General features: G+C 45.9%; 2 protein-coding genes and 2 pseudogenes across 2 annotated transcripts; all 4 read left to right on the top strand.

Moving 5' to 3' along the window:
• Positions 1-1558: 1558 nt before the first annotated feature.
• On the top strand, positions 1559-10664 carry LOC132477452 (phosphoethanolamine/phosphocholine phosphatase-like). The gene is given in 5 exon segments (XM_060079786.1): positions 1559-1614; positions 5581-5692; positions 5695-6383; positions 9311-9843; positions 10633-10664. Coding segments are annotated over 5 exon segments (1422 nt in total).
• A 14392-nt stretch (positions 10665-25056) lies between these two features.
• LOC132477485 (probable ATP-dependent RNA helicase DDX28) lies at positions 25057-30863 on the top strand (annotated as a pseudogene).
• LOC132477486 (DPEP2 neighbor protein-like) lies at positions 29586-31376 on the top strand. Its single transcript, XM_060079855.1, has 2 exons — positions 29586-29652; positions 30780-31376. Exons 1-2 carry the CDS (start codon positions 29586-29588, stop codon positions 31040-31042), a joined length of 330 nt encoding a protein of 109 aa, XP_059935838.1. The 3' UTR covers positions 31043-31376.
• Positions 31377-32898: 1522 nt separating this feature from the next.
• On the top strand, positions 32899-34594 carry LOC132477453 (dipeptidase 2-like; annotated as a pseudogene).
• Positions 34595-72089: the final 37495 nt, after the last annotated feature.

Below are 72089 nucleotides of genomic sequence, written 5' to 3' on the forward strand. Positions count from 1 at the left end.
CCAGTCTGGGCAGCACCAGGGCCCTGGGCCTCTTCCAGGCCCAGAGCATCTCTGAGTGTGTTCCAGTGTAGTGAAAAATTGACAGTTTTCACACAGTGTAGAACAGGCCTGGCTGTTATTTATGGTTTGTGTTGTGTGTGATTTTTTATGGTCTTGGAGAGTCCTATCATTTTTTTTTAATGCATCAGCACATTTTCCCACAGCACGTGCTTGAGTCCACAGGCTCAGGGGGTATTCCCTGGGTTCTCTGGTCAGGAAGGCCCAGTCAGACTGGAGGGGAGACTGACCACACCCAAGGCCTGGTCCTTGTCAGGCAGAGGGCAGGAGAGAGTCCAGTTGAGGCAGGATTGAGGCTCATTCCAGGAGGGTCATCCTGACTGTGGTCTAAAGAGATGCTGCTGCTTCTGGGAATATTTTTTTCTAGAGGAGAAAAACAGATGTTGTATAGAGCATGACTTGGACTAACAGGCAAAGGCAAGTCCGTGCAGGCCTGCAAGAGGGGGATCATGTCTCCCAGATCTTCATGGACTGTAGACCCAGCACCTCCGCAATCAGCCCCAGGTGGAGCAGCATTAAGACATAGAAGAAGTGGACTTGGGTCAGACTGCAGCTTTGTGACTGTGCACAGAGATGGCTGACTGTTTCCCAACTCCAGGGTTCTAGAACTGGGGCCTCTGGAGGGCATAGGCATTCAGGAATATGGTGAAGTGCTTATGGAAGAGTAGATAGCAAAATGTAAGCCTCAGCGCAGAGCAAGATACCATGCAAGATAACACAAGACCTGTCAGGAAGTAGCACAGACATGACCTGCAACTGACACTGAGACTTGCTTCTCCCACGAGCGGCTGGGGCAGCGGAAGGCTCGGCTGAGGCAGCTGAGCAGGCTGGGTCTGTACCCCACGACTGGGCAGGGCAGAGCGTGCTTGAGCCTTCAACGAGCCTCAGTGACAGGTGCAGGGCCGTGACCATCTTTATTTCCCAGGGACCATCTTCTGTCTCCTCGTTCTTGGGGAGGCTGAAACAAAAACAAACGTTGTGAAATTTCCTGAGCTTTTGTGTGTATGCGTGTGTATTATGTGATTGTGCGCAAGCATGTGCATGTGTGTGCTGTCTGTGCACAGGTCTGTGTACATCCGAGGGCATGTGAGTGTGTTTATGTGCAGGCAGGCACATGTGTGTATGCACGTGTTTTTGCATGCGCAGCACGTGTGGTTGTGTGCCTGTGTGTGACTGCAGTCCATCTTTGCATGTGTGTGTGTACATGTGTGTGAATGCAGGTATGCTTGGGCGTGTACGTGCACATGTGTGTGTACAGATGCATACTGTGGGGGGGATGAGGAAGGCACGGGGTTGTTGCTTTCTGGTGCCGCCTTCCCCCACCCTCCCTTTTGCTGTTGCCTCAGCACTTTGTGGTGAAGTGTAGAGACTCAAAAGGAGGACCACTACCCGCTACCGTGAGTGATCTGCCTGCTCATCGTCATGGTCATCCATCTGTCCAGTAAACATCCCTGAGCCTGTGCCATGTGCTGGGGCCTGGGGTCCACAGTGAAGCAGGCGCATGCTCTCAGCTGTGCTCAGCCCAGCCGTGCGCGGGACAGAGAAGCTGCAGGCCAGGTGTGTCTGTGGAGGGAGAGGTTACCTCTGGCTGGTGGGTCAGCGGAGGTGGCAGCTGAACTGAAGGAGCGGGATGGACGGAGCTCGCTCTAGAGGAGGGTGGGGGCAGGGGGCAGGGGAAGGGGCTGGGTTCCTGGCTCGCGGAGAGGACGCATCGCAGAGGGGCTGCAAGGGTGGCCAGACAGGTAGCTTTGACTTCATTTTATAGACAGAACAGTTTTGGAACCAGAGTGACAGGATTAGGCCCACATTTTTCCTCTGGTGGCGGCTGAGGGGTTTGATGGCAGAAGAGAGGAGATGGGCCGAGGAACAGGGGTGACGGTGGGGGCTGTGCCTCCGCCAGGCTTCCAGCCTCTTTGTGGTGGTCCCTTGGGTCCACAAGGTTAGCACACACCTTGCGTGAGGCCGGAATGGGGCTTCCTCTTCATTCCCTCTTTCCCAGAAGTAAACGCAACACAGTTTGGAGTTGGTGAGACTGAGGGGGCCATCTTTCAGGAAAGGCAAGTGTCAGCGTTGGCTGGGGTGCCCACCCGGGGACAAGGGGGACCCTTAGCCAGACCCGCAGACCCCGGGGAAGGACACGGTGTGCTCAGAGAGGCAGGGATAGTCAGGAAAGCCAGGTGTGCAGAGAAGGCTCGGCCAAGGGGGCCCTGGGGGCTCAGAGACTCAGGAAGTGAGGGGAGGGGCAGCCAGACAGCCGTGAACTAGGCCCAGGGGTCGACGGACCAACGGTCTTGCTGTGTGCAGGGTGGACACACAGGGCCAGAGGCTCTTCTGTAGGGAACGTCTCCTGGCTGCAGTGGGCTCTGGAAATTGTCTGCGGGTTGCCACACCTTCTGGGGGCTCTCCGGCCCAGGCCCTAGCTGGGAGCTGCCTGTCCAGCCTACCCTGGCTCCACCTCCAGACTGCGCAAGCCTGGGCGGGCGGGACGGGCTCCTCGTGCCTCGGTTGCCATGACCTGTAACGTTTCCTTTCCAGTTTCCAGATTCATTGTAAGTATATATGTACAGTTTCTTGTGTTGTCTTGCGCCACCCGTTGGCTTAGGGAAGAACTGCCCTAGTAGGTTGGCCTGCAAGGTGTGCTACTTCAGAGCCTCCATCTGACATACTCTTCCCTGTCCGAAATGCAAACACAGCACACACTCCCTGCCTGGTTTGGGAATGATGACACCTCACCTCTCGCCCCTCCTACCCTGTCCTGCCCACACTCCAACCTCAAGGACACTTCGGTTCCCCATCTGACTCCCGACCTCTCCAGCTGGCTGGGGACAGGCAGCCTCATGACACAGTGTGCACAAAGGTTTCTGGCCGGGCCGTGAGGATGGGGACCAGGTCCCACCTGTGCCAATGAAGCAGGCGTCTCACCTGGATTAGTCTCCGGGCTGTTGAAGGTGGACTGAAGGTCAGACAGTCCAGAGGCCAAGGGCCCCAGAGGAGGGGGGTGTGGGCACAGGTAGACCAGGAGCAGCTGCCCATCTGGTCAGGAGAGTCCAACAACCCAGGGCTTTCTGGTTCCTGGGGGGAGGAGAGGGCAGAGGCAGTGGGGGCCCAAAGACAGGTCTTGCTTCACCTCTGGATGGAGCCACTCAGGTGAGCCCAGGTTTTGAGGGATGAGTTAAAGGATGCAGGCTAGAGGGTCAGGGTTAGAGGATCAGGTTAGACGGTCTGAGTCAGGGTCAGGGTAAGGGTTGGGAGTTTACAGGTCAAGGTCGAGTATCTAGGGGCTAGGGGTTAGGAGCCTTAGGGTTTAGGATTAGAGATTAGGAGGTTAGGGTTAGGGAGTGAACAGTAGAGATTTGGGCGTTAGGGTTAGTGGGTTAGTGTTAAGCACAGCTGACCCACAGCCCCCCTAACCCCACACGTCTGAGTCCTGTAGGGTGGACAGGACTTGCCCGGGGTCACTCACGAGTGGGGGTTCACCTGGACCGCTGGTTATCTACCCCCATCCTGGAACCTGATGGCAGAAGAATGAAATGTCTGCTCTGGTCACTGACTGCTTCAAATCCAACTCAACCTCAAGTCAGCGGCTGTTAGGGCCTCAGAAGCCCACAGGGTTTCCTCCTACCATCTGAACTGGAGAGAGTAGTGCTGGCCCTACTTGGCCTGGGCAGCCCGGGTCCAGCAGAGGCCTGACTGAGCTCACTCCATGGTCATGTTATGAATTTATACAGAACTTGGTGCAGCGACCTACCAGCCCCCAGGTGCTGCCTCCTGAGGGCTGCTGGGGCCCTCCTGGGACTGCAGGCATCCTTTGTCCCATCTGAGTGGGCATCAATAGACATCAAGTTTCAGGACAGCCCTTGACCTCTGACCATCCAGGCAGTCACTTATGGTCCTCCAGCTCAGGCCAGTCTGGTCCCTGTCAAGCCCCTGTGGCCAATTACTGAGCTGACCTTGCTGCTGGCAATTGAACAGCTACCTGGGCAGCACAGACAGCCCTTTGGGATGTTTCAGTTACTAACATGCATGTGGTTGAGAAAAGGGCCTCCCCCTCACAGGCCCATAGCCTGCCAAGTGAGGTAATAACCGTCTAAACATTTGAGTGTGTCCCTGACACAACAACCATACAGCAGACCATGGCCTTGCAATCCTTTGGGATTCCAGCTGTAACAAACTTTTGATATTCATACTCATTAAGAGTCAAAGATACGGGAGCAACTGGGCCACCCAGTGGACAGTTTCACACTGAGGCTGCATGGTCTTGGAGAGCCACGTGCACCCATGTGGTCTCTGAAAGCTGCCAATGATGGATTCCATGATACGGCATAATCCTTGAGCCTCCCACTGCTTCACTGAGCAAGAATTTCCTAACTACCATAGCATTTAGTCTCTGCTCTTTGTAAAGGAGGGAGGAGACTGGATAAATGAGCAGTGTTGTTCTTGGGGGATGGGTGAGTCATGTGTCCAGGGGGCAGGTGTGACTCCTGGGCTCCCGCCACCAGAGACATCAAGGAGGGCTGTGCCTTTTGCAAGAGGAAGAGGTTCTTGCTGTTGTGGACGGACAGCAAGAGCACTGGATGGGTGGCTGCAGCCCCGTACCCTAAATCAGCCCCTTCCTTCCTTGGCCTTCAGATCCCACAGCTGTGCAGTGGGCCGTCAGTGATGTGGAATCTGCCGCTTTCCCCAATCCAGCATCTGTTCTCATGCCAAAGTCCAGAACCTCAGCTTTTCTTTGGGAACTTCTTACCTGTTTCCAGTCCAAAGAGTTCCAGAGGGCTGATGCTACGTTCCACCCACCTTGCAGATGGGCATATGATCCACATTTAGCCAATCCCATGTTCCATCCTAGGGGTGCTCTGTTGGGTTCAAGGACGATGCTATGATCCAAACCAGGCCAATGACGTTAATTTTATTTTATTTTTTGGCCATACTGTGCACGCAGGATTTTAGTTCCCTGACCAAGGATTGAACCTGTGCCCCCTACATTGGGAGCTCAGAGTGTTAACCACTGGACCACCAGGGAAGTCCCATCCCCTCATTTTCAAAACTGCTATTGATTTAAAGCACACAAGATGGTTGTGATATGAGTGGCCTTTTCAGTATGACTTCTTTGACTTAGAATGTTTTCAGTGTTTATCCATGTTGTAACATGTATTATGTGTTTCATTCATTTTTTTATTGTGGTTAAAAATACATAACATGGGGATGGGGGGCAAGTGGAGGGAACGGCCCAGATGCACACCATTCACGGACCCTCTGGACTGGAAGGACTCGTGAGAGCCGGAGCCCAGAAATCCGGGGATGGATAAGATGCAGTGTCCCCTCCAATTCCTGTAAGTGCCCCTTGCTCCATCCTGCACCCAAATACCTCAGCTAGGCCCTCGCCCCACTCTTGACACTCCAGACTCAACCGGGACAGACCTCTGCAGCCGCCGCTCCCCACCCTGCAGGAGAAGCTCAGAGGTCCTGTCCCCCTTTCCTCTGAGGGACTCTTTTTGGTGACCACAAAAGGATTTGGTCGCTCAGGACAAAGCTGGTAGAGGACAGTGGGATGGCTGTGCCCGGCGCGCCACGCTTCCTCCTGACCTTCGACTTAGACGAGAGTATCGTGGACGAAAACAGCGACGACTCCGTCGTGCACGTGCCGCGGCGGGCCAGCGGCTGCCTGAGAGCCTGCGTGCCACCTAGCGCGAGGGCTTCTACAACGAATACATGCAGCGCGTCTTCCAGTACCTGGGCGAGCAGGGCGTGCGGCCGCGGGACCTGCGCGCCATCTACGAGGCCATCCCCCTGTCGCGCGGCACGGGCGGGCTGCTGCAGTTTGTGGCCAAGCAGGGTGCCTGCTTTGAGGTTATTCTCATCTCAGACGCCAACACATTTGGCGTGGAGAGTGCGCTGCGCGCCGCCGGCCACCACGGCCTGTTCTGCCGCATCTTCAGCAACCCGTCGGGGCCCGACCCTTGGGGGCTGCTGGCGCTGCAGCCCTTCCACGCACACAGCTGCGCTCGCTGCCCCGCCAACATGTGCCAGCACAAGGTGCTCAGCGACTATCTGCGCGAGCAGGCCCACGACGGCGTGCCCTTCGAGCGCCTTTTCTACGTGAGCGACGGCGCCAACAACTTCTGCCCCATGGGGCTGCTGGCAGGCGGCGACGTGGCCTTCCCGCGCCGCCACTACCCCATGCACCGCCTTATGCAGGAAGCGCAGAAGGCCGAGCCCAGCTCCTTCCGCTCCAGGGTGGTGCCCTGGGAAACCTCCACCGAAGTGCGCCTACACCTGCATCAGGTGCTGAGGATGTGGCCTGCGGGGGCCACCCGGGCGGGGAGGGGGTGGGGCGGTGGGGGTTGGGAAAGAGAAAGCTAGTTTTATTATTCCCTTTCCCTTTCGTTTCGGTATATCCCTCCGGGATTTCCCGGAATCCCAGGTTGGTCCATTTGAGGACTGGAGGAGGGAGTTGGAAGCTGTCCCCATCTGTGCAGTTAACCCAGCTCGGCTGCCTCCCCCAGTTCCACTGCAAGCGAATTCTGGAGTCTGGCCGCAGCAGCGTGGCACGCATATCTGAGCAGGCGGCAGTGTTTCCACAAACCTTGTCCTCTCAGTTGGGAGGACGGGGTTCCCTGTCAGGGTAGAGAAGGAACATGTCCCGCCGCGTTGCGGTTAACTGTTACCTTGGGCTGCATGGCCTCCCTCCTCCAGTCTTCTGTCCAGAGGACCCAGGCCCCGAAATGTTTCCCCCACACCTCCCCGCACCAGACTCCCCACGGAGAGAGGTGGCGCTCCTTGCTGATGGTCCCAGGCCTAGATCTTGCTTTACCTACTGTGGCTGTATACTACACTCCTTGCCTCCCCCAACCCCACCCTGTTAGCATCCCCACAGGATAAAAAGCTCGAGGGAACAGTCACCTCCTGTTGGTGGAAAGAGGTAGCACACTGTCCCGGGGCTCGGGTCTGGCCAGCCAGGGACCTCACAGAGCCCGAAGATGTCTCCTTGCACCCCAGCCTCGTCTATGCAGCAAGAAAGCAGGGACTTAACCAAAGTCGCCCCACTGACTGGGCCCTTTTGAGCCCCCCTCCTCCCGTATGGAACAGAAAGCCATGATGCTGTAAAGCAGAGCCAGTGGAAACCCAAGGCCCACCTCCTTCTTTTGGAGTTTCAGAGCTGTGAAGGAGGTGAAGGGGCAGAGGTGAGCGAGGTGTCTCACGCTGCCGTCTGGGGGATGAGGGCGAGGTGAGCTCTGCTCTCAGCCCCACCTAAGTGAGGGAGCTGGTTCCCACTTTTGGAGGAGTGTCCAGCCTGGGGCACCAAGACTGAATACACAACAAAGCAGGCAACAGGCAAAAGAGCAGGGTGCGGCCCACCTTCGCAGAGGGGCACAGGGATCTAGTGTGGAGGGCTCAGTGAGCACCAAGGAGATGGGAGATACTGCTGCTTAGGGCAGGCAGAGGAGGCTTAACTAGTGGGAGCCTTACAAGTGTGTTGCCTTTCAGTCCCTCGGCCCGCTAGCCCTGCAGGGCAATCATCAGGAGGTCATCAGAATTTTATTCAAAGTTGGCACTTGCAGCTGGAGACCCGGTCTTGCATGGCGTAAGGGTCCCCTGTGGGTAAGGTCACCAAACTTCTTGGCTTCCAGTTCTTTTTCCTGTCTCCAGCAGGCCTCTGGGTGCCTCCTCTTTCTTTACCCGGACGCCTTCCCACTGCAATGGGGGAAAGGAAGAGACGCAGCTCACAGCCCAGGAGGCGTGCCGGTCTGGTCCAGTCTTGACTGGAGCAGGCTTTGGTGTGGGACTCAAGAGGCTCACTCAAGGCGGTGCTTGGGTCAGCATCCCAGAGATCCCAGGTTGTCAGCAGCTGGGCTGCGCATAGTTCCTGGGGAAGAATCCAGACCCCTCTGAGCCGATGCCCTCACAGCAGCCATCGGAGTAGTGGCGGGTGATGCAGATAATGGTGCCCTCAGAGAAGGAGAGTTCATTGTCCTTCTGGCGGGTGTATGGGTACAGTGTCATTACTGCAGGGCGGGAGGCGAGGGGTGCCATGAGACGTGCCTCCTGCCCCGCCACAGGGATGCTTGTGCCCACATACTGGACTCTAGGGGGCAATGTGGGGAGTGGGGCAGGAGATGCCTTCTTCAAAGCCCCAGGACTCCTCCGCAGCTGAGCTAATATTCAGTATCAGGCCAGCTGCTTCCCTCCTCTGGGGGGGGGGTGCGGTGGCGTGGAATAAAAGGCTCCACAAGTGTGACACAAGCCATCCCCTCCACTCCAAGAAACTTCAGTGTTTGAGAGCAGGGCCCCAGGATCTACCCATGTTTTGTAATCTGCTTTCAGCCCCCGTTCATCCTGGTCTTCCCACAATGTCTCTGGCAGGTGCTGGAGGTATTGCTCAGTAGGTGCTCTAGTAGGTGCTCAGTAAATACAGCAACATTGAACAGTGTAGACTTGGCCGAGTGAGCCTTGGGCAAGTCACTTAGTTTAACCTCTCAGGCTCAGCTTCGTCTGTTAAATGGGAGTGTGAAGATCCTAGGAGGTTAAGTAAAAGTGAGAAAATGGATGAGAAGCTTCGACTCTGGGGTCTGGTATAAAGCAGGGGCTAAATTATGTTAAAACCCCCCACATTTACCATTTAAATCATTTTGAGCATACAGTTCTATGGCATTAATTACATTCACGTTGTTGTACGAATATTCTCAGCATCCACCTCCGGAAGTTATTTTCCCTATGGAAAATTCTGTATCAGTTTCTCTAAATTTTTGCCAACATTTGTTATTTTTAGCTTTCTTTTTTTTTTTTTTTTTTGCGGTATGCGGGCCTCTCACTGTTGTGGCCTCCCCCGCTGCGGAGCACAGGCTCCGGACGCGCAGGCTCCGGACGCGCAGGCTCAGCGGCCATGGCTCACGGGCCCAGCCGCTCCGCGGCATATGGGATCCTCCCAGACCGGGGCACGAACCCGTATCCCCTGCATCGGCAGGCGGACTCTCAACCACTTGCGCCACCAGGGAGGCCCTAGCTTTCTTGATTGTAGGCTTTCTAGTGTGTGGAGGGGTCGGCGTTGTGGTGTTAACTTGCATTTCATCACGACTAATGACGATTAACATCTCTTCATGTGCTTGCTGACCATTTGTATGTCTTATCTGGAGAAGGGTCTTTTGAAGCCCTTTTTCCATTTAAAACATTGGGTTGTTTGCCGAGTCCCGCCAAGCGCTCCTCCTGGCGGCGTTGGTGTTGGTGAGTCCAGCCTGGAGCCGTCTCCGCGCTGCAGGGGCCCGCGCCCCGGGGCATCGCTAGCTGCCTCTCAGGAGAGGAGACGCCCGCCCCCCGGCGTCCGTGCCTGGAGCGCCGAGATCGTGCTGCGCCGCGCAGACGCGGCGCCGGCGGGGCGGGTCTTGCTAGGCATTGGGTGCGGGTCACCTGAGCGCGGCGGCGGTCTGCGCGCCTCTCCCGGAGGAGAATGTCCTGCAAGTGGGCGTTCCGGCGCCCGTGCCTGGAGCGCCGTGATTGTGCTGTGCCGCGCGGACGCGGCGCCGCCGGGGCGGGTCTTGCTCGGCATTGGCTGTGGGTCACCTGAGCGCGGCGGTGGTCTGCGCACCTCTGCCGGAAGAGAGTGTCTTGGAAGTGGGCGTCCCGGCCAGAGCGCACCTGGCGCGGGGCGTCCTTGGGGCTCCTCGCCGTCGGCGCCACGCGAGCTGGCGGGGGTCTACGGAGCCAGCGCCCGGCTGCTGGGAACGACCCGTTCCGTGGGTCCCTGGCACCCCAGCGGCATCCGAGCGCGGAGCGGAGGGCTGCGGACCGCAGGTAAGGGGACAGGGGTTGGTGGGGGTGGGTGGAGGAAGGAACGAGGAATTACACCAGAGCTGTTTGGTACAGGGGCAGAAACAGAAAACTCAGACGTACCACTGCAGAGGCCATGGGAGTTAAGTTGTAAATGCTGCTGGCTTTCAGTAGCCTAGCCTGCAGCCATTCTCTTCTGTAGCTGATGGGATACAAAGCTCTACTGGGTTCTTTGCACGGGATAGTCTTGTTTTGCAGAAATTCAGCTCAGAGCCATCCTTGATGTGTAAGTGTAAGGTCGGATCTTAACAAACGGCATTGCAAAACAGAGGAAAGCTTCAAGTGAGCTTTATTAGGGTGCGCTCCCGGGCGAGGTTCACTGGTCCGAGAGAAAGGGACCAGAGAAGTCGCCCCCGGGCGAGGGCTGGGCAAGATTTTATAGGAGAAGGGAAAGGGGTGTGGTGAATCTGGGAGGGCGCAGGGAATTCCTTATCTGGTTGTCTCTTCGGGTGTTGTGGCACTATCTGGTGCCGATTACATCAGTCTTGGGAACGCTAGTCCCGTCCCTCGAAAGGCGGGAAGGCTGGGCCGGGTGGAAATCCCCCAGGTCAGTTCCTGGAACTGGGTGGTCCGGAATGTCTCCAGGTCAGTTTCTGGAACTGGGTGGTCCGGAGAGTTTCGGTCTGATGCAACCTGTGAATCTGATTGCGTCCCCCTGCCTCGGGCCAGTTGGCCTTACATCCCGACATCTTTGGTGTAATGGGGCGGCGTTCCGATCTCTGGCTACTTCATGCTGAATGGGGGCATCGAAAGGGGAGTCGGGCGACCAGAGGTCCGAGGCTTAGGGGAGACCAGTGGGGGTTTCTGTAGGAAGTAAGGTGTAAGGACCGAGGAACATTTGGTTTGTGGCCACCCGAGAGACTTCCTCCATGCGCCGGCGAAGGAACCTAAGAAAACGGGGGGCAAACATGAGCAAGATACAGATGAGAATTAAGGGGCCTCAGATTGGTGTTAGCCAGGTATAGAGAGTGGATCGCCACCAATCGGGAATTGGGGAGGCGGACTGTTGGTGTTTGCGTTGGAGTTCTTCTCTTAAGCGATGGAGGGCGTTTACAGCAGCATTCCTCCTGTAGGAAGAGGCAGGTACCTCCTTTGTCGGCCGTCAGGAGATCCAGGGCTCGTCGATTCTGGAGAGCGACTCGGGCTATGGAGGTGATTTGGCACTGGAGAGAGGAGATGGAGGCGGCGGAGCCTTCAATGGCTAGCTGGAGTTTATGTTCTAAGTCGCGGGATGTTGAAACACTATGTGTTAGAGCTCCCCCCCGCCCCCCGAGGCCTGCAGCGACCAGGGAGGAGGCGAGAGAGATGCCTGCGACCAGAGGAAGAAAGATAGCTCTTTTTTGTCGGGTAAAGGGCGGCGTGATTAGCGAGGAAAATTCATCTTGGCTATACAGTGTGAGTTGTGGGACGAGAGTAACGGGGATACATGGGAAGGGGGAGGAAGAATTGATCTCTTTTGTGAGGGAACCATTGCACCACAAAAACATGCCTGGTGGTGCTTCAATTGACGTGTTTACCGTGAGGGATGTGTTGCAAAGAAACCCAGTATCAGGTAGATTTGGGCGGCTGCCGTAACAGATGGTGAGATTTTTTTTGAATCAAGGAATATGGGGACTTTTAACGGGGAAAAAGGTGGGTTTTGGGATGTGTAGGAAGTAGAATTGAAGGGCTGGTCGAGTGGGACAGCAGCCAAGGGTGGACGGCCAAGCGAGGCACATAGAAAGCAGTCGGAGATGTTGCCTATTCCTGTGTGGTTGAGTATCTGTAGTGTTTGGTCAGTTCGGCTGCTGCTGCTAGGGCCCGAAGGCATGGTTGCCATCCCTGAATGGTTGGGTCTAGCTGTTTGGAGAGGTAAGCCACGGGGCGGTAGGAAGGCCCTACAGGCTGGGCAAGGAGTCTAGTGGCTATTCCGGCCCGTTCATCCACAAAAAGGTGAAAAGGTCGGTTTGGGTTGGGCAGAGAAAGGGGAGAAGATATCAGAGCGTTACGGAGGGTGAGAAAGGCCTGTTGAACGGCGGAAGGAGAGGTGAGGGGTCCTTGAGGGGTTTCCTTAGCGGCTAGATATAAGGGTTTAGCGAGGAGAGCAAAGTTAGGGATCCAGTGTAGGAAAAATCCTGTAAGGCCCAAAAAGGAGAGAATTTGTTCCGCTGTTTCCGGAGGCTGGAGTTCACAGATAATCCGGGTGCGATTGGCTGTTATATCTTTTGTGGTAGGGGTAAGATGGAGCCCCAGGTAGGTTACAGAAGATATAGATAACTGAGCCTTGGCTGGGGAGACCCGATAACCGCGAGAGCCAAGGTGATTGAGGAGATCTGCAGTATGTTGTCTTGAGAGGCTGAGAGATGGGCTACAAAGGAGGAGGTCATCTACATATTGAAGGAGTGTGCTGGGGGTACGGGAGCAGGAAGTGAAGTCTTGTGCCAGCGCCTGACCGAAGAGGTGAGGACTCTCGCGGAAGCCCTGGGGAAGAACTGTCCAGGTGAGCTGACTGGAAGTATGAGTATCCGGATCCGTCCAGGTAAAGACGAAGAGGAAATAGGAGTCGGGATGTAGGTGGATAGTGAAAAAGGCATCTTTGAGATCCAGAACCGTAATGTGGGTTGTGGATGGGGGGATATGGGAGAGCAAGGTGTATGGGTTTGGTACTACTGGGTGGAGAGGGATTATGGCTTCATTGATTAGTAGGAGGTCCTGGACTAGGTGATAATCCCCAGAGGCCTTGCAGACAGGCAGGATGGAGGTGTTTCAGGGAGAGTCACTGGGGATAAGGAGTCCCTGGTTTAGGAGTCCTGTGATAATAGGTTGTAGGCCCCTAATGTGAGTCTCAGAGATGGGAAACTGGGGCCTTGATGGAAATTTGGAGGGGTCCTTTAGGCGGATGAGGACGGGGGAATGGTGTGTTGCTATTATGGGCTTAGAAGCATCCCAGACATGGGGATTGATTGGGTTCCATGTGATTGGAAGAGGGGGATAGGAGGGGGAGGGTTCTAGAGACAGGCCGAGAAGAGGAAGCAGGAGTTGGGAGGAGGGGACCTTAGGGTCAAGTCTATCCAGCTGGAGGGAGGCCCCTAAGTGGAAAAGGACATCTCGGCCTAGCAAGGGAACTGGGCAGGATGGTATGACTAAGAAGGAATGAGTAAAAGGGAGTCCTTTGATACGACATGGGAGTCGACTGGTCTGGAGTGGGAAGGATGGTTTGCCATCAATACCCATAACCGAGATCTGGGAAGGAGAAAGTGGCTCGGAATAAGTAGGCAGGACCGAATAGGCAGCCCCCGTGTCCACCAGAAATGAAATGGACTTATCCGCTACCTGTAGCGTTACCCTGGGCTCGGTGAGGGTGATGGGGGTCTTCGAGTCCGGGTGCCGTCAGTCGTCAGCCAATCCCAGCAGTTCGAGTGGTAATGCCATTGGGTCGGCCTGCCCCTCCACGTGGAGATGCTGAGGGAGGGCCAGTCGTAGGGCAGTCACTCTTCCAGTGGCCCGTTAACCCGCAGCTGGGACAGGGCTTAGAAGGAGGTTGGGGATTGGGATATTGGCGAGCCCAGTGGCTTTCTTTTCTGCATTTGAAGCAGGCCCCCGGCGGGGTTGCCTTTTGCGGACCCCATGGATGCTGTGATACATGGGAGATGGCCGGCCTTAGGGCGGCTACAAGAGGTTGGGTTTGGAGGGCCACCTTCTGGTGCATCCGAGCCTGTCAGCTGGATCCTGCCAAATCCTCAGGGCCATTGTAGACTTTAAAGGCCATCTTTACCAGATCTCGAATAGGGGTTTGAGGGCCGTCTTCTGCCCGTTTTAATTTCTTTCGGATGTCCGGGGCTGATTGGGTGATAAAATGGGTGGCTAGGACCGCTGCCCCTGCCGGGGTGTCGGGATCCAGTTGGGTGTAGAAAGTTAAGGCCGCTGTAAGGCGATTGAGAAAGATAGCTGGATTTTCGTTAGGTTCTTGGATTATCTCTTTTAGTTTTTCAAAATGGACTACCTTATGAGCAGCAGCCTGCATGCCAACCAGGAGGCACTGGATCATGAGGTCGTGTTTATGATGGCTATCTTGGCCATCCTGATAAGTCCAGCCTGGATTGGTACCAGGTACAGCAGTCACTCCGACAGGCATGGAGTTGTCGGTAAGGTGAACCTGATCTGCATGGTTTCGGGCAGCAGTTTGAATTCTCTTTCCCTCTCATCAGGGGTCAGAGTAGAAGATAGGATCACAGCGATATCATACCAGGTTAGATCGTAAGCTTGAGAGTGGTAGCGAAATTATTTGATGTAGCGGGAAGAGTCCGCCGAAAAGGAGCCTAATCGCGTTTCTATTTGAGAGAGAACTTGGAGGGAAAAGGGAACATGAACTGTAACTAATCCTTCCGCTCCTTCTACCTCCCTCAGAGGGCAGAGATTTGGATCTTGGGAGAGCGTGTATGTGCACTAATTGGCGAAGCAAGGGGCGTGGCAGGAGAAACCGTTGAGGGAGGCGAGGGAGCGGTTGGATGGGCCAGAGCGGCTGCGGGATGAGGAGGGACCGCTTCAGGGTTGGGTGGAGGCTGGAGAGAAGCTCTGGAGCGGGGAGAGGCGAGAGATTCGGGTGGGTCGCCTAGTGGAGAGGAGTCATCATCAAAGGAAATTAGGGGCTTGGATGTAGGAGATGTCTGTTTGGCAAGAAAGATCTGGCAAGTGGAACAATCGACGTAGAGGGAGGGGCGGGAGCGTAAATACCAGAAGGCCTGAACATAGGGGACCTCGGATCATTTGCCCATCCTGCGGCAGTAATTATCTAGATCACAGAGGATGTTAAAATTGAAAGTCCCTTCAGGAGGCCATTTGGATTGATTGTCTAGAGGATATTGTGGCCTGGCCACAGTGGAATAGAAAATAAGCCGTCGGCAACGGAGAACTTGGGAGAAACCGAGGGCTGTAAAATTGGCTAGGAGACACCCCAGGGGTGTCTTAGAATCTGGTTTCGATTCTGAGGTTCCCATGACCCCCAGTCTGTCCCTGAGTGAATGGAGAAGGAGAGAGGCGTGCCTGGTCTCAGTCTCCAGTTCACGGCAGGTCGGAGGGCAGTCAGGTGATTGGGACGTCTCCACAGTTCCATAGACCTCACTTGCTATATGGTCGGTCTTTTGATATATGTATTTAATAGGTATTTGTACACGTATGGTAACCCTAATCTTAATTTTTCCATTCACTCCACTTATCCTTTTAGATAAGCATACGTCTAAGTCTGTGAGTGTCTTTCTCTGTGGAAATATGTTCATTTGTGTTAGTTATTAGTTAACACCTATAAGTGATACCATAGGATATAGGTTTTTGCTTTCTGACTTACCTCATGTTCTGTGATTATCTCCAAGCTCATCTATGGTGCCTCAAATAGCAGTGTTTCATTGTTTTCCATGGCTAATATTCTGTTGTATAAATAGACCACTTCTTCTTTATCTGTTCATCTGTTGATGGACCTTTTGGTTGCTTCACTGTCTTGGCTATTGTGAATAAGGCTGCAGTGCAGATTTTTCAGCCTGGGTCTTCTCGATTCAGGTCTCAGGTGAGAGGCCCAGTGGTGTGACTGCTAGATTGAATGGTACCTCAATTTTTATTTTAATTGCAGCTCCCTTCTGTTCTCATTATTGGCTGTTACCACTTTACATCTCACCAGCAGCTAGAGGGTACACAGTTCTCTAAAATCCCTTCAATATTTATTGTTTGTAGTCTTTTTGCTGATGGCCAGTTGGCTGGTGTGAGTTGAAACCTTTTTGTAGATTAGATTTGCATGAGTCTAATAATTACTGAGGTTGAGCATTTATCCATTTTCCTTTTTTTAAAAGTGAGCCAAATTAACCTCTTCATATTATTTTCTTGAAAAATTTGCAGTTTTGAATTTTTTTGGCCATTCCCTACCTCCGCACAGTTGTTTAGGGCAGGTGTCCTTTACAGCCCTGAGTCCTTCTGAATGTTAAGTGACCATTAGCTGTGGGTTTAAAGCCGCTCTTGTGGGAAACGGCCACAAGGCGGCAGCTTTTCTACATTTCCAACTCTGGGTTTTTGGGCAACAGAGCTTTCCTGGAAATTGTGTTAGTAAGCAGCAAATTAGAGTGGAATGTGCCAGCGAAAAGCCCCAAGAGCATATATATCCTAAATTGTTTGCTTTTTAAATTTAATTTTTATTAATTATCAGAGCAAATTTGATAAAAATGTAGTTCTCCTAGCTGTACAGTTTCTGATTCATCCTATCAATGTATCTGTCTATTCCTCTTTGGATCCTTTCCCGTGTATATTATAGAGTGTTGAGTAGACCTCTCTTCGTATCCCATAGGTATTGTGTGATTATATATTTCATATGTATTAGTACATGTCTGTTAACCCCCATATCCTAATTCATACATTCCTTACACCTTTCCATTTGGTTAAACATAATTTGGTTTTCTGAATCTATGTGTGTCCTTCTCTTGGAAATTATTTCATGGGTATCAATTTTTAGGTAACACCTGTAAGTGATGTCATAGGATGTCTGTCTTTCGGTTTCTTTCTTACTTCAAGTTGGGTGATTATCTGTAGATCCTTCTATGGTGGTGCCAACGGCACTGTTCCATGCTTTTTCATGGCTAATATTCCATTGTGTACATGGACGACTTCTTCTTGGTGCATTTTTCTGTTAATGGACATTTTGGTTTCTTCCAGGTCTTGGCTATGGTACATGTTGCTGCAGTGCAGGATTGCCAGCCTGTGTCTTTTTGATTCTGGTCTACTCATGTGATAGGCCCATTAGTGGGCCTACCAGATCACATGGTAGCTCCATTTTTACCCTTAAACGCATCTCTATTCTGTTCTCACTACTGGCTGTTTCCAGGTTACATCCCACCAGCAGCTAAAGGGTACACAGTTCTCTAAAACCCTTTCAGCATTTATTCTTTGTAGACTTTTTTTTTTTTTTTGCTGATGATCATCCTGAAGGCTGTGAGGTGAAAGTTTTTGTACACTGGATTTGCATGGCTTTATTAATTCCTGATGTTCAGCCTTTTTCCATTCCTGTTTTTTTAACAGAAAAAGAAAAAGAAACAAAACAAATGTGCGTAAAATAATGCCTCTTGAAACTGTCGTTTTGAAATGTGGACGTCTTTTGAATTTTTTGTTCGATATACGACCCCAGGATTTGTTTTCAGGGCAGGTGTGATTTACAGGCCTGCACTTATTTTGAATATCAACTGACCATTAGCGCTGGGATTAAAGCTGCTGTTGTGGGAAATGGCCACAAGGCGGCAGCATTTTTCCATTCCCAAATCTGGTTACTAGGGCAGCAGAGCCTTTCTGGAAGTCCTGTGCTTAGGTTGTAAATTAAAATGGAATGTGCCAGGAGAAACCCCCATAAGTTTATCTTACATTAATTCTTGTTCGTTGTTTTAGTTTTTTAATCAGGGTAATGATTAGAATATTGTTTGTCCTAGGTGTACACAATCTGGTTCATTTGTGCATTTTATATATATATTCCTGTACAGAGCCAATTCCCATGTAAATTATTGCAGAGTGTTCCATAGACCTCCCTTGCTATATGGTCGGTCTTTTTAATATATGTATTTAGTAGGTATTTGTACACGTATGGTAACCCTAATCTTAATTTTTCCATTCACCCCACCATTCCTTTTAGATAAGCATAGTTTGTTTTCTAAGTCTGTGAGTATCTTTCTCTGTGGAAATATGTTCATTTGTGTCAGTTGTTACATAACGCCTATAAGTGGTATCATAGGATATGTCTTTTGCTTTCCGACTTACCTCATGTTATGTGATTATCTCCAGGATCAACTATGGTGCCTCAAAGAGCAGTGTTTCATTGTTTTCCACGGCGAATATTCCATTTTGTACATGGACCACTCCTTCTTTTTCCACTCATCTGGTGATGGACATTTTGGTTACTTCCATGTCTTGGTTATTGTGAAAATTCCTGTAGTGCAGCTGTTGAAGCCTGTGCCTTCTCGACTCTGGACTTCTCAGGTGAGAGGCTCAGCAGTGGGCCTGCTGAATGGAATGGTGGCTCAATTTTTACGTTTAAATGCAGCTCCTTTCTCTTCTCATTATTTGCTGTTACCACTTTACATCTCACCAGAAGCTAGAGGGTACAGAGTTCTCTAAAACCCCTTCAGCATTTATTGCTTGTATCCTTTTTGCTGATGGTAGTTGACATGTGTGAGTTGAAAATTTTTGGAGGTTAGACTTGCATGAGTCTAATAATTCCTGATGTTGAGCTTTTACCCATTTTCCTCTTTTTTGAAAATGAGTGAGTAAAACTTACCCCTCCATACTATCTCCTTGAAAATTTACCAGTTTTGAATTTTTTTGGCCATTCCCTACCTCCGCACAATTGTTTAGGGCAGGTGTCCTTTACAGCCCTGAGTCCTTGGGAATGTTAAGTGACCATTAGCTGTGGGTTTAAAGTTGCTCTTGTGGGAAACAGCCACAAGGCGGCAGCATTTCTACATTTCCAACTCTGGGTTTTTGGGCAACAGAGCTTTCCTGGAAATTGTGTTAGTAAGCAGCAAATTAGAGTGGAATGTGCCAGCGAAAAGCCCCAAGAGTTTATATCTCCTAAATTATTGTTTGTTTTTTTAATTTAATTTTTATTAATTATCAGAGCAAATTTGATAAAAATGTAGATTCTCCTAGGTGTACAGTCTCTGGTTCATCCTATCAATGTATCTGTCTATTCCTCTTTGGATCCTTTCCCGTGTATATTATAGTGTTGAGTAGACCTCTCTTCGTATCCCATAGGTATTGTGTGATTATATATTTCATATGTATTAGTACATGTCTGTTAACCCCCATATCCTAATTCATACATTCCTTACACCTTTCCATTTGGTTAAACATAATTTGGTTTTCTGAATCTATGTGTGTCCTTCTCTTGGAAATTATTTCATGGGTATCAATTTTTAGGTAACACCTGTAAGTGATGTCATAGGATGTCTGTCTTTCGGTTTCTTTCTTACTTCATGTTGGGTGATTATCTGTAGATCCTTCTATGGTGGTGCCAACGGCACTGTTCCATGCTTTTTCATGGCTAATATTCCATTGTGTACATGGACGACTTCTTCTTGGTGCATTTTTCTGTTGATGGATATTTTGGTTTCTTCCAGGTCTTGGGATGGTACATGCTGCTGCAGTGCAGGATTGCCAGCCTGTGTCTTTTTGATTCTGGTCTACTCATGTGATAGGCCCATTAGTGGGCCTACCAGATCACATGGTAGCTCCATTTTTACCCTTAAACGCACCTCCAATCTGGTCTCACTACTGGCTGTTACCAGGTTTCATCCCACCAGCAGCTAAAGGGTACACAGTTCTCTAAAACCCCTTCAGCATTTATTCTTTTAGACTTTTTTTGCTGATAATCATTCTGACGGCTGTGAGTTGAACGTTTTCATACACTGGACTTGCATGGCTTTATTAATTCCTGATGTTCAGCCTTTTTCCGTTCCCATTTTTTTAACAAAAAAAGAAAGGAAAAGAAACAGAAGCCAAATGTGCATAAATTATGCCTCTTGAAACTGTCGGTTTGAAATATGGACGTCTTTTGAATTTTTTGGTCCATATATGACCCCAGGATTTGTTTTCAGGGCAGGTGTGATTTACAGGCCTGCACTTATTTTGAATATCAACTGACCATTAGCGCTGGGATTAAAGCTGCTGTTGTGTGAAACGGCCACAAGGTGGCAGCAGTTCTCCCTTACCAAATCTGGTTACTAGGGCAGCAGAGCCTCAATGGAAGTCGTGTTCTAGGTTGTAATTTAGAATGGACTATCCCAGGAGAAAGCTCCTTAAGTTTGTCTCACAACTTCTTGTTCGTTTTTTTAATATAATTTTTATTTTTTATCACAGCAAGTTTGATTTCAATATTTGGCTTGTTCTAGGTGTGCAAGATGTCGTTCTTGTACACATAAACATATGTCTATTCTTCCTGGGATCCTTATCCCATGTACGTTATGACAGAATGTTGAATAGTCTTCTCTTGGTATTCCGTAGGTCTTTGGTGATTATATATTTCACCTGTGTTTGTATACGTCTGTTAACCCCAATATCCTAATGTATCCAATCCTCACACCTTTCCATTGGTGAACCATAAATTTGTTTAATGAATCTCTGATAGCCCTTCTCTGTGGGAATATCTTCACTGGTATCAATTTTTAGGTAACACCTATAAGTGATATCATACAATATGTGTCTTTCTCTTTCTGACTTACTCCAGGTTGTGTGATTACATCTAGAATCATCTACGGTGCTGCACAGGGCAATGTGTCCTTTTTTTCCTTGGCTAATATTTTGTCTGTACTTGTACCAGTTCTTCTTTGTCCACTCATCTGTTGCTGGACTTTTTGGTTACTTCCATATCTTGGCTATTGTAATACTGTGCAGTGCACATTTGCCTTCCTGTGCCTTTCCAATTCTGTCTTCTTTGGTTATAGGTCCAGGAATGGGCCTGCTGAATGATATTGTAGCTCAATGTGTACCTTTTAAAGGCATCTCCATTCTGTTCTCATTAGTGGCTCTTTCCAGGGTACATCCCACTGAAAGTTGAGGGTATGCATTTCTCCACAACACCTTCAGCATGCATGCATGAATTCATTCATTCATTCATTCATTCATTCTCGTTTGTTTGTTTTGCGGTACACGGGCCTCTCACTGTTGTGGCCTCTCCCGTTGCGGAGCACAGGCACCCACGGCATGTGGGATCTTCCCAGAACGGAGTATGAACCCACGTCCCCTGCATCGCAGGTGGACTCTCAACCGCTGCGCCACCAGGGAAGCCCCAGCATTTATTGATTATGGGTTTCGTGCTGAAGGTTATTCTGAGGGGTGTGAACTGATACCTCTTTGTGGTTGAATTTCCGTGTGTCTCATAATCCCTTGACATTAAGCTTTAAGGCATGTCCTTCTTATTTTTCAAACTGTGATTACAGCTTAGCTCTTCAAAGTGTTTTCTTAAAGTATGTGTCACATTTTGAAATTTTTTGGCCATTACCTCCCTCAAGACATTTTGAGGGCAGGTTTCATTTACAGCCCTGCAGTACTTGTTCACATGAAGTGACCATTAGCACAGGCTTTAAAGCTGCTTTTGCAGGTAACAGCCAGAGGGTGGCAGCCTTTCTAAGTTCCCCACGCTGGTACTAGGGAAACAGACCTTCCTGCCAGTGGTGTTCCTCGGTTATAAATTAGAGAAGAATGTGCCCAGATAAACCCCCAAATGCTTACGTCTCCTTACTTATGTTTGTTTTTAAATTTAATTTAAACTTTTTATTGGAGTAATATTCCATTGTGTACATGGACCACTGCTTCTTGGTGCACTCCTCTGTTGATGGACATTTTCGTTGCTTCCAAGTGTTGGCTATGGTAAGTATTGCTGGAGTGCAGAATTGCCAGTCTGTGAGGTTCTGATTCTCATTTTCTCAGGTGACAGGTCCAGCAGTGGGTATGATTGATTGCCTGGTAGCGCAATGTTTCCCTTTTCAAAGCACCTCCATTGTGTTTTCATTAGTGGCCCTTACCACATCCCCCTTAGAACGGAGGGTACGCACTTCCCCACGATCACTTCAGCATTTATTGCTTGCAGCATTTTTGCTAATGGCCATTCTGACTGCTGTGAGCTGATAGGTTTTTGTAATTTGGGTTTGCGTGTCTTTACAAATACCAAAAATTCATCATATTTCCAAGCCGTTTTTGTTTCTGTTTAAAAAAAAGGAGAACAAAGTGTGCATACAATATACCTCTTGAAATTGTCTTCTTGGAAGGTTGCCCTCTTTTGAATTTCTTATACGGTTTTCGACCCCAGAAATTTTTTGGTGGACAGGTGCCATTACAGAACTGCACGTTTGGTGAATAGTTAGTGACCATTAGCAGTGGGTTTAAAGCTGCTGTTGTGTGAAACGGTCACAAGGAGTCAGCATTTCTTCATTCCCCAATCTGGGTAGTAGGGCAGGAGAGCCTTTCTGGAAGTCGTGTTCCTAGGTTGTAAATTAGAATGGAATGTGCCAGGAGAAACCCCCATACGTTTAGGTCTCATTACTTCTTACTGGTTGTCTTAATTTTTGTAATCGGGGTAATTATTAGAATATTGTTTGTCCTAGCTGTACACAATCTGGATCATTTGTACATTATATATGTCTATTCATATACAGATCCTCTTCCCATGCACAGTGTTCCGTAGACCTCCCTTGCTATATGGCCGGTCTTTGTGACACATGTATATAATATGTATTGGTATATGTAACACTGATCTTAATTTATCCATTCCTCCCACCTTTCCTTTTAGATAAGTATAGATTTTTCCTACATCTGTGAGTGTCTTTTTCTGTGGAAATATTTTCCTGTGGGTCAGATATTAGATAACGCCTATAAGTAATATCATAGGATATAGGTCTTTTGATTTCCAACTTACCTCATGTTCCATGATTATCTCTAGGCTCATCTGTGGTGCCTCAAAGAGCACTAATTCATTGTTCTCCATGGTAAATATTCCATTGTGTACATGGACCTCTTCTTCTTTATCCATTCACCTGTTGATGGACATTTGGGTTGCTTCACCATCTTGGCTATTGTGAATAAGGCCGCACTGCAACTGATACAGCCTGTGTCTTCCCGAGTCTGGACTTCTCAGGTGAGAGGCCTAGCAGTGGGCCTGCTGCGTCGAATGGAAAACGTAGGGAGTAACCAGGCAAAGTCAGTTACCATGGCAGCCCTGGGAAAAACATTACCATGTGACACTAACACTCCCAGGAGCCTACATTTGTTTCCACAATAGGTAAACCTTTCTCATTTCAAAGTACTATAAAGTGAAATATGCATCTCAGTCAGAACTAGAGGTTACTCAATGTCTGCTGTGATCGGAGGAAAAGAGAAGGGCCTTGCACAGTATCTAAAGCAATGACACGAAGAAACTAGGGGCCACGGGCAGAGACACACAGGCTTAGATAGGCTCCAATCTCTGTGACATTCTGAGGAGATTCACTTTGTAAGGGCTCGAGCACGAGAAAGCAGCCACTAACCAGCTACCCTGTCTCAAATATGTGGAGAAAGTCAATGTAAATGCTTACCTATGTATTATTCTTTTCTGATCATTCTTTCAGCGTAGCCCTTCTGGCTTTGTGCAAAGCGATTCTTTGTTTTGTACCTGAAAAATGAGTGGCACATGTAAATGGATGAAACTTGTCAGAGCAGACGTCCAAGGAGCTCTTCAGCTAACGAACGAGGAGCTCCGAGTTCTGGGAGAGAATCGTAAAAGTAGTGTAGAATCACAATATCTTAGAGCATCCTTTATATGAAATCCCCTCTTGCATATATCACCAGTCACTGGTCATCAGCCTATACATGAACTTTGCAGTGACAGAAAACCCAGCACTGTCTAGACAGGTCTAGGCACTTCTAGTTGCTACAGCAGTCTATATCAAATTCAGAATCTGACTCCCTGTCACGCATCAGTCCCAGTCTGCCTTCTGCAATGGTACACCCCATGGCACACCTCATCTCTTTTCCATCTGGCCCATTTCCCAAACACATGAGGACAATTTTGTTCTTCCTAAAGCTCTCTTCTCCCACGTCACCCTCCTAAATCACTCCTTCCTTCCTGTGTTTATGACTTTGAGGAGCCCCCAAGGTTTTCTCATCCCAAGGCCATGACAAGCAATGGCATCAGTGTGCCTGCTACAGATTCTAGGAAAGGGGCAGGGCCACACAAGGGTCTGGCAAATGTGACTGACAACCTGAAGGGAGAGTACATGTGAGAACCTCAGCCTCTCTTCAGTCCTCAGCCTCTATCCAAGGTTTCTCCATAGCACACTATTGACATTTTGGGCCAGATAATTCTTTTGGGGTGGTGGGGAGGGCTGTCCTATGCCTTGTACGATATGTAGTAGCATCCTGGCCACTACCCACTAGATGTCTGCAGCACCGCCCCACCCGCCCCCACACCCCGGATGTGACAAAGAAAACTGTCTCCAGCCATTGTCAAACGTTCTGGAGGACGGGTGAGGGCAAAATCACCCTCACTCAAGAGCCACTGCTCTTTCCAATGACTCTGTTCACCCATGAGGACTCAAAACCCTCTCCTCTGCTGGCTTAGCATTCAACTCTCCAGAACGTCTATCGTGTATCAAAATGCTATTTGAAATTTGATAGTATTTATCTCTATAACGGTGTCTGATGAAAGTAAAACTCTTTCGCCAGATGTTAAGAACCTCCCAGGTGATTAATCCACGTTTACCTTATCTCCTACCCAAGACACTGGAAATTACAGAAGTGATCGGACACCCATTTTCGGTATCCGTTCAGGAAGTACCTGTTGTCTAAGGCTTTTCGGCAACCTGAACAACTGAACTAAAGTAAAATATTCTGCCTGACCGTGGCTTTGTGAGACAAGACACAAACCTGTAGCAGGACCCTCCTCTCTGCTGTTTACGGAATTGAGGTATCTGACTGGAAAGCCGTTGGAGGTGAACTACCCAAGAAAGCAGTGGGTTCAGGATGAGAATTTGGAAAGGGTGACAAGGGAGGAGAGAATGAACCTCAGCTGAAAAGAAAGGGGAAAAGTACCAAGAGATGAGTTCTCTTGACTGAAGAGAAGATACGCTGAAAGCCATCAGCTTGCCCTCGGGGCCCTCAGCTCTCTGGGGAGCTCTAAGGGAAGGGTGAGCCTGGACCTACGACTCCGGACTCCTGGTCTCGGCCCCCAGGCCTGACCCATTCACTCAGACTCTCAATAAATACTTGTATTCAAAGACCTTACACGGGGACCACATCTGGGAAAACATCGCCGCACCCTCATCATAAGTCACAGGGGGAGACCCGAACTGGCCAAGCCATGACAGGAGCTGTGAGGGCGACAAAAGAGCACGGCAGGGATCGGACATCGGATCGCCAGAAGCCCTCCGCCCTCCTGGTTCGTAATGCCAGGGCCCCATCGCCGCGTATCGCCGGACCCCGGTCCTGCCTCCGTCGCGCACCCTTCCCCAAGGCTGGCGGGGGTCTGGAGTCACCATCCCCGGTTCGGACCTACACACCTCGCCGCTGCTGAGCTCTACACATCCCACTCCTTCCACACAGTTCGCCGAGTCCGCGGGCCTTACTGAGCCGCGCCAGCCACCGTCCGCGAGGCCTTGGCGCGCCTGTGACGTCACTGTCGTGCGCCTCTCCCGCAACGAGGGGTGTATGGCTCTCGCACGGCGGCTGCGGCTGTTGTCCTTCGCGGCTCGGTTGCTTCTGGCGCCTCGCCGGGACCTGACGGTCTGCGGTCCCATCGAACCCCTGCCCGTGGTGCGCATCCTGCGGGCTCTACAGCGGCGGCAGGAAGAGCGGCATAGCGGCCAGCGTTGCCCCCCCGCGGCCGATGCTGGCGCGTCCTGGGCTGACGCTGATTTCAGTGCGGCGACCCGACTTGAACCAGCCGGCTCACCTCACGCTGGGCTCTTGGAATCCGCGCCACTCTCTTCATGGGGCTGGAGGAATCGGTGCACCCACGCGGACCATTTCTCCATCGAGTGCGCGCAACATGAGGCTGCAGCGCTGCGGAACCTTTCGCCCAAGGGCAGCTGCACTGAAGTGTGTCTGGAGGTCCCCGTTCTGAGCGTGCTACAGGAGGCTGCTCCCGAAGTTGTTCGGTCCACAAACGTGCAGTCGAGTACCATTCCCCCACTTCTTCGCGGCCGCCACATTCTCTGCGCCGCAGAAACCGGCAGTGGCAAAACTCTCAGCTACATGCTACCTCTCTTTCAACGGCTGTTGGGCCAGCCAAGACTGGACCCCTGTCGTATCCCTGCTCCTCGACGCCTGGTTCTTGTGCCTTCTCGAGAATTAGCCAAACTGGTGCGTGCCGTGGCCCAGGCCTTGGGCAGCTCCCTGGACCTCCAGGTGCGGGAGTTAGGGGGAGGCCATGGCATGAGGAGGATCCGGCTGCAACTGTCCAAACAACCTCCAGCAGATATTCTGGTGGCCACTCTGGGGACTCTGTGGAAGGCCCTGAAAACTCAACTGATCAGCCTGGAGCAGCTCTCCTTCTTGGTGTTGGATGATGCAGACATGTTGTTGGATGAAATCTTCCTGGAACTGGTGGATTACATCTTGGAGGGGAGCCATATAGCAGAAGGCCCAGCTGACTTAAAAGACCCCTTCAATCCCAAAGCTCAGTTAGTGCTGGTGGGTGCCACATTTCCCGAAGGTGGAGGCCAGCTGCTGAGTAAAGTTGCCAGCTTAGACTCTCTAACCCCCGTTACCAGTGATAAGCTCCACTGCATCATGCCTCATGTCAGACAGACATTCATGAGGCCGAAGGGAACAGAGAAGGTGACTGGGTTGGTACAGATCCTTAGGCAGCATGACAGAGCATATAGGACTGGCGCCGCAGGAACTGTTCTGGTGTTCTATAATTCCTACAGCACTGTGAACTGGCTGGGGTATATATTCTGGATGACCACAAAATCCAACACTTAAAAGACTGCAGGGACAAATGCCAGCCTCAATGAGAGCAGGCATCTTCCAGTCCTTCCAGAAGGGCTCCCGAGACATTCTTCTCTGCACAGACATCGCCTCTCAGGGCCTGGACAGCACCCAGGTGGAGCTAGTCATCAATTATGATTTCCCTCTCACCCTGCAAGACTACATCCACAGAGCAGGGAGGGTGGGCCGGGTGGGGATCGAGGTGCCAGTCACTGTCATCAGCTTTGTGACCCATCCCTGGGACGTGAGCCTGGCTCAGAAGATTGAACTGGCAGCTCGCCAGAGGAGAAGCCTTCCAGGACGGGGGTCCTCAGTGAGAGAGCCTTTGCACCAGCAAACCTTATTGCAGCAGGCTTATATATGATGCCATAACAGGGACCTTTCCCTCTGTGCTGGATGGGTGAGCACACTTGTCAGTAGGGTGCTCTGGGCTGCCTAGTCACCTTCTGAAGACCCGGGCTGCTGTCTGGCTTCAAAAGGTAAGTTGCTGGCCAACACTTGAGGGTGAACTACTGAGCTTGGCTCTCTGTAGCCTTTCACGTGAAGAATAATGTCGATCTTGGTTCTGTATTATGTCATGGTTTCTAACAATAAGCGATGTTTCTATGGGTGCCCCTTAATAACAGTTTCCACTGGGGCAGAATTCAGTAGACCCTGAGAAGATTCACACTCCAAACTACCACACTTAGGACGAAGGCTCTTTCAATTGATGTTTTAGTTTAAATTTTGTTTCCTGCCCCCAAACATCCATTAAGCCTCCAGGAGAAGGAAAAGGGGATGTGACTAGCAATAAAGAGAAATTTTCTTCACAACAATGGCCATGGCAAGCTTAGGCACTTTTGGTGAAATCTCTCTGGGAAGTACTGGCAGAGGAATAAAAGGCAAACTGACACAGAAATATTGCTTGGTGTGCATTTCCAGGCTCTGCCTTCTTTCTCATCTCTTGGTGGCAGGTGGAGGAAGAGAAGAAAAGGTTAAACTTTTTTATAAACCAGCAGAATAAGCTTATAACATCCTCTCACTATCTCTGCATAGGTTCTAGTCTCTGCAGCATTATATAAGCTTTGCCCAAAGTAATGAACTGTTGAAAGTCAAATGTAATACTTCACCAAACAACTTAAAAATGCTTGTGCACTGGAAAGGGTTAAGTTGCAGAGAACACAAATGGACCCAGAGCAACCTTTGCCGAAAGAGAATATTGTGCTAAATGTACAGTCATAGCTCTTTTCCATATGAAGAAACAGTCAGAAGGATAAAAGAACTTGGTCAAAATCACACAAGTCAGTAGGAAAGAATCTGGTTTGTCTGTCCTCAGGGTTGTGTTCTTTAACCACCAGGCTAGCTTTTCTCAAATCTGATTCATGCATAGAGTAACTATACACCTCTGCTTGCCTTGAATATTCCCTGTTTATACATATGCCTGCTGCAGTTTTTAATATTGCCCACTTTGACTCCCAAAAGCAACCGAGAATACACAATAATTTGGTCTCTCTATCCATGGACCACTGTGGTGGGACTGCCCAGGAAGCTTTTGAAAAGTGCAGCTTCCTGAGCCCTACTCCAGATCTAGATAAGTTTTCTGAGGGTTGGCTCAAGAATCCAGGTACAAGGCTTTTTAAGTGGTTTGGTGGAACCCCCCCAGGTGATTCTCTCGCTCTCTTAAGTTAATAAACCGTTTATTCTGCCTCCCCCAGATGGCCAGCCAGGTCCTGTTAAGGTAGGAGTCCCCACACCACATCAGAGGGATGCTCCCAGCCAAGTAATCTCCGGAGCCTTGGAGATTCTGAATGGTCTCATGCTGGCCCACCTGCCGTGACAAACCTCCGCCAGAGCATTCCCCTTCACATTTTACCTTCTACCACTCCCAAAGGCAGTCTGCTCCAATAAGGCCTGACTTCGTCTGTCCTAACGGGCACCCACTGATTCAAGCAGTTTAGGGACAGAAGATGCTGTGGTTCTCAACCAGGGTGGCCCAACCTCTAAAAGGGTAGTCCAAGCAGTCTCTACCTCCTGGGCACATCCCCTCTGCAACAGCCCCAGTAAACGAAGGTCCCATCTTTGCTTTTTCAAGGTCGGCAACAGGGAGTCCCCTCCTAAAGAAGGTTCTCTCTCATTGCCACACTGTCAAAAGCTGCCCCAAATGTGGTTCCTTCCTGTGGGCCTGATCAGGCTAAGGGCAGAGTTGTCTCCTTCCTTCTCTGAGTCGGACCAAGTCGTCTTACTAACCCCTCTTCACAGTGTTGACCATGATTTTCACGGGGGCTGCTGCTGAGCCTTTATCTCATCCTTTCATGGTGGAGAGAGAGAGGATTATAATGATTTTTACTTCTAGGGAAGAGGGGAGTGTAATGATTATGTTGTCATTTTGTATTATGTCCTTTTGTCATGAATTTGTTTTGAATTTCATATTAAAATGGGCCCACCATTCCCACTTTGTGAGGTCATTCAGCACCCTCATTTTGCACCTTTAACATCTCTCTCAGTATCACTTGGAAATGTTTGAAACGGCATGAGCTTGTCCTCACATTCCTATCAGCTGTAAATCTGGAGCCCCGACATGAACGTAACCATTGAGCAGAACCCCTCTCCACTAGCTGTGTAACACTGGGTAGGCTCCTTAACATCTTGGTTTTTCTAAGCCCTCAGGTGTAAAAATGTGAGGGTTCTATGAATTTATATTTGGGGCAGGACAAGGTCGAGAAGAGTGTGTCTTTGCTTGTATTCTTCCAAACTGGAATGTCTTCCCTCTCTTCCCCATGGGTCCAAATCTCACTTGTCCTTCAGGCCCACTGCCAAGGAGCCTTCCCTGATTCCCCAGTCCAAACAATTCTCTGCCTCTTAGGGTCAGTGCCATACAACCTAGCTGTCTCAACGTTAATCTTGCCTCTCAAGCCAATTTCAGAATGTGGGTCTCTCTTGCCCTCCTGGGGCCCCTGGGGCTGTACCAGCCCACCTGCACGCCCCACGTGGGGTGTCTACTAGACTAGGGCATGGGTGGGGAGGCCCAGGTGTGAGGGACCAGGCAGAGTACCTCTGCCTCCACCCTGCTCTCCTCCACAAAACTGCCCCTCCTCCTGAAGCCTGACCCGCAAGTCACAGGTTCCTTATTATGACCTCACTGGGTAGTGATGACCTCACAGGCCTTCTCACAGTTCCATGGCAGCATAACCATGGAAATGTGCTGCCCTCAGAGAAACTTCCCTACCAGTTCTCCACCAGATACCAATCTCTTTGGTTGTCTGAGAATGTCTGACCGGATCGTCTATATTTACTCACACCTGTGCTCTGTTCCCTGGCTGGGCAGTGCAGCAGGTACACCGAGACTGGGAATCTGTAGAAGAGGCATGGTGTACACACAACCTCACCTGGCTGCCACATGTTCCTGTGGGGCTTGCCCACTACGTAAACCTCAGCACTTTCCCAGCTGTAAGTAATACCAGTGACCTGGGACACCTTCAGGGTCCCACAGTGCTCACTGCTGAGGACAAGTGAAAGGTCATCCCTGAACTAGTGTGCAGGAAGCTTCTGATCTTTATAAATGTTGCCTTCCGCTTTGGGCTACAGGATGCTTCCATTCAGACCCTTTCCTGGTTGGCCTCTTAGCAAAAGGCAAGTGCATTTTTGTTGGCAGATGGTAAACGGAGCAGTTTGAGGAAGAGGGCCACTCTTGAACCGCACCTTCAAACCCAGGCACCTCTGTGCTGTCATGTACACATCTATATCGGTCCCCTCAGACACATCCCATACTGAGCTGCTGAGTATTAGGGGAGAGGGTGGTGCCTTATTCATGGGAAGACCGGAAGAACCAAGGGGGGTGATGAAGTGCTAGTGAGACTGGAGGGCTGAGCAGATGGTGTCCCAGGAGGCTGGGTGGATGTGAGCCTACACTTGGTACCCAGAACCCGGTTCTGAGTCTCCTGATCACTCTGCCTCAGTATTTGGCCTTGTTCTAATCTAGATAAAAGTATCAGAGGGCTAGAGTTCAGTGTGGTTGTAACAGGCAGTATAAATGGGGCCCAAGAGGGGTTGCCAAGGTGGGAGGGGTCCTTAACCAATTTATATTAGATTATCTTTTTCCAAAACTTGAAAGACGTTTCCATTAAAGCCTCAGAAGTGACACACTGCAAGAAATGTTTTCTCTGTTGTGGAAGGGAGAGATGGAGAGGATCATGATTGCAATTTCTTTCGGGTTCTACTGTTTTCCCTGGCAACGGTGAAGAGACTACCTCACCTGATGCAGCCGTAGGCTCTAGGAATTGCTTTTGCAGCCAGTGTCCCTTCTCTAGGGACTCATAGAGGTGATGGGCCAAGTCTGTGTTTGGGATGTCAAGTAGATTAAAGGTCTTCAGCCAGAAACTGGGAGAGACATGAGAGAGGAAAATTCTGGCAGGAGACTGTGTATAGCAGAAGTGACTGATCAGTTCTGATTTTCTTTGCAGCAGCTGTGGCTCCCATTTCTCCTCCTAAATCTGGTCACTACTATGTCCTCAACCGAGGGTGTGGAGAAACGCAGTTGGGCCGGCATGGGGAGACATACTGCCGGGTTGGTGGCTACCAGGCCTACGGGGATGCTCCTTTGGCCATGCCAGCAAAGGCGGAAGCCGAGAAGCCAGTCCCCAGATGTGCTCCCGAGAGAAAGCAAGCTCCGGAAGAGTCGGACGAAGATCTCGGTTGCTCCAGACCCAAAATCCGGCGATTGTAGCATGGTGCCAGGAGGCGGACTCCACAGAATCTTGCTGGCTGAACCATTCTGAAGACAGGGCAATGGTTTAACTGCCTAAGACAGCGAATGCCTCTTCCTGCAGTGACCCCTCCCGCCCCCCCCCCACTGCCCACTACCACAGATTAGAACCTGCGTCGTTCTGTCTGAGCCTTCCTCAGCCAGGAGCCTCCCTGCACACTAAATGGCCATAAGCCAGGAGCCTCAGAAAGTGAGGTTTGAAATGAGAGCCTGCCCTGAACATCCCAGGGCGGAAGCTGGCCTGGAAGAAAACCTGGCATTCCTCTGCTCAATCCTCACGGGCCCCTTTGTGAGCTGAAGAAAGTGAAGTCTGCACTCTGCGAGCCAAGGAGGATGCAGGAGCAGAGACAGGGTGCAGAGAAGCCTTAGCAGTCTACCACATGGGCTCCTGCCCTGAGCCATTGTCAGCGGCCACCACCACAAACCAGTGGGGAGCTGGGCTTTTTGAAACTGAAAGCAGCAATCTGTGGCTTCCCAAAGAGCCTCCTGCCTGGGGTCTCAGGAGGCAGGATAGAGAGGCCCAGGAAGCCCTGCTCCCTGAAGCAAGAACAGGATGGAGAGTCAAGCAGCACGCACCCCGCCCCGAGGTTCACATGCTCCTTTATTGCCAGCCCTTTCCGTCCCCAGTGGCGTCCCTTACTGCTCAATAAAATGCTTTTCTGTAAGATTTCTAGGGTCGCCAGTGCTCAGACTTAGGTCACTACCCCTGTGCTAGGCACTCCTGCCACCTGGGAAAGGTTCCAAAGGTGGAACAGCTCCAGGGGGTGCCAGGGATCAGAGCAAAAACTTGAGAGGCTGGGGATGCAGGAGTTTGGGCACAGTCCCTAAATCATCTCAGTGGTTGAGCTGCTGTGAGAAGGCACATCCCCAGTGTGCGTGTGTGTGTGTTGGGGGGAGGGGGTCCCTAGAGGAGGCAGCTAGCGGGAGGGCCTGAGGCTGGAAATGGGGAATGGCATGCAGCCTCTGAGCAAGCACAGGCACTTAGCCCTTGAGGTTTCTGGGAAAGCTAGAGCCACAAGGGCCACGAGATAAGGCAAGTGTAGCAGCAGAACCCAGGTGCCAGGTCTTTCTTCAGAACCTACACTTCTCCACGAGGCCGGGCCTTCCACGCTGAGGTAGGAGGGATCCTGGCCAGAAGGTCAGCCAGCAGCTCTGGGACGAAGGTTGCTGCGGCGGGGGCTCTTCTGCCATGGAAGCGACTTCATTTCCTTCCACACAAATAGCCTACTGACTGAGTTCCTGCTCTGTTGAGTAAAAGGGTCGTTGACTCTCCCCAGAAGGTTGTTCAGTTCACATCCCAAAAGTCCCTCTATTCAGGCCCTGGGGAGGTGTAGCAACTCCTGAGGGCGCTCTCCTGAGGCTGGCTGACAGAAGTGGGGGAGGCTCCTGATAGTTCCCAGGCGCTGGTTCAAGTCCCCAGAGAATGGTCATGCAGGTTGGGGAGTCAAGTAGGAGGAGAGAGAAGGTTGGGGGCAGAGGGCCCCCTCCTGAATCCAGAGCTCACAAGGTTACCCCCCCCCCCATTTCCAGAAACTATCTCTTCCCCCACACCAGCCCCCATGGCCCAGTACCGGGAAACTGGGAGCCCAGAGCACTTGTGGCCACAGAGACACTCACACGCAGCCCTCGGGGTGGGCGGGGCCGGCTGCGGGCAGATGGGGACGAGATGTGCTCCCGGGAGGCCACGGGCTGCAGGTGGCCCTCTGAGAGAAGCACCCCAGCTTGGACAGGAAGGTTAGAGGCGGGGGAGAGCAACCTAGGGCGCCCCGTCGGAGCAGTGGGTGTGGGAAGAGGGGCGGGGGCGGAGGGAACCCGCGATGGGAGGCGAGTGGGCTCTCAGCAGAGGCCAGCTTAGCCCGCGGGAGCTGCCTCTGAGCAGGGGGCGGGAGGGCAGTGCCACCCTGTGGCTGCCGGGCTTCCTGGATCGCGGCTCTCCGCACACGGGTCGCAGGGTCCTGTGACTCTGTATCCCCTCCCTCACCCCGCCCCCCTCGCGAGGCCGCGCCGCTGGGTGGCCTGTGTCGACGGGCAGAACCCCATCGCCCGCCCCTCTCAGACCCGCCTCTGCCCGCCTGCCTTGCCCTGCGCAGCTTGCGGCCCGGGGGCCTCGAAGGTCCCCGTGCACGCAGCCAGCGGCCTCTGCTGTGCCTGCTGCTCCTGCTGGGTCTGCTGCTGTGATCGGTAACGCTCGTGCAGACCACGCTGGGCACCTCCAGCACCCCAAGTCCGCGGGAGCGCACGCGGGCCACTTCCCGCTTGTGGAAGGGTGGCTGCAGTGTGTGCGGGCTGCTGGGGGCCGGTGGGGGCCTAGCCTGGCCCTGGGCAGGGGAGGAGGTCTGGAGCATGCAGCGCTAGTGGGGAGGCTCCCTCACACCACCCCTGGATGTCCTCTCCATCATCTACGGATGCCCTTCCCCTTCTCTGTCATCCTCTCCCTGGCGAGAACCCCTCAGCCCAGGCCTCAGCTGCTCCTAGTATAGTCTGTGTGACAGTGTGAGGTGGGGGACCCCCAGGCTGGCCCAGGCCAGGCAATGTGTCCTGCCTGATCCCAAAACCTAAGGAGCCCACCCATTTGCCTTGACCTCCCTCCAGCCACAACAACATGCCCCTGGTCCTGGGGCAGTTTTACCACAATGGGCTAGAGCATGTTAATCTGCGCAATTTCAGCCATGGCTAGACCAGCTTGGACAGGCTGAAAGACAGTCTCGTGGGTGGCCAGGTACCAAAGGGACACACAAGGTGCCACCATGGCTGCTGGGGAATGTGGGGCACTTTGGGGGCCTCAGAGACCACAGGTTACTCACATTGGAACGAAGTTACCATAGTGACCTGGAAAGTGCCATGCCATGGATGCTGGGGGCTACAGGGGTCACAGTGAGCCCAGCTGACGGGCTGCCAAGTACCACAGAAAAAGCAACGCATTACATGTGACTTCTGGGCACAGTAAGTGCTGTGCCAGCTGAGGAGGCTATGAGAAGCCCAAGGAGTTCCAAAGCCCAAACTAAGCCCCGGCCTTCCCTCAGTTCTGGTCAGCCTACGTCCCATGCCAGACCCACAAACGGGATGCTGTGCGCCTCACCCTGGAACAAATTGACCTCATCCGCCTCATGTGTGCCTCCTATTCTGAACTGGAGCTTGTGACCTCAGTTAAAGGTAGACGGGGGACTTCCCTGGTAGTCTAGAGGTTAAGACTCCACGCTTCCACTGCAGGGGGGTCGGGTTTGATCCCCGGTGGCGGAACTAAGAGCCCTCATGCTGCGTGGCATGGCCAAAAAAAAAGGTAAACAGACTGGTGGTAGTGGGTGTTAGGGACTTCAGTAAGCTACCCCTGCCTCTGAAAATGATCATCTGACCTACGTGCCCCCAGCTCTCCACAATACCCGGAAGTTGGCTTGCCTTACTGGTGTGGAGGGCAGGCACTCACTGGACAGTAGCCTCTCCATCTTGCGTACCTTCTATGCGCTGGGTGTGCGCTACGTGACACTCACCCACACCTGCTACATGCCCTGGTGAGCACCTGAATATATTCAGGAAAAAACGCATTCGCCCTTTTTGGCCAACCAAACAAGCGGGCAATGCAAATCAACACTGCAAAGAAGTCTCACTAGGCATCGGTCAAAAGGGCCATGCTGAAAAAGTGTAAAAACCAGAAATGCAGGGCAAGTCAAGGAGAAAAGGGAGCTTTTTTACGCTGATGGGCGTGATATAAATTGCCAACGGCCACTCTCGAAAATTGTATGTTGTTTCCTAAAACATCTAAAAAACAGAGCTACAGAGCACAGAGCACTTCCACTCATGAGCTTATATCTTGAGAAAACCAAAAATCGACAGGACACAGGCACCCCAAATTTTAGGGCTTCTGTGTTCACAAAATCCTTGACTCTGGGTACACCTTAAGTATCTCATGAAAGAGAAAAGTGGATAAACAAGTTGTAGTACTTATGTACAATGGAATATCACTCAGCCATGAAATCAATGTCCTAAGGCTAGTAGCAGCATAATGAGTGGATTTAGGTACGATGATTCTAAGAGAAATACGTCACACAGATAAAGAAACTTATCATAAGATATCAGTTATAGACGGAATGTAAAAATCGCTACATGAACTAAATTACAAAACAGAACAGTCACACATTTAGAAAACACACTTATGGCTGCTTAAGGGGAAAGGTGAGGTGGGGTGATGCATAAAACAATAGTTTGAAATTAGCACAGATACCGTTCCATCAACCAAATATGTAATAGAAAAGACCTACTCATTGCTCAGTGAACTGGACTCAACACACCTTATTCATCACAGAAGAATATATCCGCGTAGTAAGAATCTTAAAAAGTATTTATTGATATTTCTCGGTAAGTGAATATAGTGGGTGTAAAGGGGCACAAACACAGCATTGAAAATCAGCTAAATCCCATTATAAATACAAATTACAAAAAAAAGCAAAGATAGTGAAAGAGAGAGAAATTCTTACAAAATTCGTTCAGTGGCTGTGATGCAACCTGGATTGACCACATCTAGACCCACAGCTGGAAGAGACATAAGGCTGGACACTCTTGGGGGCGACCGGAGTGGTGAGGTTGTGTGAGCAAATGCAGACCCTTTAAAGTAATACTGCGTGCTACCCATTCCATGGGTCAGAAATCTCCAGGTTCAAGGGAATCTTCCTACAGCTAAAACATGCATGGGAAACCCAGAGGATGGTACACCATATGATCGGGAAACGTTTCTAAAACGCACCTCATTTTTCATCTCGTGGTGCTCGGGTTCGCCATTCCAGCTGCTTTACCAACAAGCTCCCCACTTGGAGAATCAGCACCTTTAACCTCCTGTTTCGTACAGTTTGCAATTTGTCCAGAGGTTGAATGGGTAGAGGGGGAACCAATGAGAGATCAGCTCTAGGTGTTTGGACAGACACATGTCACTCTAATTTCCAATCAGGAAGAAGAATTAACCAAAGGCTCTGCCTGCCCCCCGGAACCAGAATAGGGCCTGAAGCAGTCCTGCGGTTTGGAGGCCAGCTCCTAAAAAGGCGAGTTGAAAAATGGATCTCAGAGGCACTAAAATTCACAAACCTGCAGGATAATAAATGATAACTTTCGTACCTTATGAGGTAAGGCAACGAAGAGGATTTGAAAACAAGGCAGAACTGCAGGAAACCGTTTTCAAGAGGTAGATCGGAGTTGCCTTTAAAGCACATGAAAAGCGGCAGAACTTCGACAATGATGCAGTTGGCCAAAAAGGGCGTACGTTTTTTTTCCCTGAATATATTCAGGAAAAAACGCGTATGCCCTTTTTGGCCAACCAAGCAAGTGGGCAATGCAAATCAGCACTACAAAGAAGTCTCACTTCGCATCGTTCAAAAGGGGTTTTACCATGTTTGAAATTCCAATATTTTAGCCTGACACGTTTTTGGATTTTAGAAAAAAAAATTTTTTAATGAGACAAAAAATCTTTTTTATGACCCAAAAAGACAGCAATAGTTTTATATTTTTATCTATTTCACTTGCACACAAAAGTCTCACGGGGTTATGTAAAGCAGTCCTGTTGGATGCTGTGCATGGTGCAAATATGGATTAAAGCTTTGGAATCTTAAGCTTCACTCACCTGAAACTTTTAAATTAGGATGCAAGCAATCCTTTCCAACATTTGAACAGAGAAAGACACTGTTTTTATTTTATTTGTCAGGTAATTAATCTGTCTTTTGCCCCAAGGAGAGAAACACCTGGCACTTCTATCAATGTGTTGTACAAAAATCTTTGAACACAGAGTGCAAGCAGAGGCTGATACAAGATGTGAAAGAAAAAAAAAAAAGAGAGAGAGACCCCTGTGGCATTTTCTCCTAACTTATTGCAATCTCCCATTTAAAATGTGGGAATAATCAATCTTCTGAGGAAAAAGGCCCAAGGAAGCTTTTTGCTTTTGTGGAATAATGCAATGCCTAAAGATTTCATGAGGCAAGAAGAATTAATGAGAATGACCATGAGAAATCAAGAAAAGTCAGATCCATGGATGAAGTGATGTTTACCTCTGTGAATCAATAAGAAGTAGGAGCAAATGAAAAGAGAGCTGAATACAACATTTTCTGAATAAATGTAACCTTGCAGCTGTCATAGACAAATTAATGCTCACTATGATACAACATATTTAATTCAGAAAGTTAACTTAAATTTAAAGCTTAACAATTAGATTTATTGAAGAAACGAAAACATATTTGTGGTTTAGAATATATAATGTGTTCTGCAACAGATAAGAAGATTACATAAATAAATAGAAATAAGACTAAATAGAGGAAAATAACAAATTAGATGTTATTAACATTAAAAACTGACACTCATCTAAAGAAAGAGGAGAGACAGAAAGACAGAAGAACTTATATCAAGTATATATTTAAAACTCCTAAATAAGAAGTCTTCAGATGTTAAAAAAAAAAAAGTCTTCAATAAGAAGATAATGTAATAGCAAAGATGGGAAAAATATACCAAAAGATATTTCAAGAAAGAGAGTACAGAACGTTAAGTAAACATATCAAAAGATGCTTGGCTTCTTAGTAGTCAATTAAATGCAAAAAAGTCATACCTGGAATTATCACTCACCAACCAGAAAGTTCAAATGAAAATGACAGGTATTATCAAGTTTGACAAGAATGTGTGTAATCCTTGAATCTCATTCACTGCTGCTGAGGATGAAAAATCATACAAATGTTTTGAAAATATTTAGAAATATCTAAAAAGATAAACAGATGAAAGCTATGAGTCAAAAATTTTACTACTACATGTATATTGAACAATAATTTATATACATACCACCAAAGCTCAAGTTCTAGTATGTATACACCAGTGCAATTCTCAATAGACCCAAACTGAAAATCACTCATATTGTAATACATTTTGGAAAAAATTAATTAATAGTTAAATATTTACACTATGGAATCCTATGCAACAGTGTCAGTGCATGACAACAACAACAGGCAACCATATAGGCGTATTCATAAACAACATAAAATAAAAAAGCTCAATCCAAAAGTGATTTTACTGTGCCATTACATTTATATAAAATACAAAATACAGGTAAAGTGATCTTTTTGTTAGATACCAGAACAATATTAAACCTTAAGGGGAGTCACTAGAATTGGACAAGGGGGGTTCTGAGTATCTGGCAATTTTCTGTGTCTGTATCTAGAAGCTATGTATAGAGTGTATGCAGATTCTGAATTTTCTGAAATTTGTCATTTCCTTACAAACCATGCATATTTTTAGTTGTTTTTTATACATAACAAAAAGTAAAAATGATAGACTAGGGAAGGTAATTATATTAGCACTTTAATATCCATGCTTTTCAAGGTGGAAGTGAAAGGTATTAAATACTTGACACTGTGATTACTTCTTAAAAGTAAGGTGAAAATTTCAGATTAATAAATAAGACATACTTCTTCATATATCATACTCAAAGAGGAGGGGTAGAAAGGAGTATTATTATTTTTTATTTAATATAGAACAGTTAAGATAGAAAATAATGAAAACAGACTAGGTTTAAAAAAGAGCACACTGGACTTCCCTGGTAGCTCAGTGGGTAAGAATTTGCCTGCCAATGCAGGGGACAGGGGTTCAATCCCTCGTCTGGGAAGATCCCACAGGCTGTAGAGCAACTAAGCCCGTGTGCCACGACTACTTGGCCTGCGTTCTAGAACCTGCAAGCAACAACTACTGAGCCTGCGTGACACAACTACTGAAGTCCATGCACCTAGAGCCCATACTCCACAAGAAGAGAAACCACAGCAAGGAGAAACCCATGCACCACAATGATGAGTAGCCCCTGCTCGACACAACTAGAGAAACCCTGTGCAGCGTCGAAGACCCAACACAACCATAAATAAATAAAATTAAGTATTGTGACTTGTGAGATGACTCACTCATGTGGCTGTAAGTAAGAGGCCTCAGCTCCTTGCCACATGAATCTCTCCTTAGGGCTGCTTGAGTGTCCTCATGACATGGCAGCTGGCTTACCACAGGATGAGTGATCTAGCAGAAACCAAAGCAGAAGCTCCAATATCTTTTATACCTTTGGAAGCTGCACTTTGTCATTTCTGCAATGTCTTATTAGTTAAAACATCAGCCCTTTTCAACTGTGAGGAGGCACACAGGTGCATGATGACTGGGAGATAATTAGAGTATGATTAGGGCCTTCTTGGAGGCTGGCTACCAAGGTGGCTGACTCACCGAACACTGAATTTTGTTTTCTTCACTGATGGAGAGAAAATGGTGAGTGAATCTCATTGGTGTTCTTTGAGATGTACCAAAGCTAGCTCTTGCTCTCACCCCCAGCTGTGTGACTGAGAGGGTCTTGGTGCTCCAGCCGGGTGTCAGGCCTGTGCCTCTGAGTTGGGAGAGCAGAGTTCAGAATACTCGTCTACCAGAGACCTTGGGCACCTTGTAATATCAAAACGGCAAAAGCCTCCCAGAGATATCTGTCTCAATGCTAAGACCCAGCTCCACTCAAAGACCAGTAAGATCCCGTGCTGGACATCCAATGTCAAACAACTAGCAAGACAGGAATGCAGGCCCACCAATTATCAGAGAGGCTGCCTAAAATTATAATAGGTCACAGACACCCCAAAACACAACACCAGATGCGGACCTGCCCAACAGAAAGACAAGATCCAGACAAACCCACCAGAACACAGGCACCAGTCCTCTCCACCAGAAAGCATACACAACCCACTGAACCAACCTTAGCCACTGGGGGCAGACACCAAAAACAACGGGAACTACGAATCTTCAGCCTGCGTAAAGGAGACCCCAAACACCGTCCACAAAGCCAAATGAGAAGACAGAGAAACACAGAGCAGATGAAGGAACAAGGTAAAAACCCACCAGACCAAACAAATGTAGAGGAAATAGGCAGTCTACCTGAAAGAGAATTCAGAGTAATGATACTAAATATGATCCCAAATCTTGGAACTGGAATTGAGAATATACAAGACATGTTTAACAAGGACCTAGAAGAACTAAAGAGCAAACAAACAATGATGAACAACACAGTAAATGGAATTAAAAATTTTCTAGAAGGAAACAATAGCAGAATAACTGAGGCAGAAGAATGGATAAATGACCTGGAAGATAAAATAGTGGAAATAACTACCACAGAGCAGAATAAAGAAAAAAGAATGAAAAGAATTGAGGACAATCTGAGACACCTCTGGGACAATGTTAAACACACCAACATTCGAATATAGGGGTCAGAGAAGTAGAAGAGAAAAAGAAAGAGACAGAGAAAATATTTGAAGAGATTATAGTTGAAATATAGTTCCCTAATATGTGAAAGGAAATCGTTAATCAAGTCCAGGAAGTGCAGAGAGTCCCATACAAGATACACCCAAGGAGAAACATGCCAAAACATATATTAATCAAACTATCAAAAATTAAATGCAAAGAAATAATATTAAAAGCAGCAAGAGAAAAACAACAAAAAACATACAAGGGAATCCCCATAAGGTTAACAGCTGATCTTTCAGCAGAAACTCTGCAAGCCAGAAGGGACAGGCAGTACATATTTAAAGTGAAGAAAGGGGAGAAGCTACAACCAAGATTACTCTACCCAGCAAGGATCTCATTCAGATTCGACAGAGAAATTAAAACCTTTACAGACAAGCAAAATCTAAGAGAATGCAGCACCACCAAACCAGCTTTACAACAAATGCTAAAGGAACTTCTCTAGGCAGGAAACACAAGAGAAGAAAAAGACGTACAATAACAAACCCAAAACAATTAAGAAAATGGTAATAAGAACATACATATCAATAATTACCTTAAATGTAAATGGATTAAATGCTCCAACCAAAAGACATAGACTGGCTGAATGGATCTGAAAACACGACCGGTATATATGCGGTCTACAAGAGACCCACTTCAGACCTAGGGACACATACAGACTGAAAGTGAGGGGATGGAATAAAATATTCCATGCAAATGGAAATCAGAAGAAAGCTAGAGTAGCAATTTTCATATCAGAAAAAAGAGACTTTAAAATAAAGACTAGGGCCTCCCTGGTGGCGCAGTGGTTGAGAGTCCGCCTGCCGATGCAGGGGATACGGGTTCGTGCCCCGGTCTGGGAGGATCCCATATGCCGCAGAGCGGCTGGGCCCGTGAGCCATGGCCGCTGGGCCTGCGCATCCGGAGCCTGTGCTCCGCAGCGGGAGAGGCCACAACAGTGAGAGGCCCGCATACCGCAAAAAGAAAAAAATAAAATAAAAAAAAATAAATAAAGACTATTACAGGAGACAAAGAAGGACACTATATAATCATCAAGGGATCAACCTAAGAAGAAGACATAACAATTGTACATATTTATGCACCCAATATAGGAGCACCTCCATACATAAGGAAAAGGCTAACAGCCATAAAAGGGGAAATCGAAGGTAACACAATCGTAGTAGGGGACTTTAACACCCCTCTTTCACCAATGAACAGATCATCCAAAATGAAAATAAATAAGGAAACACAAGCTTTAAATGATACATTAAACAAGATGGACTTAATTGATATTTATAGGACATTCCATCCAAACACAACAGAATACACTCTTTCTCAAGTGTTTGAGGAACATTCTTCAGGATAGATCAAATCTTGGGTCACAAATCAAGCATTGGTAAATTTAAGAAAATTGAAATTGTATCATGTATCTTTTCCGACAATGCTATCAGAATAGATATCAATTACAGGAAAAAATCTGTAAAAGAATACAACCACATGGACGCTAAACAATACACTACTTTATAACCAAGAGATCACTGAAGAAATCAAAGAGGAAATTAAAAAATACCTAGAAACAAATGGCAATGAAAACATGATGACCCCAAACCTATGGGATGCAGCAAAAGCAGTTCTAAGAGGGAAGTTTATAGCAATACAATCCTGCCTCAAGAAACAAGAAACATCTCAAATAAACAAGCTAAACTTACACCTAAAGCAATTAGAGAAAGAAAGAAAAAAAAAACCCAAAGTCAGCAGAGGAAAGAAATCATAATGGTCAGATCAGAAATAAATGAGAAAGAAATGAAGGAAACAATAGCAAAGATCAAAAAAACTAAAAGCTGATTCTTTGAGAAGATAAACAAAAGTGATAAAACCATTAGCCAGAGTCATCAAGAAAAAAAGGGAGAAGACTCAAATCAATAAAATTACAAATGAAAAAGGAGAAGTAACAACTGACACTGCAGAAATACAAAGGATTATGAGAGGTTACTGCAAGCAACTATATGCCAGTAAAATGGACAACCTGGAAGAAATGGACAAATTCTTAGAAAAGCACAAACTTCCAAGACTGAACCAGGAAGAAATAGAAACTATAAACAAAACCAATCTGAAGCACTGAAATTGAGACTGTCATTAAAATCTTCCAACAAACAAAAGCCCAGGACCAGATGGCTTCAAAGGCAAATTCTATCAAATATTTAGAGAAGAGTTAACACCTAGCCTTCTCAAACTCTTCCAAAATATAGCAGAGGGAGGAACACTCCCAAACTTATTCTATGAGACCACCATCTCCCTGATACCAAAACCAGACAAAGATGTCACAAATAATGAAAACTACAGGCCAATATTACTGATGAACATACATGCAAAAATTCTCAGCAAAATACTAGCAAAAAGAATCCAACAGCACATTAAAAGGATCATACACCATAATCAAGCTGGGTTTATCCCAGTGATGCAAGGATTCTTCAATACATGCAAATCAATGTGATACACCATATTAAAAAACCTGAAGGATAAAAACCATATGATTATCTCAATACATGCAGAAAATGCTTTCGACAATATTAAACAGCCATTTATGATAAACCTCTAGAAACTAGGCATAGAGGGAACTTTCCTCAACATAGTAAAGGCCATATATGACAAACCCACAGTCATCATTGTTCTCAATGGTGAAAAAGTGAAACCATTTCCACTAAGATCAGGAACAAGACAACGTTGCCCACTCTCACCACTATTATTCAACACACTTTTGGAATTTTTACCTACAACAATCAGATAAGAAAAAGAAATAAAAGGAATCCAACTCGGAAAAGAAGAAGTTAAGCTGTCACTGTTTGCCACTAGATGACATGATACTATATATAGAGAATCCTAAAGGTGCTACCAGAAACCTACTAGAGTTAATCAATGAAGTTTGTAAGGCTGCAGGATACAAAATTAATGTACAGATATCCCTTTCATTCCCATACACTAAAGATGAAAAGTCTGAAAGAGAAATTAAGGAAACACTCCCATTTACCCATGCAACAAAAGGAATAAAATACCTAGGAATAAACCTACCTAAGGAGACAAAAGACTTTTACTCAGAAAACTATAAGACACTGATAAAATAAATCAAAGATGACACAAACAGGTGGAGAGATATACCATGTTCTTGGATTGGAAGAATCAACACTGTGAAATGACTATACTACACAAAGCAATCTACAGATTCAATGCAATCCCTATCAAAATACCAATGGCATTTTCCAGAAAACTACAACAAAATATTTCCCAATTTGTATGGAAACACAAAAGACCCCGAACAGACAAAGCAATCTTGAGAAGAAAAACAGAGCTGGAGTAATCAAAATCCCTGACTTCAGACTATACTACAAAGCTACAGTAATCAACACAGTATGGTACTGGCACAAAAACAGAAATATATATCAATGGAACAGGAGAGAAAGCCCAGAGATAAACCCAGACACATATGGTCACCTTATTTTTGATAAAGGAGGCAAGAATATAGAATGGAGAAATCACGGCCTCTTCAATAAGTGGTGCTGGGAAAACTGGACAGCTACAGGTAAAAGAATTAAATTAAAAGACTCCCTAACACCATACACAAAAATAAACTCAAAATGGATAAAAGACTTAATGTAAAGCCAGACACTATAAAATTCTTAAGGAAAACATAGGCAGAACACTCTATGACATCAATCACAGCAAGATCCTTTTTGACCCACCTCCTAGAGAAATGGAAATAAAAATAAAAATAAAAACATGGGACCTAATGAGACTTAAAAGCTTTTGCACAGCAAAGGAAAACGTAAACAAGATGAAAAGACAACCTCCAAAATGGGAGAAAATCTTTGCCAATGAAGCAACTGACAAAGGATTAATCTCCAAACTTTACAAGCACCCCCTGCAGCTCAATATCAAAGAAACAAACAAGCCAGTCCATAAATGGGCAGAAGACCTATTAGACATTTCTCCAAAGAAGATATACAGATTGCCAGGAAACACATGAAAGAATGCTCAACATCACTGATCATTAGAGAATTGCAAATCAAAATTACAATGAGGTATCATCCCACACAGGTAAGAATGGCCATCAATCAAAAAATCTACAAACAGTAAATGCTGCAGAGGTGTGGAGAAAAGGGAACCCTCTTGCACCGTTGGTGGGAATGTAAATTGATACACAGACACTATGGAGAACAGTATGGAGGTTCCTTAAAAAACTAAAAATAGAGCTACCATATGACACAGCAATCCCACTACTGGGCATATACCTGGAGAAAACCATAATTCAAAAAGAATCATGTTCCACAATGTTCATTGCAACTCTATTTGCAATAGCCAGGACATGGAAGCAACCTAAGTGTCCATCAACTGATGAATGGATAAAAAAGATTTTGCACATCTTCAATATAAAATGGAATATTATCAGCCATAAAAATAAATGAAATTGAGTTATTTATAGTGAGGCGGATGGACCTAGAGTCTGTCATACAGAGTGAAGTCAGTCAGAAAGACAAAAACAAATACTGTATGCTAACACATATATATGGAATCTAAAAAAAGAAAAAAATGGTTGGGAAGAAACTACGGGCAGGACAGGAATACAGACGCAGACGTAGAGAATGGACTTGAGGACATGGGGAGGGGGAAGGGTAAGCCGGGACGAAGTGAGAGAGTGGCATTAACTTATACATACTACCAAATGTAAAACAGATAGCTAGTAGGAAACAGCTGCATAGCATGGGGAGATCAGCTCAGTGCTTTGTGACCACTTAGAGGGGTGGGAAACGGAGGGTGGGAGGGAGATGCAAGAGGGAGGAGAAATCGGGATATATTTATATGTATAGCTGATTCACTTTGTTTTACAGCAGAAACTAACACACCATTGTAAAGCAATTATAGTCCAATAAAGATGCTAAAAATAAATAAATAAATAAATAATTTGTACCTCCCCCAAATTCAGTCTTTTTAAAAATAAATAAATAGGGCTTCCCTGGTGGCGCAGTGGTTGAGAGTCCGCCTGCCGATGCAGGGGACGCGGGTTCGTGCCCCGGTCTGGAGCCTGTGCTCCGCAACGGGAGAGGCCACAACAGTGAGAAGCCCGCGTACCGCAATAAATAAATAAATAAATAAGCAAATAAATAAATAAATAAATAAATAAATAAATAAATAAATAAATAAGGGTACTCAATAACATGGTAACTCTAAACCTAAGTATTTTCAATACTACAGCAAAGGTAAATGGATTAATGTCTCCTATTAAACTGTAATTTTTTATATTATGTGCAACTAAAATTTTTTCCCAATATACAGGTAAAATAAAATAATTACTTTAGAAAGGTGAAAACATTCCATGTATTTAAAAACAGTAAAACGATAAGCATATGATATGCATCTTAGATAAAGTAGTGTTTAATTTCAGAACAATTTGTCATTATTGTAACTAGTACTATTATCCCAATTTCTTAAAAATATTTCAATACTTTTTCTATTTGAAAAAATACTTTAATATTTTTTTCTTTGCTCTTTTGTGGTCTAATACATGGTAAGTATTTAGCTGCTAACATAACTTAAAAATATATGTTGTTTTTTACAGCCAAACAAAACGGAATCAAGAAGAAATAGATAACTTGAACAGACTGATCACTACAAGCAAAATAGAAACTGTAATTTACAAAAACTCCCTACTAACAAAAATCCAGGATCAGATGGTTTCACAGGCAAATTCTACCAAATATACAAAGCAAAACTTACACTGATTCTTCTCAAGCTCTTCGAAAAGATTGAAGATTAAGGAATACATCCAATGATATTCTATGAAGCCACCATCACCCTGATATCAAAACCAGATGCGGGGGGGGGGACTTCCCTGCTGGCACAGTGGTTAAGAATACATCTGCCAATGCAGGGGACATAGTTTCAAGCCCTAGTCCGGGAAGATCTCACATGCCGTGGAGCAACTAAGCCTGTGTGCCACAACTACTGAGCCTGTGATCTACAGCCCACGAGCCATAACTACTGAGCCTGATAGCCACAACTACTGAAGCCCACGCACCTAGAGCCCATGCTCTGCAAAAAAGAAGCCAGTGCAGTGAATAGCCCACACACCACAACGAAGAGTAACCCATACTTGCCACAACTAGAGAGAGCCCGTTCACAGCAACAAACACCCAATGCATCCAAAAATAAATAAATAAATAAATTTACTGAAAAATAAAAAAACACAGATGGGGACTTTTCTGGTGGTCCTGCAGTTAAGATTTTGCCTTCCAGTGCAGGGGGTGTGGGTTCAATGCCTAGTGGTGGAGCTAAGATCCCACATGCCTCACAAATAAGAAACCAAAACATAAAACAGAAGCAATACTGTAACAAATTCAATAAAGACTTAAAAAAAAAACAACACAGAGAAAGACACTAGCAAAAAAGAAAATTGCAGGCCAATATCTCTGATCAATATGGATGCAAAAATTCTCAACTGAATATTAGAAAACCGAATCTGACAGCACATAAGAGGATCATACACCATGATCGAATTTGATTCACCCCCGTGTCACAAAGTTGTTTCAACGTATGCAAATCAATCAACATGATACACTCCATCAACAAAGGAAAAACACAAAACAAATGATCATCTCAATAGATGCCGAAAAAGCATTTGAGAAACTTCAACATCCATTCATGATAAAAACGCTTACCAAAATGGGTATAAAGGAAACATATCTCAACATAATAAAAGCTATTTATGACAAACCCACAGCCAATATAATATTCAATGCTCATGACAAAATATCAAAGAAGCACGGAAAAGTGATGGAGGAGATGGAGAAATTTCTCAGTGTGCAGGTGCAGGATCAACATCAGCGCTAAATCCTGCTCAGCTTATGGTGATTCAAGAGAACGCTAAAAGCCTTTATGAAGACTTGAAAGAAACACGGGAAAGAATCAGAGGGCATATTTTTTAATGCCAGCCATGGCTGGTTTCATCGGTTCAAGAGTAGAGCCAACCTCAACAAGGTAAAAGTAAGTGGAGAGGCAGCAGGTGCAGATAGGGTAGCTGTCCAGGAACTTCCTGAAACACTTTGAGAAATTATTGATGATGGTGTGCATTTACCCAACCAGGTGTTTAATGTGGATGAGACACAACTGTACCGGAAGAGGATGCCAGACCGAAGCTACATCAGTAAGAAGGAAAAGTTGATGCCGGGCTGTAAAGCAGCAACAGACAGGCTAACTGTTGTTTGGTGGCAATTCTTCCAGTGATATGAAGCTGAAGCCTCTCTTAGTTCATCATTCAGAGAACCCAAGAACCCTTAAAAACATAGCCAATGACTCTCTTCCTATTGTGTGGAAGTGTAACCCCAAATCCTGGATTACACAGGCCACGTTCCAGGACTGGTTTTGCCAACACTTTATCCCAGATGTAGAGAAATATTGCTCGGAGAAGGACGTCCCAGAAAAACATTCTTTTGCTGCTTGACAATGCTCTGGGCCACGCCCCTTTCATGGATGACTTTTCCCAACGTCAAAGTAGTGCATCTGTCACCGAATACTGCATTGCTCATCCATCCTATGGACCAAGAAGTTATAGCGACTTTCAAGAAATATTATTTATGTCACACTTTTTGTCAGGCAGTAAAGGTAAGTGAGAAATCAGGAAGAACCTAGGGACAATTTTGGAAGGACTATAACATCTACAAGGCCATAAAAAACATTGACTTTGCATGGTGTGAGCGTATGTTGGTCACCATGAATGGGGTTTGGAAGAACCTTTGCCCACAGTTTGTTCATGATGTTTGTGGACTTGAGAAGGCAGATGAGAAGTCTGAAGAGGTCTTCAGCAACGTAGTGACCCTCAGTGAGAAGCTGGAGCTAGATCTGCAAGAGGACGATTTCACTGAACTCCTTGCTGTGCAACATGAGGAGCTTACTGATGGAATTGGAGGCGCAGAGAAAGGATGAAGAGGGACAGGAGGAAGAAGAAGTAACTGAAGAACTGAAGAGATTCACGACACAGAAAATGCCAAGGGCATCTTCTAAATTTGAGGAGGCACTGTTAGTTTTGGAGGCACAGGGCTCGAACCTACAATGGTACCCAAAGGTGGCAGCAGCCGTTCAGAACGCAAACCAGTGCTACCATGTCATCATCTATGATGAGAAGAAACGAGCTACGACCCAGACATCAATGGATCATTTTTTCAAGAGGGTAGATAGAACTAAATCCAGCAAGGAACCAGAACCTGTGTCATCCATGTCAGGTATGAGTGAAATTGGAGCTTGCCCCCTGTCTCCCACTGCTGATAATCCTTCACCTCTACCACCTCCCACCTCCTCTCCCTCCTCCAATCAGTAACTCTTCTCGCCTGTTCCCTCGATGCCAGCCCCAGTATCCCAGCTGTTGTACTGTATTACTGTACTTTTCAAGTTACTGTACTGTAAGACTAAAAATGTCTTCTTTGTTTTTGTGTTTGTTTCTTATATACTGTTTGTGTGAGAAGTATTATAAACCTATTATGGTACAATACCATATAGCCGACTGTGTAACCTGGGTACCTCGGCTAACTTTGTTGGACTTACAAACAAGTTGGACTTACAAACACACTCTTGGAACAGAACTTGTTCATACGTAGCGGACTTACAGTAAAAGCAAAAAAGAAACAGGAACTAATCAAACTTATAAGCTTTTGCACAGCAAAGGAAACCATAATCAAAATGAAAATACAACCTATGGGCTGGGAGAAAATATTAGCAAATGATGAGACTGACAACGGCTTAATTTACAAACTATACAAACAGCTCCTACAACTCAATAACAATAGAACAAATAACTCAATGGAAAAATGGGTAGAAGACCTAAATAAACATTTCTCTAAAGAAGACATACAGATAGCCAACAGGCACATGAAAAGATGCTCATCATCACTAATTATTAGAGAAATGCAAATCCAAATTACAATGAGGTATCACTTCACACAGATCAGAATGGCCATCATTAAAAAAAATCTACAATTAACAAATGCTGGATGGGGTATGGAGAAAAGGGAACCCTTCAGCACTGTTGGTGGCCATGTAAGTTGGTGCAGCCACTATGGAAAACAGTATGGAGGTTCCGCAAAAAAACTATAAAGAGAGTTGCCATATGATCTAGCAATCCCACTTCTGGACATATATCTAGACAAAATTATAATTCAAAAAAATATATAAAACCCTATGTTCATAGACGCACTATTTATAATAGCCAAGACATGGAAACAACCTAAATGTTCATTAAAAAATGAATGTATAAAGAAAGTGTGGTATACGTATACAATAGATATTACTCAGACATAAAAAAGAATGAAATAATGCCATTTGCAGCAACATGGATGGACATAGAGATAATGATACTAACTGAGGTAAGTCATAAAGGGAAAGACAAATACCATATAATATCACTTACATGTGGAATCGAAAACAGGACACAAATGAACATGTCAGCAAAACAGAAACAAACACACAGATATAGAAAACAGAGTTGTGGTTGCCAAGGAGAGAGTGATGGAAAGATTGGGAGTTTTGGAATAGCAGAAGCAAACTATTCTACATAGGATGGACAAGCCACAAAGACCTACTGTACAGCAGGGGAAACTATATTCAGTATCCTGTGATAAATCATAATGGAAAAGAATATATATATATATATATATATATATATATATATATATATATATATATATATATATGACTGAATCACTTTGCTGCACAGCAGAAATTAATACAATAATGTATAAAGGCTGCAGAGGGTGTGGAGAAAAGGGAACCCTCCTGCACTGTTGGTGGGAATGTAAACTGATACAGCCACTATGGAGAACAATATGGAGGTTCCTTAAAAGCTAAAAATAGAACTACCATATGGCCCAGCAATCCTACTACTGAGCATATACCCGGAGAAAACCATAATTCAAAAAGATACATGTATCACAATATTCACTGTAGCACTATTTACAAGAGCCAGGACATAGAACCAACCTAAATGTCCATCGACAGAGGAATATAGAAAGAAGATATGGCCTATATATATAATGGAGTATTACTCAGCCATAAAAAGGAATAAAATTGAGTTATTTGTAGTGAGGTGGTTGGACCTAGAGTCTGTCATACAGAGTGAAGTACGTCAGAAAGAGAAAAACAAATACTGTATGTGAACACATATATATGGAATTCAGAAAAATGGTACTGACGAACCTAGTGACAGGGCAGGAATAAAGACACAGATGTAGAGAACGGACTTCAGGACACAGGGCTGAAGGAGACACAGGGACGTAGTGAGAGAGTAGCACTGACATATATACACTACCAAATGTAAAAGAGCGAGTGGTAAGCTGCCATGTAGCACAGGGAGATCAGCTCGGTGCTTTATGTCCCCCACAGGGGTGGGATAGGGAGTCTGGGAGGGAACCTCAAGATGGGGGGATATGGAGATATATGTATACATTAAGGTGATTCACTTTGTTGTAAAGCAGAAACTAATACAGTGTTATAAAGCAATTATACTCTAATAAACATGTATTTTAAAATACCACAACGTTGTAAATCAACTACACTAGAAAATATTTCTTAAGTGAAAAAGGTTTTTTGAATGTATGTTTTACTGTGTGTGTGTACCACAGGTTCAAGATATATGAATTATGTCAAATTGATTACATTGTTTTTCAAAATAAAGAATTTTTGATATTCTACATCAGCTGCATAATATAAATGCAGAAAAACTATATTTTTTTTCTAAAGTTCAGAAATACCCATTTTGCTCATTCAGTATACTATAAACCACTAACTGTTAAAAAGGGATTCATGACCTCTTTCTTCCAAAGAAATATTTCTGCACTCACACAAGTTTAATAGAATGTTCCACCATGAACTGGCTTCCCACCTTAGAGACACGAGATTTACATCCTGAAATCTCTTTCTTGCAAAAATGTCCAATTAGCATCCTAGCATTACAGAAAAGAAATGCTTTTTGCCAGATCTCAAATTACATACAACTTTATCACGACATCATGTATGTTTTTTTTCCACACACACAGACTGCATTTTATTTTTACAAGAGAAAAATCAACTGACACCAAACATTGTAAATGGATGACCACAGCAAAAGCAACAATGACTGTAATTACCGAACATGAAACACACTCATACTATTGTCATAATATTGACATTCATTCCAGGAATCCTCCACAGCTCCTTTATTTTGCAGTGAAAGACACCATTTTTTTTTTTTTTTTTTTTTGCAGTTCGTGGGCCTATCAGTGTTGTGGGCTCTCCCATTGTGGAGCATAGGCTCCGGACGTGCAGGCTCAGCGGCCATGGCTCACGGGCCTAGCCGCTTCGTGGCATGTGGGATCTTCCAGGACCGGGGCACGAACCCGTGTCCCCTGCATCGGCAGGCGGACTCTCAACCACTGCACCACCAGGGAAGCCTGACATCATATATATTTAAATTATCAGCACTCACCTGAGATCTTCAAAAATCAACAAAAACATAATTTTGTGCTCTCTTTCATTTATTCTGGTTCTAAGTGGTCATTTCTAAACGAAAGTATTTAAGTATGTTAACATCATCTTATAACATCATATTTCAAATGACTACCGTCTCTCCAAAGATGCAATATGAGGAACTCATAATTAGGCTCTCCAAAGTTTTACTCTTTGAATCTGTATTACACTTCTGCTGAACTTCACACTGTTCATTATTCTCTGAGGATATTCTTTTTCTTGTATGCCCATCTCACATGCTCTTTCATTTCATGAAGCTTTTTCCTACAATTTTATGCCTAGTTTATTTCTGAGAAAATGCATTATTCCACATTGATAATTATAGACACAAAGACTTCTATATAATTCCCTGAGAGTTTCAAAAACTCCTTCTTCTTTTTTTTTAAATACCTAGATTCTGAAGCTCTCCACAAAGCATTACTAAAATTGCATTTACATAGTATCTACATATTAATCACACATTAATGCATTTACAATTGTATTATGCTTTATTGCTAATTTTGGAGCGTAAACGTAGCTGTCTTATTTACCACCCTCTTGGAAATCACTTTAATATTTGCACTTAGGACTTGAAAGAGAATGGATAAATAAAAACCTGAAGAATATGCAAATACAATTTATATATTTCTCATAAAATTAGGTGATTATCTAACCTTTATCCAGAAAAAAGAAGAGCCCACATACTCTGCAGTCATGATACTCGAGAATGTGTGGTCTTCCAGCAGGAAAACATGCAGTAATCCACGTGGCAGAGTTTACCTGTGACCAGCTGGGGTTAGTGTCCTATGCATTCCTTACATGCAACATATCAGGAGTGGCCAAAGTGAATTTGTCAGTTGTGGCAATAAGTATAATGAAGATTTGTAGCAGGTCATGCTCATATATGCAGCACAGGTACAATCAACATTTTGCTCAATTCTGGTAGATCTAAATCTGTATCTGTTACCTTGTCTTTAACGAGGAAATGTCAGAACTGACTTACCAAAAAAAATGTTTTGTTTGTTTGTTTGTTTTAATTACAGTCACAGTGAGTAAGACATAGCTCAGAACAACTAATGTGACTTAGTGATTCTCTCATCAGGAAATGCAGTTTCTACTTCCCTGTTTATTCTCCACATCTTGTAGTAAGTTAAGTTTCAGTGAAAGATAAATCTACAGGGTGAAAAGAAAAGAAAACTTACATGTGTTGATAAGATCATTCTGACAGGTTTTACCACGTATGTCAGTGCTTCTGGTGATGGACACAAGCTAGAGCTCCCTACTCTGACATTTTCACTGATGTCATTCCCCTTGACCCTCAATTTGAAAGTGGATAAAAATGTTTTCTATGTTTTCTTCTTTAAGAAATTAAATAAAGAATGCTGTCTAGACATGATCCTCTAATGACTTTCAGTCAGTGGTCATCAAGAGAAGAAAAGCACAGAATCTCATCCCCACAGAAGGGTGACATTCAGTCAGGTAAGAAAATTCTCCCCAAAATCAGAGCTTCATCTTTAACATTCAATCAAAGGCTTTCACAGGTTCTTCATACTCTGCACCCAGCTTTACCATACGGGATTGGCTCTGAGAATCTCACACCAGATGACTGACAAACATGTCATAGTACACTGATCTGGGACCAGATCCTGCCTCTCTTAATGATCTCCCGCAGGGACATTGCAATATTCTAGGATATTTCCTGGAGCCCTCTACTCTATACAGGTACACTTCCAAGTAGAAACAGAAGCTTTGATTCTCACTGGGACCCCTGCTCTGTCCAACCAACCTCTCTAGAAATATGATGTTCTAATCTCTCCTGATTAGAACATTGCACGGTCTCTCACTGTGCTAATTTAGTAAAGGTAAAAGAGAAACAAGAAAGAGCAAACTATGCAGGGAGCAATATATAAGATTCCTTTACTTAATGTATTTATCTGATATACACAAATATTGAGAAATATAGATTCATTTCATAACGGTCAAGAAAAGAGGAGGAGGAACCTCCATGCCAACAGTATATATAAATTGGAATCAATCCTGCATAAGCTCCAGCTAAAGCTTAGCTACGAGGTACTAACTCTTCTCATAAAGCAGCAATAGTTCTCCATCATTTGAAGCACACTGAGGACTCAGACAGCTGGACACTGAGGGTGTAGTCTCCTCACTCGAATTCTGTACCTGCATCACAGAGCAATGAAATATTCCCAAAGAATTATTAAGGATGAGGTGGGGAGCCGAAATAAAAAAGATGAAACCACAGTCTGCCCTACCATCCGTTCTGCTGGATATTACCACCATCTTGGCCCAGTATGACCTTCCCACTTTTCTCTGGGCCTCCCTACTTCCCACCTCCATCCTCTCATTATATCTTACCTCCACTTGGAAACGACTCTAGTTTTTCCACTGATCTTCATCAACAAGCAATCCAAATAGCAACTGTGTATATAACTCCTTAGAAACTTCAGGTATGACTCAGTAATACATGACCTTCGAAGTCAAAAGTTTTCCTAATTCCCTTTATTATTATTTTTTCCAATTTCCATGTACTTACACTCTCAGGACCTCCACTGTCCTCAGGTTCGTCTTCCCTGCAAAATCTGTCAACTTAGACATAGACTTAAGTACCACCTTCTAATTATCTTCTAGGGAATCCAGTTTTTAAAAAAGCCTCAGCAAGCCTTATGGACTTTATTAAAGACTCTTAAAGATAACCCATGGGAGATAGCAGTACACCCACAGATATCTATTTAATACGCCCTCAGAGGAATTTGTTTTCTTTTTTATAAAGTCTCTTCTGTCCAATGAACACTCTCAGCTCTTCTTCTTCAACATATGCAGTGTCTCACCCTTCTGATTACTCTCTGCTGTATCCCAGGGCCACTCCCTTTCCTGATATTACATTCTTTCCCAATTTTGTATGTTAGTAACATCAAATAACATAAAGTATAACATGTTAATTATTATAAAGTGCACCGTTCAGTGATATTAAATACATTCATATTATTGGGCGATCAACATCGCCATTTATCTTTCTAATTCTTTTCTACATTTTAAAACTGTAACTCTATATCCTTTAAACATAACTTTCCTTTTTGTTCCATAACCACCTGAAAAGCATCATTACCCTCCCAATTTCTATGGTTTTGACTACACTAAGTACCCCATATAATTGAAATAAGTAGTTGCATTGTTATGACTCACTAAAAGTCACAAAAATGGCATATTTGGTAGCTAAATTTCCTCAGGATTCATCCATGTTGTAGCATATTCCTAGATGTTTTCCTTCTTAACACTGAATAATATTGTATTATATGGGTATACCACACTTTGCTTATCCAGGAACTAGTGGATGAACATTTAGGTTGCTTTCATATTTTAGCTACTGTGATTATTACTGCTCTATACACTGCAGTACAAATATTACTTTAAGACCCCGATTTCAATTCCTTTGGGTATACCTCATAGTAAAAATTTCCTGGATCATGTAGTAATTCTATTTTTCAATATCTGAAAAATTGCCATACTCTTTTGCAAAGCAGCTGTATCATTCTACATTCCCACTGACAGAGCACAAAGCTTCCAACTCCCTCACATCCTCACCAATACTTGTTTTCTGCTTGTGTATGTGTGTGTGTGCTTGTGTGTGTATGCATGCACACAAATATATAAACATGCATTTAATGATATGGAGCATCTATTCAAGTGCTTAGTCATTTGTACATCTTTTTGAAGAACCATCTATTCAAGTCTTTTATCCATTTTTGAATCAGGGTGTTTGCTTCTTGTTGAGTTGTAGGAGTTCTCTGTATATTCGGAATAGAAATCTCTTGTCAGATAGATGGCTTTCAAATATTTTCTCCCATCTTGTGGGTTGCCATTTTATTCTGTTTACATTGCTTTGATACACATTTTTTTAAATATGTACTGCAAATTGTTTATTTTTTTGTTAGCTGTACCTTTGTTGTTCCTTCGTTTCATATTGAGGAAATCACTGCCAAATACAATGTCATGAAACTCTTCTCCTGTGTCTTCTTCTAAGACTTTTTATTTTATTAGGTCTTATATTTAGTTTTTTGATATGTTTTCATTAATTTTTGCATATGATGTTAGGTAAGAGTCCGTCTTCCTTCTTTTGCATGTTGACAACAAGACTTCTCAGCATCATTTGTTGAAAATACTATCCTTTCTACTTTGAAAAGACTTGGCAACTTGTCAAAACCCATTTGGCCATATATCAGGGTTTATTTCTGGGTGTTCTATTCTATTCTATTGGTCTTGAATAAGGGAAAAAATAGTATAACCTATCCAGGTTGATGAAGAACATAAAGAAAAACCAGGACTGAGAATTAGGAGGGCAATATAAAAAAGCAGGGAGTAAAAGACAGTGTGAGAGAAGATCTTGTACTTGCAAGTTCATGGAAATATGATCATGTTAAATCACTAAACGCCTGACTTTGAACAATACCGTAAATGTGCTAGCAAGAAACGTAACACTTACCCATCTCTGGGAAATAAAGTATGGGCAAAAAGATAAACTACACACAAATATATTTAAAAGGGAAGGGTTTTCATGGTGTGAGAATATTGTGGGATTTGAAATACAATTTACTTCTGTTCTACCATTGTCTCTAAAATTTATCAAAGTGTATATACAAGCAATTCCAATTCTGGTAATGTGCTTGACAGGTTTAATATGAACTTCAGCAGACCAGTAAATGTACATTGATAGTAGGACTGTTCCCTAATCCAAAAAACAAAACACAAAAACTGGAAAGACTAGAGTTCACTTTGTCAACACACATACAGATGCAGCGATGGTTAACGGTCCAAAAAAAGAAGGTGAGCATGGGTGCAAGAGGTTAATCCCCAGTCTGGTGTGGGGTGCAGAGTTTGAGGGTAAAACCGGTAGAAAATGCTTTTGTTCTACCCTTGATTTTTGAGGTATGGAAATTCACAGGTCACTACCTTCATTTCAAAATGAATGAATGCACTATTCAATTTTTTTTAAAACAGGAGAAGTAAACATGAGTGATAATAAATTTTAAACTGTCGCTGGTCAAATAAGATACTAAGAAAAATTAAATCATATGATTTAAGAATGAAGTGGAGAGATTGTCTAAGATGGTAGCATTCAAAGACCCAGAGCTTGATGCCTCTCATGGGCACACCAAAGTCACAACTGTTTACAGAACAGCAATTGATGAAAAAGGCCGGGACCTACCATAAAAGATGTTTTAGAGCTAAAGATATAAGGAAGGCACCTCGGCAAGACAGGAAGGAAGGGCAAAATCTCAACAGAGTCAAGACCCATCCCCCCAGGTGGGTGGCCCACAGATGGGAGAATAATTACAATTTCTGAGGTGCACCCAGGTGGCAAGGGGTATGAACCCAACATCAGGCTCCCAAGCCCAGGGACCCTGTTCTGGAAAGAAGGGTTCCTAGAAAGTTGGGCTTTGAAGACCAGTGGTGCTTATTTTCAGAGAGCCAGAGGGTTGTGGGAAATAGAGATTCCACACTTAAAAGATGCTCACGGGGCTTCCCTGGTGGCTCAGTGGTTGAGAGTCCACCTGCTGATGCAGGGGACACGGGTTCGTGCCTTGTTCCGGGAGAATCCCACATGCCGCAGAGCGGCTCGGCCAGTGAGCCATGGCCGCTGAGCCTGCGCGTCCGGAGCCTGTGCTCCGCAACGGGAGAGGCCACAGCAGTGAGAGGCCCGCGTACTGCAAAAAAAAAAAAAAAATGCTCACAAAATCCCACATGACCCGAGAATCAGAACGGAAGCAGTCATTTGAATGGATCCTGGGTCACCCCTACCTCCTGGTCTTGGAGAGTCTCCCAGAGAGTCCAGAGGCAACTACAGCACAGCCTCAGGGACACAGACACTGGCAGCAGCCACTTGGGGGAGCTCCTTCTACCTCGTGGCCACTGGTACCAGCAAGCGTAATTTCAGAGTCCTCCCTCTATCTTTTTAGCCTCAGGGTCTAGCCCTACCCATTTCCACCAGACTATAGACACAAGTACTAGGATGCTGCAGGCCAAGCAACTGACTGAGCAGGGGCATAGCCCCATCCACCAGCAAACAGGCTGCTTTCAGACCCTCTCAATGCACAGCTGCCGCTGGACATGGGCCCAGCCACCAAAAGCCCCAGGACCAGCCTCCACACCTCAGTGGAGAGGAACCAGCCCCAGAGTCCTTGGCCCCTCTGACAAGTGAGCCGGCTCTGGCCTTGGAATCAGTCTCACCGTCGGCAGGTGATTACTGCACAGGGACTGGATGGAGCTTGGACCTACCCAACAGCAAATCTGCTCTAGCAGTGGGATCAGCCTCATACACCAACAGGCACACACCAGCGCCAGGAATACCACAGCCCAGCAGCCTGTGTGACCAGAACACTCACTTGCAGGCCAGAAGCAGCCATGGACTCGCTTGGGTCTTGACCCTGCCCATCAGAATGACAGCACAAGATTAGGGATACCCCAGACCCTGCAGATAGCTGTGTCAGGAACAGTGATCCAACACCAACTCTGAGACTCCTGGGCCCTGCAGCCAGAACTCAGGACCTGTGTCTTCCTCCCAGTAGCCAGCATCACCCCAGTGACTGGGCACTAGCCTTGATATCACCTGGGCTGCAATTCTACCCATAAGTGAACCAGCACTAGGTTTAGTGTCCCACAGAGTCGTGCAGCCAACTGCCTTATGATTTAGCCTCACCAAGCAGCACAGACAGCCTCCATACAAGGCAGAGTCTGTCAAACAAGCCGTCTGGGGGCAGCCAAGCCTACCAGACCACCCACAGCAGTCAGCCCACCACAATAGAAGAGCCCAAGTAGCCCACATAGGGGGTACACCTAGAACATATAGTTCTAGTGACCAGGGGACAGTGGGCTTCTGGGACACATAGGACCTCTCCTACAAAAGGCCACTTCTAGAAGGTCAGGAAATGTAACGAACCTACTACATACACAGCAATAAAAACAGCAAGTTAAGAAAAATGAGGTGACACTGAAACACGATCCAAATGAAGGAACAAGGTAAGAACTCAGGAGAGGATCTACGTGAAGTGGAGGTAGCCAACCTCCTCAACAAGTAGTTCAAGGTAATGACTACAAAGATGATCAAAGAACTCAGAAGGGGATCTACGTGAAGTGGAGGTAGCCAACCTCCTCAACAGAGAGTTCAAGGTAATGACTACAAAGATGATCAAAGAACTCAGAAGGGGATCTACGTGAAGGGGAGGTAGCCAACCTCCTCAACAAGTAGTTCAAGGTAATGACTACAAAGATGATCAAAGAACTCAGAAGAGGATCTACGTGAAGTGGAGGTAGCCAACCTCCTCAAAAAATACTTCAAGGTAATGACTACAAAGATGACCAAAGAACTCAGAAGAGGATCTACGTGAAGTGGAGGTAGCCAACCTCCTCAAAAAGTAGTTCAAGGTAATGACTACAGAGATGACCAAAGAACTCAGGAGAAGATCTACGTGAAGTGGAGGTAGCCAATCTCCTCAAAAAGTAGTTCAAGGTAATGACTAGAAAGATGACCAAAGAACTCAGAAGAGGATCTACGTGAAGTGGAGGTAGCCAACCTCCTCAAAAAGTAGTTCAAGGTAATGACTACAGAGATGACCAAAGAACTCAGAAGAGGATCTACGTGAGGTGGAGGTAGCCAACCTCCTCAAAGAGTAGTTCAAGGTAATGACTACAAAGATGATCAAAGAACTCAGAAGAGGATCTACGTGAAGTGGAGGTAGCCAATCTCCTCAAAAAGTAGTTGAAGGTAATGACTACAAAGATGATCAAAGAACTCAGGAGAAGATCTACGTGAAGTGGAGGTAGCCAACCTCCTCAAAAAGTAGTTCAAGGTAATGACTACAAAGATGACCAAAGAACTCAGGAGAAGATCTACGTGAAGTGGAGGTAGCCAACCTCCTCAAAAAGTAGTTCAAGGTAATGACTACAGAGATGATCAAAGAACTCAGAAGAGGATCTACGTGAAGGGGAGGTAGCCAACCTCCTCAACAAGTAGTTCAAGGTAATGACTACAGAGATGACCAAAGAACTCAGAAGAGGATCTACGTGAAGTGGAGGTACCCAACCTCCTCAAAGAGTAGTTCAAGGTAATGACTACAAAGATGATCAATGAACTCAGAAGAGGATCTACGTGAAGTGGAGGTAGCCAACCTCCTCAAAAAGTAGTTCAAGGTAATGACTACAAAGATGACCAAAGAACTCAGGAGAAGATCTACGTGAAGTGGAGGTAGCCAACCTCCTCAAAAAGTAGTTCAAGGTAATGACTACAGAGATGATCAAAGAACTCAGAAGAGGATCTACGTGAAGGGGAGGTAGCCAACCTCCTCAACAAGTAGTTCAAGGTAATGACTACAGAGATGACCAAAGAACTCAGAAGAGGATCTACGTGAAGTGGAGGTAGCCAACCTCCTCAAAGAGTAGTTCAAGGTAATGACTACAAAGATGATCAATGAACTCAGAAGAGGATCTACGTGAAGTGGAGGTAGCCAACCTCCTCAAAAAGTAGTTCAAGGTAATGACTACAAAGATGACCAAAGAACTCAGGAGAAGATCTACGTGAAGTGGAGGTAGCCAACCTCCTCAAAAAGTAGTTCAAGGTAATGACTACAGAGATGATCAAAGAACTCAGAAGAGGATCTACGTGAAGGGGAGGTAGCCAACCTCCTCAACAAGTAGTTCAAGGTAATGACTACAGAGATGACCAAAGAACTCAGAAGAGGATCTACGTGAAGTGGAGGTAGCCAACCTCCTCAAAGAGTAGTTCAAGGTAATGACTACAAAGATGATCAAAGAACTCAGAAGAGGATCTACGTGAAGTGGAGGTAGCCAACCTCCTCAAAAAGTAGTTCAAGGTAATGACTACAAAGATGACCAAAGAACTCAGGAGAAGATCTACGTGAAGTGGAGGTAGCCAACCTCCTCAAAAAGTAGTTCAAGGTAATGACTACAGAGATGATCAAAGAACTCAGAAGAGGATCTACGTGAAGTGGAGGTAGCCAACCTCCTCAACAGAGAGTTCAAGGTAATGACTACAAAGATGACCAAAGAACTCAGAAGAGGATCTACGTGAAGTGGAGGTAGCCAACCTCCTCAAAAAGTAGTTCAAGGTAATGACTACAAAGATGATCAAAGAACTCAGGAGAGGATCTACGTGAAGTGGAGGTAGCCAACCTCCTCAAAAAATACTTCAAGGTAATGACTACAAAGATGACCAAAGAACTCAGAAGAGGATCTACGTGAAGTGGAGGTAGCCAACCTCCTCAACAAGTAGTTCAAGGTAATGACTACAGAGATGATCAAAGAACTCAGGAGAAGATCTACGTGAAGTGGAGGTAGCCAACCTCCTCAACAAGTAGTTCAAGGTAATGACTACAGAGATGACCAAAGAACTCAGAAGAGGATCTACGTGAGGTGGAGGTAGCCAACCTCCTCAAAAAGTAGTTCAAGGTAATGACTACAAAGATGACCAAAGAACTCAGAAGAGGATCTACGTGAAGTGGAGGTAGCCAACCTCCTCAACAAGTAGTTCAAGGTAACGACTACAAAGATGATCAAAGAACTCAGAAGAGGATCTACGTGAAGTGGAGGTAGCCAACCTCCTCAAAAAATAGTTCAAGGTAATGACTACAAAGATGATCAAAGAACTCAGGAGAAGATCTACGTGAAGTGGAGGTAGCCAATCTCCTCAAAAAGTAGTTCAAGGTAATGACTACAGAGATGACCAAAGAACTCAGAAGAGGATCTACGTGAAGTGGAGGTAGCCAACCTCCTCAACAAGTAGTTCAAGGTAACGACTACAAAGATGATCAAAGAACTCAGAAGAGGATCTACGTGAAGTGGAGGTAGCCAACCTCCTCAAAAAGTAGTTCAAGGTAATGACTACAAAGATGATCAAAGAACTCAGGAGAAGATCTACGTGAAGTGGAGGTAGCCAACCTCCTCAAAAAGTAGTTCAAGGTAATGACTACAGAGATGACCAAAGAACTCAGGAGAAGAGTGGACGACCAGAGCAAGAAGGTAGAATTTTTTAAAAAAGAGTTAGAGCACTAAAGAACAACAAAACAGAGATGAGGAATACAATAACTGAAATGAAAAATACTCTAAAAGGAAACTACTGTAGACTAATTGACACAGAGGAACGAATCAGAAAACTGAAGGACAGAGTACTGGCAATCACTGAAGATGAACTGTAAAACAATAGATTAAAATGAAATGAAGAAAGTTGAACAGACATGTGAAACATCAAGTGTACTAATATTTGCATTATACTGGTCCCAGAAGCAAAAAGGAAAGAGAAAGCAGTGTAGAGCATACCTGAAGACATAAGAGCTGAAAACTTCCATAACCTGGGAAAGAAAACAGACATCCAAGTCCAGTAAACACAGTAAGGCCAAAACAGGATCAACCCAAACAGGACCACACCAAGACTCATTGTAATTAAAATGGCAAAAAAATAAAGATAAAAAGACACTATTAAAAGGAGCAAAGGAAAAGCAACAAGTTACAAACGTGCGAACTTGCATTAAGTTATCAGCTGACTTTTCAGGATAACCTCTGCATGCCAGAAGGGAGTGGCATGGTATATTTAAAGTCATGAAAGGGAAAAGCTTATAACCAAAAATACTCTACCCAGCAAGGCTCTCCTTCAGATTTGATGGTGAGATCTAAAGTTTTACAGAGAAGCAAAACTAAAAGAGCACAGTATCGCCAAACCAGCTTTATGAGAAATCTTAAAGGGGCTTTTCTCAGTGAAAAAGAAAAGGCCATGACTGAAACATAAAAATTAGAAAAGGAAACTTACTAACGGAAAAACCTCATTGGATAAGGCAAATATTCAACAAAGGCAGTAAATCAACCATGTACACAGCTAATAGGAAGGATGAAAGAAAACAGTAATAAAATCATCTATATTCACAATAAGAAGTTAAGGGACACACAAAACAAGTAGATGTAAAATATAAGGTCAAATTCAGTAACTGTGGGGGAGCAGGGTAACAATGCAGGGTTGTTAGTGTCCATGTAAAATTAAGAGCTCAGCAACTTAAATAATCACACACACACACACACACACACACACACACAACTGAAAGAAATACAAACATAATATTAAAGATAGTCCTCACATCACAGATGAATAAAAGGGGAAGAAAGGAACAGTGAAGAAATTAAAGAGGGATTCTAAAAATACCCAAGAGAAATGAAAATGAACACACAGTGATCCAAAATCTATGGGACACAGCCAACGCAGTTGACAGGGGGAAGTTATAGTGATACAAGCTTATTCTTAGGAAACAAGAAAAATATCAAATAAACAACCTAACATTACACCTGAAGGAATTAGAAAAAGAAGAAAAAAACAAAACTCAAAGCTGTCAGAAAGAAAAAAATTAAGAAAACAATACCATATGCAATCACACTAAAAATAATAAGATACCTAAGAACAAACACACCTAAGCAGGTAAAAGACATGTACTCAGAAATGTATCAGCCATTGGTGAAAGAAGTTGAAGGCAACAGAAAAAGATGAGAAAATATAGCAGGTGCATGGACTGGAAGAATTAATACTGTTAAAATAACCATACTGCCAAAGACAATCTACAGATTTAATGCAATCCCTATCAGAATACCAAAGCATTTTCATAGAACTTGAAAAAGTAATTTTAAAATTTGTATAGAAACACAAAGACCCCAAATAGCCAAACAATCTTGAGAAAGAACAGAGCTGGAGGCATCAGGCACCTTTACTTCAGATTATACTGCAAAGCGACAGTAATCAAAGAGCATCGGGCCAGAGCAAAAACAGACACAAAGATCACTGGAATAGAATAGAGATCCCAGAAATAAGCCCACACGCGTATATTTAATTGATTTATGACAAAGCAGGCAATATGGAGAAAGAACTGTCTCTTCAATAAGTGGTACTAGGAAAACTGGTCAGCTACATGGAAAAGAATAAAATTAGAGTATTTTAGCACACCGTATATAAAATTAACGCAAAACTGAATAAAGACCTAAATGTAGGACCACAAAACCCCGAGAGGAAAAAACAGAACATTCTTCAACATAAATGATAGCAACAGTTTTGCGTTCAGTCTACTAAGGCAAATGAAACAAAAGCCAAAATAAACAAATGGGACTTCACTAAACTTAAAAGATTTTGCACAGCAAAGGAAACCAAAGACAAAATGAAAAGACAACCTGCTGAAGGAGAGACAATATTTGCACATGATAAGAGGTTAACACCAAAAAGATGACCAAGCAAGGGTTCATATCTAAACTACAGAAACAGCACATACAACTCAACATCAGAACTGCACCCAAAATATTTTTTTAAAAAATGAGAAGACCTAAATAGACATTTTTCCAAGGAAAAAATACAGATAGACAGCCAGAATGCACAAAGATGCTAAACATAGCTAATCGGCAATAAAATGCAAATCAAAACTATGAGATATATCACCTCAGTCTTGTCAGAATGGCTGTCATCAAAAAGGTCACAAATAACAAAGGTTAGTGAGGATGTGGAGAAAGGGAAACTCTTGTAAACTCCTGATGTGAATGTGAAGTAGTGCAGCTACTGTGGAAAGAAGAATGGAGGTTCCACAAAAAACTAAAAATAGAACTACCATAATATCCAGCAATTTCCCTCTTGGGTATATCAGAAGAAAACAAAAACACTATTTAAAAAAAAATAATAACTGCACACCAATGTTCATAACAGCGTTATTTGCCATAGCCAAGATATAGAGTCAAACTAAGTGTTCATCAATAGGTTAGGGGATAAAAAATGATATTTATGATGACTTCAGCAAAAAATGAAATTTTGCTATTTGCAAGAACATGGATGGACTTGGAGGGTATTATGCTTAGTAAAATAAGCCGCAGAGAAAACAAGCCTGGTAGGTTATCACTTACACGTGGCATCTAAAACATTGATTACAACAACAACAACAATGAAACAGACTCACAGATTAAAGAACAGACTAGTGGTTACCAGCAGGGAGAGACAGGGTGGAGGAGCAAAATAGTGGTAGGAGATTCTGAGGAAGAATCCACTATGTATAAAATCAATAATCTACAGTGACGTTCTGTATAGCATGGGGAATAGAGCCACTCTTTTATAATAAGTATAAATGGAGAAGAACCTAAACATTTATGAGTCACCATGTTGTACCTCTGAAACTAATATAATAATGTAAATTAACTATAGATCAATAAAATATAAAGTAAGAAACAATAAAGGAGAGACAGATTATTAGATAGAAATCAATTAAATAAACACAAGTTTTGGAAATCAAGGAATTAAAAAACAACATGTAAGACAACATTGGCCTTTAAAGTGTACGATCTATTCATTTAAAAGAAATCATTTAAGTGGTGAAAAATGGTACCCATTCTCACAATTTTGTATATCTAGGATAAATTATTATCTACAAAAATATGTTACAAATATTCACTCAAAAAGAAAAAGAAAATTTGGATTAACCCATTTTAGTATACAAATTTAATATCAAAGTCTCTATGTAACATTGATGTGAATAAGTTCTGTTAGCCACTTCTAGTTTCTTTGTGATGTAAAATCTTTTAAAGCATAAAAATCAGCCTTTCTACATCATTCCATTAGACATACATAGAAGTTAAAAGAAATGAGAAGACAGAAAAATCAACGAGGAAGGTGAATTTACTGAGAAACAGCCATTCATTCTCCCTCCTCCTTTGCTTTTCCTCCTTTCCCAGGTCTCTTTCGGTTCCAATCAAGAGAAGTCTTGAGAATTCTGAGAATATTTCTTTGAGGGCTTCAAACCACCATACCTATGTCCTCTGCCACAACTACACACACGGGAACAAAAATAAACCTCTGCTATCTACTCATGTAGGAGAGATTCATGCAAAATAAACTCCTACATGGAGACCAACAGGTGAGTTTTCTACCTGTTCTTTATAATGTCCTTCCATTATAGTAAATCCCACACATTATGAGGCAGAAGGGGTTATGTGAGCTCTTCCTTGAAGTCAAAAACCTTGCATTCATTTCAAGTACCTGGTGATCATAGGGTACAGCCAGGGAAGGTGCCATCACCCTCGGGGGGGGGGCGGTGAATGGGCTTCCGCAACCATGCACCTCCTGATGAACAGATTCTGAAGAAACAAAGGGCGGTCACACCGCAGCCAGCCTGTCAGACTGTCGGGCCACTGGGCAACCCCACCAGTCTGGAAGTGCCCCATAAGTTGCTCAAAGCAAAACTCTGCACCCCCACCGTGAAGCCAGGCAATTTGGGCCAGAGAGTCAGAGGAGACGGGTAATCAACTCCTCCTCTCTGCTCACCTCCTTGGGGTTACAGCAACCCCATCTCCAAACCCAACTCTGGTCCTGGAGTGCCAAGGTGGGAGCACAGGTGGGCTCTGCCGGTGCTTCAGCGTCTTCTGGGAAGCCCCCTAGTTTGAATATGATTTGAGTTTGATCCTGAGAAACCATCAGAACTTCCCACCAGAGATAAATGAGGAGATTCTGGCCTTTATTAGTGCGCACAGTGAGCCCGGTTGTCTTGGCTGTACTTGCCAACCCTCCTATTTTACGCACCTATGTTTATCCACCTTCCTCCCTGTGAGTACCTTTGATTAACCCTGAGCTCAGACTCCTGACCTATTACAGTGACTTTTTCAGTCTTTCTTTAAAAATGTACAGGTAGGGTTGCTCTGGTGGCGCAGTGGTTGAGAGTCCGCCTGCAATGCAGGGGACACAGGTTCATGTCCCAGTACGGGAGGATCCCACATGCCGTGGAGCGGCTAGGCCCATGAGCCTTGGCCGCTGAGCCTGTGCGTCCAGAGCCTGTGCTCCACGACGGGAGAAACCACAACAGTGAGCAGCCCGCGCGTACCGCAAAAAAAAAAAAAAAAAAAAAAAAAAAAGGACAGGTAATAAAATGAATTTAACCTAGAAGCAGCAGCTCAGTAAGGGAAATAAAATCATCAGAAGTTATCTAATCACAGCCACAGCCATCCAGGGCCCTGTCTTATCTGCTGGGGCATAAGAATGGGACCTTCCTAAACTTGAAGGGCATCCAATCAGATAAGTTGATTACGCTCACCTCTGGCTCTTGGAGGGACTGCTAGGCAGTCTACCCAGTGTATACTGACTGCAAAACACGGTCATGGTTTTGAAACACCTATGCTCCAGGAAAGATTTTTGCGGTGCATGGGGAAGGTTTCTTTTTGACATCAAGCAAAAAATAAGTCACCAAGCCCTTTGAGCACAGGGCTTAAGAGGGAAGTAGAAGGAAGGAATGGGCAGAAAACATGATCTCCTCGGAAGTGCAGGGCGTTTTTCCAAAAGAGTAGGATTTAGTCTCAGTTTAAGGAGAACACCTTTAAACACCTTTGGGACAGCTCCAAACTGCAGTTTAGGGAACGAGTGCTCCAAAAGAACAGTGCTTTACAAGTCCTGGCCAGGCAGCAAGAGGATGAAGAGTTGGTTTTGCATAGCTTTGAACGCAGGAGTAAAGAAACCGAGGCATCCCTGACTAAAAGGGCCTGAGATCCTATGGCATCAGTGGGTCAGTCAGTTGCAGGGGGCAGGGGGTGTGGGGGGCGATATTTCTATCTCAACGTCTCCCAGGGCAGCCACCCCTCCCAACCCCACCCCCCTACTCCCTTCACCCTTCCTCCCTCCACTGTCGGGTCTCCAGGGACAGCACTTCTTAAGCTGGAGCGCTCAAGCACCATCTCTGCAGTCTGGATTCTTCCTGGAGCCTGGCAAGTTCTGGGACAGGAAACCAGGTCTGCAAGGCCGCTGGGGTGCAGTCAGCCCTGGAGGTCTGGAGGGGAAATGGAGCCCTGAAGCTCACCCACGTCCTTGAAGCCGAGGGAGGAACACATCCTTCTAACAGTACTTCTCAGGGGTCAGCATGCTCCCCACCCGACGGTGATCCATACTCACTTGAGGCAACAAGGACTGCCTCTAACTGGCCCCCTCGATTGCACCTTAAGGGTCCTCGCACATGTGTCATAGCGCAGGCCCTGGATCTCTTTAGTCAGCCCAGGCCAGTGCTGCCGGGGTCCCTCCAGTCCCATCCCCCAGCCCCTCCCTCTGGGACTGTATCTAATAGAAGAAAGAGCACAGAGGAATTGGCTAAATCAAGGGACCTGGGAGCCTGGGTATGAGCTTGAAGACCGAGAACCTAAGGCACAATTACATATTATCGGAGACTCTTGTGGGGTGTGTGGGGTGAGGTTAGGAGGCTGAGAGGCTGAGTCGACCTGGTGAGTCCAGCCCCAGGACACCACACAGCCCCGTCCCCCCTTCCCTGCCATCAGACAAGGGGTGCCGCAACTCCAGCCGGGACTCTGCACTTCCCCCTCCCTGATTCTCCTCCAGAAGAGCAGGTGGTCCCGCTCTGAGGGCAGCGGCAAGACAACGGACCAAGTCCCCCCGCACTAAGGCGCTACTGGAAGCTCTTCCTGCACAGCAGTGCTAGCTTGGAGCAAACCCGAGCACCGCCAAAGTTGGTCTCGTCCTGCAGCGGAGGGACGCAGGGTTTAAGCCAGCTGCCCTGGCTTTAAAGCAATCAGCACCCCCTTTAAGTCAGGTGACCCGACTTTAAATCACTGTGTGCCCCTCAAGCCTGCAACTTCAAAAGTTGGGAACTTCACTTTGATCCCAGCACCTCACATAGCTGAAGGCACACTAGTCACCCCCAAGCCTGGCTTAGAGGCAGGATATAAGGTAAGGGGATGGGCGTGCACTCATGGTGATGAGGGTGTACTTCATGTACCAGAAGGGTCTAGGCACTCTGGGGTACAGCTAGCAGTGCACGATACAGCAGCTCCCTGGCAAAGCTGGTGAGGCCCAGGGAGAGCAGACACACCCATGCGTGCAGAGGTTCCAGGACGGGAGCTGGAGCACAGCCAGCCGGGAGGGTGTGAAAGTGGAGGATCTGAGCCTTTTGTGAAAGGCAGACACAGAGGATGGATGAGAAACAAAGACCAGATGAAATATGGATTTGAAAAACACACCCTGCTCTTGAAATTGGGGTTGGGGGGCACCCCAGACTTGAGACTTCTTACTCCCCAGTACCTAGTGCTTTGGCCTTTGCCCAATTACTTATAAAATTTACTGATAATATCTAACCCATAGAATACTGCATTTGTAGTGGTATTGCATGTTAATGTTTCTATAGTGGAAAAATCTTTTCTACAAGAAACATGTACACTATCTGAAATCAATTAAAACCCCTCTTTATAAAGTACTATATTGGACTTCCCTGGTGGCGCAGTGGTTAAGAATATGCCTGCCAACGCAGGGGACATGGGTTCGAGCCCTGGTCAGGGAAGATCTCACATGCTGCGGAGCAGTTATGCCCATGCGCCACAACTAGTGAACCTGCAGGCCACAACTACTGAAGCCCGTGGGCCTAGAGCCGGTGTTCCACAACAAGCGCAGCAAGAGAAGCCACTGCAATGAGAAGCCCGCGCACCACAACAAAGAGTAGCCCCCGCTCGCCGCAACTGGAGAAAGCCCGCGCACAGCAACGAAGACCCAACACAGCCAAAAATTAATTAATTAATTAATTAATTAAAAAAAGTACTATATCCTTCTATACATCTTCTCTGGGAAGCACAGAGATGGCGTGGGAGAGTGAGAAAGACCAATATTTAGTGCACATCTCTCATGCAGGTGCTCTGCTGGCTCAGATACATTTATCCCCACTTTACAAAGGAGGAAATAAGCTCAGAGAGGTTTAGTAATGTTCCCAAAGCCAAACAGCTATTGAGTGGCAGAACCAAGATCTGAACCAAGTCTGTTACCTCCAAAGCCTAAGTCCTCATCACAACAAAACTCAATTAATATTTACATTTATCGAATTACATTGCAGCCTGGGGAGTTCTTGGCACAATCCTGAATAAGAGTGAGAAAGAAAAAAATAGCATTGTTCCTACAGTCAACCAAAATTTTTGGAGCAGCGGCTAGATGCCTGGTCCTTTTTGGGGTTCAGCAGTGATCACGACAGGAAAAGTCGTGCTTTCATGAACCATGTAGTGGGGAGGAGAGACGGGTGCAACTTGGGTGAGGGATTTCACCTTGCTGGGCCTCTGTTTTCTCATCTGGAAAATGGGATGGGTGTTCCTCATTTTCTGGGATTGTCCGGCTGGACATTCTCTGATTCCATAAGAAGCATTTGTTTTCCTGTTTCTTTAAAATTCATTCAAGCCATGAGCCGTGATGCATGTTGTTAGCTGCTCCCCAAATCACTCTTCCCCACCCTTTTCCTGTGATCAGGTCTTTCCCGAAACATGACTCACAATCAGTCAAGTCACAGAACCTAAGGGGCACCCAGCAGAAAAATTCCAACCCTTGCTTCTCAGGAGCTCTGTGGTCTACCTGCCAGGTAAACTTAACTCACCTGGGACAAGGTGGCCATCCCTGGTTTCACATCAACATGATCTCAGGCACAAACCTCCTTTTTTTCCATTTGGTCTTTAAGTTACTTGTTGAAACAACTGTACAAATATGACAAAGGTATAAATCAGGCATCTTCTGCCCTCAGCGCCTATTAATACATGATGTTCTGCCACTTTAAGGATAAAGATAGAACATTTCAATATTCTGCTGCCCTCATCATTTGTCTTTTTTGTTGATATTTCTATTGAATACATCTTTCAATATTTTAACAATGGAACATTTATTTAGGTTGCTCCAGACCCAGCCTTTAGTGGTAAGGGATTTGTTGTCATATTTCAATTATGTTTCCTTTAAAAACCATTATCCTATTTAAATGGATTAAGTCAATTCTATAGGCATGTATCTTATGATATTCATGAAGTTAATACATAGAGGGCAGTAGTACAAGTTGATCACACTTGAGAACCTCTAGTAGCACAGTTAAGTGTACATATTATCTATATGTAAACCAAAGTACATGCCGAGTGAGATTCTCCTACCCTTTTCACTCTGTGCCCCTCAAGCCTGTGAGAAATGGAATATTTCTTGCCATCTCAGTAAACAAAGGATATCACAGTCATCAGCCCTTGCAGCCCTCCAGTGTGAGCCGCGAGCCCTGAGGATGTCAGGATATGCAAATACAGAATGCAGGCCCCAGAGCGCTGAGGTGCATATGAAAGGAAGGAATTCAGGGAGCCCAGCCTCTGGCATCTCCGCAAACAAAGAAAAGCGCTGCATTCCTCACGTTGGGAGAGCCGGTTTTCCTTAGTTAACAATCACCTGCTGATGGTCCCCATTACCTGCGCCAGTGCCCTGCCCTATCCCCTGCCCCGGTCCTTTAGCTCAGGGAGGAAGGAGGGCAGAGGGACTCCGCTGAATAAGGGGCCTGCGAGCCTCGGGAGGAGTTTTTAGCCGCCTTCCCCGCAGTCGGGGGGAGGCGCGCTGACGCTGCAGCCGGGCCCTGCGCCTCCCTTGCCCCGTTTCCCCTCAGGACACTCAGGCCGACCCCCTCCCCACACCCACCAGGCCCCGCGAGCCAGGCCGAGGGCAGGGGCGAGAGGAGGGACCGAAGTTCCCGGGACCAGACGCTGGGGGCCGCCCTTTCTGCACAGCAGCGGCGGGGGGCAGCGAACCCCTGCCCCTCAGAAGCTGGTCTTGCCCTGCCGCCAGGGCACCGTACCAGGCGGAGGGTCGGCGCCCACTTACCCGGCCCGCCGTCCGCACGACTGTCGTGGCTTCGGCCTCCGGGGCCCCTCCAGAGCCGGCAGCGTCAGTGAGGCCGCCCTCGCCGCGGGCTCCGGGGCAGTTCCGTGAAGGCGGAGGGAAGAGACCCCGAGCCGGGAGCTCCAACTCTGCGGAAACGCGGGCTCCGTTCTGGGCGCAGTGGGTGGGACCGCTCTGCCCCGAGGCCTTCTGGGAGGGACGGAGGCGCCGGGGGAGGGAGCCGCCAGGAGCGCAGGGCCCCGTCGGGGGTCCTGGAGGGGCGGCCCGGCCTGAGGGCCCCGCCCACTGTGACCGCAGCCCAGGCATTTTTCCTGGAGTCCTACACTACAAAGTTAGAAAGATACACGGTCTATAGTCAATATTCACAAATGATTGTTGCTGCTGTGCTTACTATCCTATTAAAGGTGTAAAATCCATAAAACACTTTAAGTTCAAAATTAAATATGAATTTTTACCTTTCTAATTATGTCTCTGCTATTCACAATTGTCGTTAATGAATCAGAGACTGTGGCATCACTAGTTAAAAGTGAGCTTGTTAAAAAA

Source organism: Mesoplodon densirostris, chromosome 17, assembly GCF_025265405.1.
Source record: "Mesoplodon densirostris isolate mMesDen1 chromosome 17, mMesDen1 primary haplotype, whole genome shotgun sequence".
Lineage (NCBI taxonomy): Eukaryota > Metazoa > Chordata > Mammalia > Artiodactyla > Ziphiidae > Mesoplodon > Mesoplodon densirostris.

Bases quoted from the DNA above. Each gene is read 5' to 3' on its own strand.
- LOC132477486 (XM_060079855.1), top strand. From the start codon at position 29,586: ATGTCTGACCGGATCGTCTATATTTACTCACACCTGTGCTCTGTTCCC. The intron at 29,653-30,779 runs GTACACCGAGAC...TTTTCTTTGCAG, and splicing joins CTGGCTGGGCAGTGCAGCAG to CAGCTGTGGCTCCCATTTCT.